Genomic DNA, 72089 nt, shown 5'->3' on the forward strand with positions numbered 1-72089 from the left:
CACTATGAAATAGGTTTGCTAGCAGCTAAAATATTGATGCTGGGAGGGAGTTTTTCAAAATTGCGAACCTTTGTGTCTAGTGCTTTGCTCTAAGCCCCATTATTTCCTCCAGGGAGCTGAATGCAGGTGATTGTTGGCCATGCCTACAGCAGGTCCCCCCCAAAAGCAATTGCAGTTACACCCCAGCTACTCCCCATTATTCCCCAACCACGCCCCCCACCCCCCACCCAGAGTATAATTATGGTTGAGGGGTGGGGTTGCCACTTTTCTGCGCCGGCAACTCTAGGAGGGGCTGTGCTGTATTGTGGTTGGGCCAATGATGGAGGGGGCGAGTCAATGGCATATTGGGGGCAGGCCAATGAGGTCAGGGGCTATGATGAGGGGCGGGACTATGATGGGGCAATCACTGTGTCAATTTCAAGGGAATCCTGTCCGGTTTTCCTAATTAGGAAAGCCAAACTGGCAGATTTGTCCCAGACAGCCCTTCAAAATATCGGCTGTCCAGCTCTAAACCAGACAGGTGGCCTCCCTAGTGATGGGTCAGTTTATAGAAAAACCATATACAGGTAACTGTTGTCCAAAATGCTCAGGACCTGGGGTTTTTTGGATAAGGGATTTTTCCATAATTTGGATCATACAAGGTAGGCCCACCCAGGAGTGACAATGGAAGGCAGGCAGGGATCGAGTCAGGGTCATACGTCTGGGTCACGGGCCCACAGGGTATTTATCCGGTGTTCCACTGGCACAGTCCAACCCTGTCTTTATGCTTAGATCCAGGGCCAGGCCAGCCAGGCTTCATAGGCAACCCCAACGGCTCCCCTCGCTTGTCCGCCTGCGATGAAGGGGAGAGCAACGGAGGGGAGGGAGGGGAAAGCAGCTGAGGGGAGAACGACTGAGGAGAGGAGATGGAGGGGAAAGGAGATGGAGGGGAGAGGAGATGGAGGGGTGGGTGATAGAGGGAAGGATGGGGAGTAAGACTGAGGGTGCGAACATGGACTAGGGGTAGGCAGAAGACAGTTTTAGAGTTATCTGTCCAGCGCCCCCCCCCCATCATTGTGCCCTAGGCAGCTGCCTCTTTTGCCTACCCCTAGTTACGGCCCTACTTAGATCTACTAAAAATTGCTTAACCATGAATTAAACCAGTAGGATAGTTTTGCCTTCAATGAGGAGTCATTATACCTTAATTTAAGGAGAAGGAAAGGCTTTGTGCACTTGGGGGTGCCAAATGTGAGACACCCCCAAGTGTTTGTATTGACTTACCTGAAACCCTGGCCCGATGCTCCTATCAGCAAAAAACTGCACCGGCCCGGGGTTATACCACAGATCGATCGTCTTCCGGCTTCTTCTTTCTTCAAATTTCCCAGGGCAAATGCATGCAGTTTTCTGCTGATAGGAGCACCGGGCCGGGCTTTCAGGTAAGTCAATACAATCACTTGGGGGTGCATAACATTTGGTACCCCCAAGTGGACCAAGCCTTTCCTTCTCCTTTAATATCAACCACATGGTACTGTTTTTTTTCATTCTTATAGAGAAAAAAAGGAAATAACTAACATCTTTTAATTATTTGATTGAAATGGAATCTATGAGAGATGGTCTTCCGGTATCTAGATAAAGGAGTTTTTGGATAACGGATTCTATACGCGAACGCAAAAATCTACATTTGGGCAATCCCATGAATTACTCCTGTCCCAGGTAGATCCGAGTGCTGCTGTTTAATAGTTTTATTTATTGTCTGTTCCTTCTCACCAGGGAGTATTTTGAGGGAATTATCACTATGTTCTTGGCACCTGAACTCATTAAACACTTTCAGCCGTCGCATTACACCCCCACGTTATTAGTTGCTGTACAGGCTGCACAGTTGTTTGTTTCTCTATTGAATCCATTGATGAGATGCTTCTGTGTAGGGCAGATGTTATGTATGTGTCAGTGGTGCTTAGTTGCCCTTTTGTCTGTGTGCGACAGAGAGTAACAACCTGCCTCATTCTGATCGATGACGGACTAACGGAGATATCAGTCCTTCATGTTCAGCCTATTCCAGTCAGCCCCTGTTTAAAGGACCAGCAACACCAAAAAATGAAAGGTTTTAGTACTGTTCCCTTGTACTAGTGATAGTGAATTGTTTGCCCTACTGCACTTTATATAAATTAGCTGCTGTGTTTACAGTGGGGGCAGCCATTGAGTTTGAAAATGGGCTATAGGGTATTTGTTTACATAGCAGATAACAGATCTCCGTAGATAACAATGGTTTCAGTTCTTTCACATACCTGAATTTTTGTAGAACTGTAGCATGAAACCTCTCTCATATTTATCATAGAACAATTGTTTCCAATAATTGGTTTGTTTATAAATGTTTGGAAAATAAATACAAACTCTGTGCTACGGTTGCCATCTTTTTCAGCCTATGACGCAGCTAATGGGGTGGGACTGAGAGGGGGGGATCAGTGTTGGCGCAGGGCAGAGTTATCGTCCAAATGGGGACAGGGTTATGGCCCAAGAGGAGGGGTTGTGACTTAGTGGCCGGCATGAGTGGAACATTTTATCTGGAGGGAAGCTTAAAGAGATAAGGGGCTGAATGGAGGTGGAGAGGGGGCAGGATTGTTAGATCATAGGAATGCAAATAAGTAGTAAAATGCACAATTGACCTTGTTGGTATTTTACCAGCTAGTCTGATGCGATACTGGCCCGGTGGCAACCATACTTGGCACCTCTGTTGCCCCCCCTGCTTGCAGATCATGAGCAGTGTGCTATTACGCAGGGGAACCCTGGAGGTACTCCCACAGCACCCCGTGTTACCTGACGCAGCAAGCTTGTGCAGCTATAAATTGGACACCAAGCAACGAAAATGACAATATTTGAATACAAAAGACTTTAAGTGCAGTTAGGTCATGTTAGCAATGCTAATTTATGCATTAAGCCTGGATTAAAATTGTGTAAAAGATGCACCTTGTAGTCCTTAATGACCCCTTAAACGACTTGTCACTGGGAGTTGAACCAGGATCTCAGAGATACTACATCGGCATAATCTCTAACTTGTTTTTCCCGTCTACGCTAATGAGTTATAGCAAATATTCCGAAAATGTATGACATTATGGCAGTTCCCACATGTGCCAACCCCATAGACTCATCCATGCAGAAAATACTGGGGCGACTGACATCTATGATATTCCATATACCTATCACTTTGGATATGGTGCTTCTTGGTGAGTTTAAGTGGGACATTCACTAAGAATTGTAGTTGAGCTGGCATCTGCTTCGTCGCGCTTCGCCACACTTCACCAGGCGTATTTTCGCCAGCGATCCGCAAATTCACTAAAATCCGAAGTTGCGCTCAGGTAGCGGTAGGGGTAGCGTAAGGTTGCGAAGTTGCGCTAGTGTTAATTCGCCTACTACGCTAGCGATAGTTAATTTGCATACGGCGCCAAATTCAATTTTCAATGGAAGTATATGTAGCAGCACTACACAAGCCTGGGAAACCTTCAAAACATCAAATAAAATTTTTATTTTGCCCTACACATGTGCCCACTGTATAGTTAAGGTGCCATGAGTTAGGAAATGTAGGGGGGAAGGAGGGGAGCCCCAAAAATTTTTTCGATCTTTTTCAGCCTATCACCCATAACAAATTAAAAAACGCCAGCGTTTTTTGGGACTTAGAAAATGTTTTAACTTTTTTTGAAGCAATCCCTATCTACTCTATTGCGCTTCGCCTGGTCTGAGGTGGCGAAGGAAGTCTGGCGTAAAAGGTAGCGTTCAGAATCATTCGCGCGTTAGTGAATTTGCGTAGTTACGTCCGTTGCGCAAATTCGCCAGGCTTAAGGGTGCAAAGTAACACTAACGAATTTACGCCAGCGTTCGTTAGTGAATTGGCGAATTAACGAAAATGTGCTACGCTAGCGAATTAACGCTAGCGTTCGGCGCTTCGTCCTTTCGTGACTTTGCCCCATAGAATGGTGGTCATATTATGTATGGTCCTTTGTATTGTATTCATCTGTTCAGCCCATGGGCTGGTGAATTCACGCTAGCATTCGGCGCCTCGGCGTTTAGTGAATTTGCCCCTAAGGGTTTCCCCTTCTTCTCTTTATTCTCATTGGGTGGCTGAACAACTCAATATAAACAAGCTTAAACCCAACTGACTTTTAGAGGGACTCAACAGGGACTGCGAAACCCCATTGAGGAATTAATGAGTTTAAGTGACTTCATTCCCTACTGCCCATGGATCTGTCACTCTAATTGCCTACTGTAGTACATTCCACCAAATCAGCCCGAGATGATGCTCTTCCAGCCTAAATCTCATCTGCTCTGTAAGTTCTTTGATTCCAGATTTTTTGACTATTTTATTTGGAAGTTAATTGATTTCCCTGTTATTGAAGCGATGCACGGAGGTCTCTCCAATGTTCCTGTTTGAACTCTTTGAAACCATAAATCTCAACAGTCATGGGTAAATGCGTCCTCTGATACATGAAACAACAACGCTTTGTGCTTTTAATTAGGCATAAAGGGTAGATGATAAATGAGTTCAGCTTCATTTCTCAGTTTAATAACCTGCCAAAGGCTGTCATGCGGATTGTGTTAAACCCTCAGCGGGCGCAGCAGGTGATGCAAAGGTAATGAAATTGGATGGATATATGAGATGCTCCTCTCTTTCTACTGACATTTTGTCATCAGTGGTAGAGACTAGTCTCATGCCGTGTCAACGACAATTATTGACAAGCATCCTCACCTGAAAATCTAGAAGGACAACGTCAATTCGGATCAATTTTGCAGCTATACATACATGGGGCAATATGGTCAGTAGGTTGGAATGGGTTCATCTGATTCAGGGGAATAACTGTACACTCTGCAATCTCACCTGATAGCCTCTCTGTATGGGCAAGATGCAACACAAGCAAGAGAAAGGTTCCTAGGGAAGTGCTCAAAAAGTTCTGCAATTGGTTATTTGGTAGCCCCTATGTGGACTGGCAGACGACATGTGGGTCTATTTGGCAGTTCACATGGTTTTTATGCAACCAAGTCAGAAATGCAAAAATAAGCACTTCGAGGTCACTAGAAGAAATATCAAAGGGCTTGGTTGGATATGTTGCTTGTGAGCCACTATTTGGCTTCCAAGGCATTGGAAGGGGGTCAACAAGTACAACACTTCCAAGGATTGGCAGGGGATCAACAAGTATTTTCTATTTCCTTTTTTGGAGCTTGAATCGTCCTCTACAGACCCTGTGTCATCACAATGCCCAGATAAATAGACACAGAACTGATTCATGAACACATAAGCCATGTGATAAAAAGCCATCTGTTCCCATGCAACAAAGAGAGAAAGTTGTATCATTCTTGATTCACTGACCGTAATTTAAAGCACTTGCACCTTAACAGATTCTAACAATGAAAAAACAAATGGCTTTAGGTTTGATTATCTGTCTACCAAAGTGTAATGCTTTTTGCCCATTTTATTGTACCTAGAGTCATAGGGGCAAATTCACTAATTGCCGAAGCGCCTAACGCTAGCGTTGCGCATTTTCGTTACTTCGCAAATTCACTAACGGACGCTGGTGTAACTTCTCTGGTGTAACTTCGCAACCTTACGCCTGACGTATTTGCGCAACGGACGTAACTACGCAAATTCACTAACACGCGCAGTGTACTGAACGCTACCTTTTACGCTAGACTTCCTTCGCCACCTCAGACCAGGCGAAGTGCAATAGAGTAGATAGGGATTGCTTCAAATATAAGTTAAAATTTTTTCTAAGTCCCAAAAAACGCTGGCGTGTTTTCTTTATTATGGGTGATAGGCTGAAAAAGATCAAAATTTTTTTTGGGGCTCCCCTCCTTCCCCCCTACATTTCCTGACTCATGGCACCTTAACTATACAGTGGGCACATGTGTAGGGCAAAATAAACATTTTATTTGATGTTTTGAAGGTTTCCCAGGCTTGTGTAGTGCTGCAACGAATACTTACATTGAAATTTGAATTTGGCGCTGTATGCAAATTAACAATCGCTAGCGTAACTTCGCTATGCTTAGCGAATCAACGCTAGCGCAACTTCGCAACCTTATGCTACCCCTGAGCGCAACTTCGGATTTTAGTGAATTTGCGGAGCGCTGGCGAAAATACACCTGGCGAAGTGCCGTGAAGCGCGGCGAATCACGGCGAAGCGGACACCAGCGCAACTACGATTCTTAGTGAATGTCCCACATAGGGTCTACTCAGGGTGGTTAGCATTATGGTTGTGTAAATGAAATGTCCAGGCAATAAAGATGATTTGAGTAATCAAATTTCTGGTTTAAGAGTAATGTCAGAATCCAATGCAGGAACATGTGCACTAAACGTGTTTTATATTCTGTATAAAGCACTGAGCGTTCTTGGCTGGCAGCAGCTGCACCTACAGATGGCGGCCGAAGGATCTATTTATAACTGGATATAAAGCCTGACACTCGGGGATCTCTTTCGTTTTCTTGATTATGCTATGTACGAACAGGGCTCACTTCTTTTGCCGAAACTCATAAATATGTATATATATGCGCACAGCCTGTTAAAGGAGAACTAAAGGAGAACTAAAGCCTAACTAAAGAAGTAGCAAGAAATGTTGTACATTATATTTTTGGCTTCTGTACCAGCCCAAGGCAACCACAGACCTTTAGCATTAAAGAACGGTGTCTCCAAAGATGCCCCAGTAGCTCCCCATCTTCTTTTCTGCTGATTCACTGCACATGCTCTGTGCTGCTGTCACTTACTGAGCTTAGGGACCCACTCACAAAATACAGTACACATAGAATAGAAATGTCACAATATAAGGCTGATTAGTAATTAATACACATAATTACTACATGGCAGCACAGAAACCAGTGCAATTAGCATCAGAATTTAATAATCAGCAAACCTGTAGCATCAGCTTATATTACAGCCAGGGAAGCTCATTTTCTGCTGGATAATTAGTGACGAGCCCTAAGCTTAGCTTCTCAACAGCCAATCAGAGCCCACTGAGCATGTGAGTGTCACAGACACTTTCCAAGATGGTGACCCCCTGTGACAAGTTTGAAGTCCTGGATCATTGCTGCTATTGACAAGCTCAAACTTTAGCCTCGTGCAATAAGTTCAGTGTATAAAATATGTTATTTTTAGCCATATTCATTTTGTAGGGTTTAGTTCTCCTTCAAAGACAAAGAGAACATATCAACATAGATTATTCATAAATGAATTGAACAAAGGCACCATTTCCAAATGAGAGGATTTGATCATTTATTTTTTATCCTTCTTAAAATAATAATTGAAATCTATTCCAAAACATTTATCCGTATAATGTTTTTTTTGCTTCTGTTTTAAGAAGTGCGACCAACTCAACTAAAATTATTTTCAAAAGAGTATTACAGCAAGCAGACAGCTGTCTTGGCCATACGAGAAGTGAATGGTGTCAGATTCGACCAGCTGAGGGATTGAAGGAAAAAAGCATTTGACATTCGAAAGACCCAAATGGATTAATGCAGAGGCTTTGATAAATAAAACTTTTTAAGAGCATATTCCCTGGGGTGCAAAAAACAGCACAGACATATCTGGGAGCCGTCCCGCTGCCATATCTCTCTGAAACCACGAGGGAGATGTTAGACCTGCCTATCACACTGGAGAAAGTCAAAGCAGTGATCGGTTCTCTCCCCGCAGGCAGGGGCGATCCTGGCCCCTCCAACGCCTGAGGCAGCAGCAGTTTCTGCTGCCCCCTCTCCCCTGGAAATTCGCTCTTAAAGTACCAGGAGCAGCATTTTTGCTGCCCCTGGTACCTAGTGGGGCGCTGCCACCTGAGGCGACAGCCTCAACTTGCCTCATTGGCGAAGCACCCCTGCCCGCAGGCAAGGCACCCGGCCCAGATGGTCTTCCGGGGGAGTTCTATAAGCACCACAAGACATTGATGGCTGAGCCACTCTCAACACTTAATGATATAACCCTGAGGGGTATAGTGCCCGAGTCCATAGACACATTGGCTTCAGTCACGAACCCTTTTTAAAAGTAAGGTGGTGTCTGGTGTTCCTGTAGATCTGTTAATGCGTGTCTTCAAAATGTTTTTTTATAATGGAGACTTGAATAAATGGGGCAGATTAGATTCTTTAGGAAGAGGTTTTCAGACCTCCTGAGTTCGAGCCACCCTTTACAAAGGTTAGAAATGGAAAAAAACATGACCATAACCATCAACTTTATAGTTGTCACCTGGGTCTCCATCAGAAATCACGGGGGCCCCATATGACAACAGATCCCCACCCCAGATCCTGACACTGACACCATTGATGTTCAGTAGAACTTACCTTTAAAGTTTGGCAGGTGGTCTTCTTGCTTCTCCTCTTCTTCAGCTCCATTTTGCAGCTTCAGTTCCCTCCAGTTACATTCAGCGGGTTTGGATCCCTTGCATCTGCTCATTTTGGTTCCTTTTGGCAGCTTCAGTTCCCTTCTATTGCTTTTGGTATCTTCAGCTCCCTTGTAGAGGCTTCGGCTCCTTACAGGTTCCTTTTGGCGGATTCTACTGCTGCTTCATCGATTCAAGGGAGCCCCTTAAAATCTGAAAGCCACTGGGCCCGGGACGACTGTCCCCCCATGCCCCCCTCCGATGGTGGCTGTGGTTGTCACACTAACTGGCCTAAAGGTTGTGTAAAACAGACATGAATATAGAAAACATAATCATCAGTATCAACAGAAGATACATTTTTCAGGATTAGCAGGGTGATCCATCTTGCTCCACATCATGGCCAATGTAAATGCCAATAAATGGACAGGCTATAGATTTCAGGCCAGGCTGCAGGCCAGGCTTTCAACATCTTTGGTCTCACTACGAAACCCTCCCTTACAATATGCAAGAGCGTGGGGAGCTTTCAACCATTCATTGAACTTAAGGGAAGGCTGAGGATTTGCAAATAAACTTACAGAATATTGTTCTGTATGCCTTAACCATGAGTTTGGGTTCAAAGCTTGTTAGCCTGGAGAGAGATCATGCATTGAACCCAAAACCACCATTTTATCCTCATAATTACAAAACATATATTCATTTGTTATTTGTGAATATATAAGGTCATTATTTTACTTTTCTTTCCTCCTAGATTCTATAAAAGTAGTATTGGCTCACTTTGTGGTTTTAGCCTTGCCCAGCTGTCACTATCGAAGCACAACACACCTTGTTATGTCCCACATTCTGTTGTGTTAAACAACCGCAATATGAAGCCAGTGTGGGATTTGGTTAGCTGAAAAGAAGCGTAATGGGACTCTGGGACAATTTTCAACCATTTCAGAGAGATAGCATAAACCTATACTAACATTCTCTATTCTATATGTATGCAGGAAGGTATAGCTTTTTGAAATAATTCACATATTTAAAGTCTACTCTACAGCATATCACATATTGTTTTCATCCACAAACAAAACCTTTTCATTGTTAAGAGTATCCTCTTTATCTATGGCCATTTAATTCCTAGCCATGGTTATTCGATTACAGTATATCCATTTGTGGTTACAGCATGCTTGTTTAGCTTTATTGTTTACTTTAATTTCAATTTTATATTTTCCATTAGTAATTCTAGTTTCTTTTGCTATTCAGTGCCTGGTCTGATCCTTGGGCATAATTTGAGACGATAATTACAATTTCTGTCCTACATAAAAAGCTATCATATATATATATATATATATATATATATATATATATATATATATATATATATATATATATATATATATATATATATAGTGAATAAAGTACCCCCTCTTGTAAAATATAAGGATATTATAAGTTACCGAGGAGTTTCATGAGCATATAAAAACACGAGGCCGAAGGCCGAGTGTTTTTATACAGGTCATGGAACTCCGAGGTAACTTATAATATCCTCATATTTTACAACTGGGGGTACTTTATTAATTATAATACACAAATTTTAGTGAGTCATGTGACAGAAATTACATCACTACTCACCGTTTATAACTGATGACATCACTACTCACCGTTTATAAGGATATAATTTACAAGATATTCATGGCTTTTGTGTATTATATATATATCTAGATATATATATATATATATATATATATATATATATATATATATATATATATATATATATATATATATATATATATATATATGACATACCCCCATATAGAACAAAATGCATCAAGTTTGTCGAGGAGCAGTATTTAATAGCAACCAATAAGATATTGGCTTATAAGCAAGTGGTTGGTTGCTATAGGTTACTGCACCTGGGCAATCTTAGTGCCTTTTATGACATAACCTCATTAATGTTCAAGGTTATGTTCAAGGAAACTCTGTCTTAGAGAAAACAAAAGCATACTGGTAGGCTCCATTACAATGGCAGGTCAAATATATATATATATATATATATATATAAATAAACACACACACACACAATTCCTGTAGAGAATTGATTTGTCAGGCACCTACATCAAGAGGTGCTGTACATTGAGCCATAGTGGCGCCATCTTGCATGTGCCCCTACGTTCTATCCATGAACATCAGCACATGGACAAAACATCTCTACTACCATTTTGTTAATACGCAGGATTTATTTTTTTGAGAAACAGTAAGTATGTCTACATTTAATCTAAAAGACATTAGACTCAATTTTCCACTGGTAAGGCAAAACCACTGCAGAGCTAAGGGGTGCAAAATCAAGCTCCTTGGGGCCCATATACAAAACACTCATGGCTGTGTACAAAAACAGCAGCAACAATGGGTTGTACTAATAAGCAATAAGTGTGGGTGTCTCTTTTTGCACTTTGCACATTGCCTTCCAACCCTCCTTGCTTGTAAATAAGCCCTGCTATTACGAGTTTGGGGGATGCCTAAAATCCATTGTTTTTGAAAGGAAAGGAGGTGGTGGTACAACACTACCCTTCCTTAGGTTCTAAACCCTTGGCCCCATGGGGTGGTATTTGTAAAATAAAATGGACATGTTGATCAATGCATCATTGTGGCACATCAGTTATAGATTGTATGTCATCCATGATCAACAGAAGGTAAAGGCTTAACGGACAATCGCAACAGGCAACAGCTGGAGCGAAGTGGTAAATATGGCCATGAATACAAATATTTGCCTGTTTAATAGGTAAATCTTTGGCTAGTTGGCCACTTATCTATTGTTTTACAAATAGGGTTTTCTGCATGGTCTTATTAATATTGGAACTATTCCAAACAAATATGGTCTTGGGAAGCTGATCATCCCAAACTAATGTTACATCAATGCAGTCACAAAGGCAAGTCTGGCACATGCATAGGTGCCTTTGGGCAAAGTGTCTAAAGGCATCTTGGATTAAAAATCCTGATAGACTTTCCTTAAATTGGGGTTTGTTGCTGAAATCTGCTTTAATGCTTAGTTTTAAAGCTCAATATGTTTTTTGTGATGATTCCTCTGGAATAGTTTTATACATTCCCTAGTGTGCTGATCCATTAACTTATGCTCTGTCACTGCATGAGGATTTTTATATTGATTTCTCTCTACGCACCAGCCAAAACTCGCCTGTGTCATATACATATTCATACAGCAGAGACAATGGCACACACTTATCTGCTCTAGGAATTTCCTTTTCTATTTTTTTACATGTTAATATAAAAGCATGTTTTTATATTGTTGCTGTTTTCTCTTTCTGAACAGTTATAAAGAAAGAGGTTGAACTTACCATCATTGTCTTTGGCTCTTGGATACGGATAGAGATGGAGAAGACTTTATTGATGCATGTAGTGCTTGATTGTGGTTGTGTGAGCTAGAGGAAGATATTCCACATGCACAATTGCAATAGATCAATTTTTTTTTTACATATGGTGGAGGATGCGGGCATAAAAACCTACGGGGTCTCTTAATTGAAGAGCTAAACTTTTCTTATTTTTCTTGTTTAAAATTGGGATTTTAAGGAAAGAAATATGAGAATAAATCACCCCAGGGTTATAAACATTCACTTTTATATATTTGCCGCCACTTGCAGATGATGGAGGCGATGGAAAGGCCTGGTGAAAGCCACCAAAGCCACCTAACACAGATTATCCCCTGTTTCCTCTGAGGACATATGTTATGGGATATCCAGTGGGGAACCTGTTACCTGTTTCTGGTGACTGGTGGAGCCCAAAGCTGCTCAATATAGGTAACCCTAAGCCTTGCTGACTCTCCTAGAGAGAGTTTAGCTACTCCTCACTGGTCCTGACTAAAGGTGGCCATACACGGGCAGATTAAAGCTACTGGTATCGGTTCTTTTGACAGATTCAGCAGTGTGTGGGGGCTTCCAATGAGTCACCCTGGCCAAAAATCTGCCTGATATCGATCGGACAGGTTTGATTTTTCCGCATCGGCTAGTTCCTGTAACCCTTCGGTGCCCATTTCCTTCATATAATACAATCATTGGCCTTAGAGCTGAAGGATCAGAATCACCCGATATCGCCCTGCCTTTGGTGTGCATATTGGGCTAAGATCTGCTTCTTTGGCAAACTCGACAAATGAGTGGATCTTATCGTGTACGGCCACCTATAGGATGGCTCCACAGATGACTACAATTTACTTAGGAGAGTCACTGCCAAAAGCCTCTGGCAAAATGCCTCTAGAGCTTACCCTTTTATATTAGAGCCCGCTGCCATCTAGTTGCAAAACCAGGGTTTGGTATGAGTCATACTGAGACTCTTAGACTAAGGGTCCCCTTTGGGCACAACCTTTGGGCGAATGCAAAGTAAACAGGGATGCATTTACCAGTCCCCTACAGCTACAATTAAGCTAAGCAGATATGTTTATCTATTGACTGCATTCGCCAAAAGGCGGTCTCGTTATCTAAAATTATGTGAGTTCACCACAGACAGGGTGCTGAGTCAGGCGCAGAGAGATAGAAAGAGGGTGAGCAATAGAGAAGAGAGGGAATGAATATTCATTTGATATCTCACCAACGTATGGCATCTGGACAGCTGGTCTCATGAATACTTTAACTACATAATAGAAGTGTACTTTTACAATCCACTCACCATTTACAGTAATCACTCAATACACATACAGGAATCTCTAATCTCTGGGAATGCAAATGATGGCTCTAATATTTGAAAGAATTATGCGTCTGCTTCGTACTTGGTATTCCAGTAAAATAGATCAGATGTTGGCAGCACATCGCCGCTTGCCTCTGCAACTCTGTCAGATCTTAATCTCAAGGCCAAGCAGTTTTCATGTCGGCACACTCCTGGCAATGGTCCAGTGGGAGAAATGAGCGACTTTCGGCTTCTGAGACATTTCACAAGTCAGCCCAGACACATGATGCAAAGCTTTCAGTGAGACATAAAACTCAAATCCACAATAAGGGTCTGGTAATTGATGAGTTCTCTATTACACATAGTCAATCACTTATGACATGGTTGAGTTAACTCTTTTTGCATCTGCTTCGAGACTACTTTTAATATAAATGGAAAATAATAACCTTAATATTTCTTCTAATTCAGTTGCCTTTCTGGTTACACTTTCTTTGTTTTAGCCCCATGTACCCTCCAATTTTCCTTCCAACATCTTCTCCTCTTTCTCCAGCATGACCAACCTTGGGCATTTGACTTTTGCGGCCTTAAAGTGCACTATAAGAAAAGGGGGTGCCAGACCGACTATTATCCTATCATAACACAGAAATAAGTGTATATTTTTTTACCAGCATCCTCTGGGTATGCCCTGAGAGGTAAGAGAATAAAGCCATAAAGGAAGCTCTATGGGTAGGGCCAGGCGAGTTGGATCTCATTTCTCTGCAGGCCAAGTATCTGCTCCACTGCTGCTGCCCTTCTGCCCAACTTGCCTGCACTCAGAAATATTTCCTATGCTTGGGTGCAGGCAGACACAGAAGATATTGATACTGAAATATGAGATTTTGCATTTCGTGCCAAAATCTTCTGCATTTTCCTGCACCTAAATCCGACTCCTCTGGCCCTAGCCTAAGTGCATGGACAGTGAGTCAGCCGCAGCTGCAGTTAGTAAAATGTATAAACTGTATATATACAATGCACCCTTAGATAGGACACATTTCTAATAAAAAAACCTTTGAAATATGCAGTAAGAATATACATGTTTTCTCCGGGCCTACGAATTAGAAATCCTATATATTGATTGACTGCCAAGGGTAACTAAAGCTAAAACTTGGCCAAACTTTGCATCTGTTACAACAATATGTTTTAGGCCCCCATAGTTTCATAAACCCAAGCCTAACCCAGCCCAGAAAATAATCTATATGCCTATACTTAAGATGAAGCGCAGCTGATAACCCTTCTATGGCCTGGCAAACAGATGTTAGATATTAGTTGCTTCTTAAAGGAGAACTAAAGCTTATAAATTTGGTTTAAAATGATCTAGGCCTTCAAAGTTGTCCACAGGAGCTCCCCATCTTGGACCTTGTAAGGCCATCTTCTTTGTGTTAGTGGCACTGCGCATGTTCAGTACATTCTGGGATGCTGTTCAGAAGCAAAGCTTAGAGGTTGTAAAAGGTCAAGTTATGGGGCTGATTATTACATAATGGTGAGCTGATTAACTGGTTTCTTAGCTGCCATGTAATGGAGCCTTATATAATTTATATACTGACCTTTATTTAATATATATACTGTATATTGTGAGTGGGTCCCTAAGTTTAGTAAGTGACAGCAGCACATAGCATGTGCAGTAAATCAGCAGAAGAGAAAGTGAGGAGCTACTGGGGTATATTCAGAGGTGCAGCCAGCTCGCCCTACCTTCCTCTGCGAGCAAGATCAAGTTGCGCATGCGCAGTGACGTCATGCGTGAGTACGTGTACACACAAGTTGAGTGGCAGGTTAGTCTGGTCTAGGGGTAGGCAGAAGAGGTAGCTGCCCAGCGCCCCCCAATTGTTGTGCCCTGGGCCTCTACTGTGTGTAAATTATTACAGTTTTTCTAGTGGAACCACCCGTAGTTGCGTTCCTGGATCCCACTAGGTGGAGGCACAGCTATAATAAGTACCAGGTACCCAGTCTCTCCCAATACCACTGCGGAGTGGCTCAGGTTTGTCCCGTGTCTTCAGGTAAGTGCCACACGTGGAGTGTAACACCGACAGAAGGGTGTCAAAAGGGTTACACTACTAAAGGGTTGCTGGTTGGGAAGTTCAGTAATAAAGTGTTACTATTTCTTTCTTACTCTGTTGCCGCCATCTTGCCTTACTATACCTGCTATTCCTACATCTTCCCTAACTACACCTGCAGCTCGGGACCCATTGTGCTGGGGGACCAGGGCATTCACTTCTACTTTTGGGGGCTTATGTATCAACACTAGGCAGATTTACCAAAGGGCAGTAGCTCATAGCAACCACATACAGTAATGTATTGCTGAACACAGGCAATGCTATATTCATAGGGGGCCGCAAGTCCTGCGTTTTGGAACAAAGACAAACTGTATACAGCATTTCTTCAAAGTGCAGGGCAGGGTGCAAAGTGCATAAACTAGAAATTTGCACCTATTTTTTGCACTTTGTACCCTATCCTAGACTTATTATATGAACCCCTATGAATCCCTGTTCAATATATCTTTAACCATGGATATAGTGTCTTAGCTGTTCCTATATTGGCAATCTAACATTCCGACTGGCGCGCTCCCTGCGAGTGTTCTGACTGACAGCAGATGAAATTCACAAACTTTTGGATTCCAGCTGGAAATCCACTTTTGCTGCAATAGATTTTTTATCTTTGGCTTGATGAGAAGGTTTATGATTTGTCTCAGCCTGGTACTTATTTTCCTCCATTCGGTTCCCATGCGGCAGTTTCAGAGAGCTTGTCAGCTTGTGAGCTTGTGATAATAGAAAGAGATGTGACTCTCAGAATCGCATGATCCGGAATGCAAGCAATTCTGTAGTCTGGGATGAAACTAATAGCCATTTTCTGGAACATATTCCTACACAGAGGCGTCTGATTCACTTTCTGCATGGTCTCCTCGCAGAGTTTACTATCCATAGAATTCTCTTTCTTCCCTAATGTAGACTATCCTTTCCTTCATACTATATGATGTATACAGGCTTAGAGTTATTTATTAGCCTGATAAAGTTTATTTTATCTGAAATAATACAAATGTATAAATCAGGCTCAAAATATATATAATGGCAATAGCACCACAATCTGGAAACCCTCCCATTTAGAGCTTCGGTGCTTTGGCTCATGAATTATACCCCTCTACAAGTTTTTGCTTAGAAGGAGAGGAGCATCACTTTACTTGGGGCATACATACTGTAGCAAAGAGCAAAAAAGTTTTCCCACTGCTCACAAGATACCCTCCAAGCTTCCTATACACTTTTATAGGATTTTTAACAACTTATTTAGCAGCAGAGTTTACTGTTTTATTTCTTTGATAACTATGCCCTAATGAGTAGTGTTACAAGGCTTGACCATGTTGGATGGGGTTTGGAGTCTCACAAGGAAACTTTACACTATATTCTCTATTACACTCTTTTAACATTTTCTCTTCACTGATCTCTTTGGTCACTTTCTCCTCCCTTTTCTTTCTCACCTCTTCCCTCTTTTTCTCCTCCATTCCCTTGTGTCCTACTATTTTTCAACGTTCCCCCAGCAGAAGTGATCTCCACTTGGGTGGACTTGAGGTTGACTATGATTGGTGGACCAGTTTTTCATGGAACCATAATCTTACAATTTAACATTGGTTTCTGTGTAGCTACGTTGAAACATTACAGAGCAGATAAACTGGACCATAAGCAAAAGGTGATAGAATGGTGAAGGTTTCTGCCTACTAAATTTAAACCTAGTTACTCAACGTCACAGTTACCTGAGCTCTGTAGCTTGAATCAATAGCTATATCTTAAAAAAATTATAAAAGAATTAGTAAAGTGCACAAAAAATTCCTCACTGGAGCTCGAGTTGACACCAGTCTGGTTTTCACCCAGTTTTAGGAAGCACTGTCCAGGTTTCCAAATTAGCAAATCCAGGCAGGGCTTGAAGTTAATGACAATCGGCCAATTACCAATCTCAGTGTCATAGCCCAGGCCCCTGATGTCACTGACCCGCTCACAGATCATCACCCGCCACTGATGTCCATACCCTGCCCCCAGCATCAATGACCTGCCCCACCTGGTCTTCAACGAGCCAAAAGTTGGCAACCCTAACTGGAACACAGTCATTTATTAGGGATAGTCCCGAAGGCTCTCTAAGCAGTGTTATAACTTCTATGAGCCACACCCCCAGTGAAAAACTCTTTGGTGCATGCCAATTCTCACTGCTGCATGCCACAGCCCATCCCCCCACTCCCGGGTCCTGCCCCCCACTGCAACATTGGGTTACTGTCTCCATCTTGTTATCATTTGCCCCCATATTTAATAAAAGGCACAGAGTTTTGCCCAGGTGCAGTAACACATAGCAACAATGTTTGGTTTTAAAATGTACCTGCTGATCAGTAGTACTATAGCAAATACTGCACTTAGTCCTACTCACCACTCTTCCTACCCACAGTCTGTGCCATCTACAGCACCCCACTATTTGGGCAGCCCAGGGTGGTCTGCACCAACTACTACATTATCAGACAGCTTTGGCACCACTCCAGTATATTTTGTATGCACTGCTACGACTGTCTCATTGAAGGCCACACAGGTCAGTTTTATTTTTTCTCCAAAGAATCAATATTATTTCGCAAATATTCTGTCACTTTAATGAGACAATATTCCGAGTGAATTGCGAGCCCGGAAACGTATCTGTCCTATTACACATTAATATTCACCTTATTCGTTATGCCTCGCAGACCTCATCAAAGCCTTCCATCCTTGTCAGCAATTTTAATCATGGTGATGAGGTTAGATTAAAACTATTTAAATATGCTAATATTCTGACAGGCAATTGAATGGCCCAGTATAAATGATTCAAAATCAAACATTGCTTTTCTCTCTCTGCACAGCTGAACCTGATTAGCTGCGATGTTTCTGCTTGTCAAGTATATTGAATGTCCACTGGCTTTTATGGCTGTGAAATATTGCCCTTTATTACCGATTTATTTTTTATTCCAGAAAGATCGGAAACGTGTCTTTTTTTTTACTATAAAGTGTGGGCATAATGGCTTATTAGACTTCATACTGGTATTTAATCTTGGCCTGCAAGGAGCAGACCCCTGGAAATAAAATAAATGTACATGCAAAGATTCTGATAGAGACAATAGTCTGCTCAGTTACTCACAAAAGGGCAAAAGTGTTTATAAAAACGATTTACAAAGCTACTGGTGTCTTTGTACTGTGGCACAGTGGCTGGGAAGACTCTAGAGCAGGGATACCCAACCTTTCTTACCCATGAGCCACATTCAAATGTAAAAAAAGAGTCAGGGAGCAACACAAGCTAGAAAAAAGTTCCTGGGGGTCTCAAATATGGACTGTGATTCGCTATTTGGCAGCCTCATCCCGAATGGCAGCCTAGCAAAGGCTCTATTTGGCAGTACAGTGAAAAATATTCACCTGCTTTTAGGCCACGGATAGCAACATCCAAAGGGTCGGTGAGCAACATGTTGCTCACAAGCCACTGGTTGGGGATCCCTGCTCTAGGGGAATGGCATGTCACTCCCACAATTCTCTATGAAACAGCAAATGTAAATGGTAGCAGGGGACGCGTTCACTAAGGCTAGAAAAATCATTACAGGCATTGGGAGTCATCACCTGGAGAAAAAAGAGGGTCTGGGAGTAAGGTCTATGTCAAGGAAATTGGAAGATACCAATAAGAGATTATGATTTAATGGGTTACTCGTTTTTGGGATTACTTTGCCCTATTAGCGGGTGAGACACAATAGGAAAAAGGGTTATTATTTTTAAATAATATATTTACACTTCCAGTGGTCCAGCCTGCTCTTGTATCACAAGTATGAACTGAAAAGTGCCTTTTTTATTTGTGTGTGTTTGTGTGGGGAAAACCTTGCTTTGAATAAAATGCAGGTAAATACCTGCTTAAAGGGATACTGTCATGGGAAAAAATTTTTTTTCCAAAATGAATCAGTTAATAGTGCTGCTCCAGCAGAATTCTGCACTGAAATCCATTTCTCAAAAGAGCAAACAGATTTTTTTATATTCAATTTTGAAATCTGACATGGGGCTAGACATTTTGTCAATTTCACAGCTGCCCCATGTCATGTGACTTGTGCCTGCACTTCAGGAGAGAAATGCTTTCTGGCAGGCTTCTGTTTTTCTTTCTCAATGTAACTGAATGTGTCTCAGTGAGACATGGGTTTCTACTATTGAGTGTTGTTCTTAGATCTACCAGGCAGCTGTTATCTTGTGTTAGGGAGCTGTTATCTGGTTACCTTCCCATTGTTCTTTTGTTTGGCTGCTGGGGGAAAAGGGAGAGGATGATATCACTCCAACTTGCAGTACAGCAGTAAAGAGTGATTGAAGTTTATCAGAGCACAAGTCACATGACCAGGGGCAGCTGGGAAACTGACAAAATGTCTAGCCCCATGTCAGATTTCAAAATTGAATATAAAAAAATCTGTTTGCTCTTTTGAGAAATGGATTTCAGTGCAGAATTCTGCTGGAGCAGCACTATTAACTGATTCATTTTGAAAAAAATTTTTTTTCCTATGACAGTATCCCTTTAAAGTTATCCCGGGTGTTGCGGTCTCTTTGGAAAAGCTATCACTGCTTTTGTCATTTGTGTGAATGATCTCTTTGCAGCCTGCACCCAGCATCATCTTTGCTTTGATAAATTGCATGTAAGGTTCAAAGTGCAGAAGTACCAAGGTGTTACTTCCAGGGTTCCCTTTGTGTGTTGCACCTACACATGCAACTGACTTCAACTGTATAATTTCTGCTTGCGTTCTGGTGCCGTGTGTATTTAAGCTGTCAAGCCTTTATACATTTATAGATGTATAGATTCATGATAGGTGGTGCAGTGCTTGGCGTTGCTGAGGGCTTGGGTTCTATTCCAGCCAGGAACGCTTTCTTTGTTCTCCCCATGTCAATTTGGGTTTTCTTCTGTGCTCCAAGTGATAGGAACCTTAGATTGTAAGTTCCACTGGGGCAGGAACTGATGAGAAAGATGAATAAACTCTGTAAAGTCTTTGTGTCTAAATTTCTAATTACTATAGCTCATGTCTTAAAGAACCCCCTCTCTGCAGTGAGCAATAATCCCCCCCGTTTAGCCGACTCCCACCGCAACATTTGTTGGTGCGACAGAAGATTAAAAACAGCCGACTTGACTTTGAACACAGTCTGTATTTTTACCTTTCCACATCAATATCTGAGTATTATGTCTCTTTTACTTCTCCCCCCTCGGCTGTGATGACGGGGATAATGCATGGAATTCTGTCCTTGAGGAGCCAAAGACATTCTATGAAGCGATCCATCTTCTGTTTTATTATGGTAGTCATTCTTATATTACTGCCAACATCCCAGGAGTGTTTTTCTTTAAGCCTAAGGAAAGACCGTAATGTGAATAAAATTATTAGTTGAAACCACTTGTGAGATTGCAGCCATATATTTCAGGAGGAATTTTTACAAGCTTTGACAATCTTCCATTACTCTTGATATTTTACATATTTTATAACAGACCCATGGAACGCAGTTCACAGCCATTACATCACTTCTTGGTCCCTTGGAGCAGCCAGCCTGGACAGGGAGCCACAATAACTTCAAACTGAAACTGTTTGAAAAGATTTGGACTTTATTTATTATATTTATTCTCTTTATTATATGTTTTGCTATTCATAAGTGTCTGACTCAAGCCCTGCAGGTGCAGAGAAGTATAAAGACACACAAATAGGCATCAGAAGCCAGTTGAATGGCGTGTTTAACTCGACCTGTTGCCGGTTTCTTGTACACATTGGGTTTGGATTTTTATGCCATCGGAACAATTATTCACGGTTTTTATATAGTCATTTATTTATGAAGCCAATTCTGCAAAGTTGTGCCAGATATGTGGGGGATTTTGCATTTACTAGCAATAGGCAAGTGAAGAACAGGCAAGAGATGCACTGAATCCAGGATTTGGTTTAGGACTCTGTTGAATCGAAGCCTTTTTCAGCAGGATTTGTGCAAATCTAAGAGCCTGGTGAAACCGAATCTGAACCCCACAGAATGCAAAACTGTGCTCTATGTGATACACATCCAGTAATGTAACTACAGGGCACAGGTCCCGGTGAAGGCCATGCACCCGGGCCCCTCCGGAAGAAATCTTTGCTGTAGATTTGGTTTTTGTGAACTGCCAGTGGGCAGGGAGTGCGGGCCCTGGTGCGATTGCATCCACCCATCCCCGGTAGTTCATTTGCCATCCATTATAAGGGTTTAGATTCGGTTTGGTAATCGATTGGATCCATTAAGGAGAATTTGCCCAAATCCAGATGAGCAGCATTCAGTGCATCCCTGAAAGAGACACAACTAAACATAGACACTAGTGATGAGTGAATTTGTTCTCCAGGCATGGATTCATGCAACAAAAAAACACCCACTGACTTTAATGCATTTTGAGTGAAATAAAACACATTCACTCATCAGTAATAAACATAACTATCTTTGCCATTTGAGACTGTATCCATGTCATGTCAACTCAACCGTAATTTTTTGGGATTCATTTAATCCCTGTCACCTACAGTAACAAGTCCTTCGCCCCCTACCATTTGCACCCAAAACCCACCACATTAAAATGCATTGAATCATCATCCAAAGTCCTCCGATATCTGTCTAAAGCAGTGGAGCAGGGAGCATGACAAAGTGATGGACCTGGGGTGAAATGGTGGAGGGGAGTGGGACATGTCATGCGTGACCAAAATGCACCTGTGTCCCTTCAGACTGGGGTTGGCCTCTCAGGTCTTCCAGACTACCCCAGGCCTTATAAAGCTGGCCATAAATATGAGGTGAGGTCACCAAACAATCAGATCTCACCCCAATATGCCCACTTTGAGGTGGGTGATATCGGGCTGATCCGATCGTGAGCCCTAGGGCCCAATGATCAGATCACAGTGAGAACAATACAGGTGTACAGATCGAGGACTGCATCAATGAACTGATGTGGTCCTCAATCTTACGGGATTTTTTATACCTGTCCGATCGACATCTAACCAACTTTCAGCCAGATCTCTTTCTGGGAAGCCCATTGGAGAGCCTCATACACTGTCCAATCTGTCGGCAGCTTATATGGGCCTGTGTATGGCAACCTTAAGAAGAACCAGGTTCTTTGCGCAATTCAAAAAAAGACATACCAGGTGCTCATGCCCCTTGAGGAGAAACACTGTACAATTCTTGGGTAAACTGGTTGCCACAAACCGGACATCAGTCAATAGCTGCTGTTCAACATCTTATTAAAAGGTTAAAGGGGACCTGTCACCCCAAGAAATAATTCCAAATCCTTTTCTATCATGTTAGTTGAGCAAAAACTTTACTTACACTATATTTATTATTTAAATTTTGCTTCCTCAGTCTTGGAATTCACAATTACAGCAAGCAGGCAGGAGCCATTTTGTGGACCCTGTTAATAAGGCAAGTTATAGACCACCCCAATATTTTGTGTATGTGCCAGAATGGGGGGCCTAACCCCATGCGCAGAGCCCTACACAATTATAGAGCGTGAGGAGGGCAGTGATATCTAGGAATTGTTGAATAGAAAATGAAAGTAATTGATGGTCCCACCTCTATGCCTCAGGCATAGAGGCAGGGTAGACAATATAATAGTTCATTTTGCTTGACTAATGTGATAAAATAGGATTTTAAATCATTGGGTGACGGGTCCCCTTTAATTCTGACCATTAAACCTCCACATTACCATGGCTTCTGCTGTTGATCCTGCAGTTAATGGGTGTTATCTGGGTTACATCATCATACCCATTATAAACCTTTACATGTACTGATAAATCACAACAAAGAGAACAGGAATAATATCATGCCGGCCTCAAAAAGTTGAAAGCACGGGCTGCAGGCTTCAAGGCAAATGCAATTATTTTACATACTGTACAAAGAAAATGAATGAAATGTCCAAAGAGACAATGGAAGGAACTTTTTTCTGAGCAATATAATGAGCAATCTTTGTCCACACAAGGATAAATGCAAGGTATTTTTCATAATAAAATGAAAATTTAGAGGACATGAAGAACAGACACTCGGAATATACTGGAATGAGCCTGTTGACTACAGACAGTATTGGATATGGAAATGTACTGAGTCTCTCTCCAGTATTACATTGAAAATAAAAGACATTGTCTCTGATTGAATAACAACGTGGTACACAGGTCCCTACAGGAACGGCATAGACGCACTTAGATTGCCCCGAGACATCAGATAATGGAAGTGGCAAGACATAACAAATTGCTTAATGAAATCCCTCCCAATGGGGTTAATGAGAGAGAAGATTCAATGTCAGTGGGGGTTTCCCTTAGGTGTTAATTATGGTGCTGCAATTTCCATCATGAGCACGTTTCCTGAGGGCTATCCGGAAACACGTTATCCAGAAAGCTATGAAATTCGGAAGGACCGTCTCCCATAGACTCTGTTTTTTCCAAATAATTCAAATTTTTAAAAATGATTTCCTTATTGGTAGCAAATAGCTACATGCAGACTTATGTAATAGCTAAATGCAGACTTATGTACCCCTTTAGTGCTGCTTTACCCCAAAACTAGTGATTTTCAGGTAAGGAGAAAAAGCCCCCACCTGAGCCTAACACGCAAAATGTTGCCATTGTAGGACCCTCTCCCAACCCATTCCCAAATCTTCTCATTCTGTAGCTACTTGTATGTGAGCCTCTGGTTCCAAGAAATGGAATCTGCACTTAACCCAAACCTGCAGTGGTCGGCCAAATTTCAACCACCGGGGAAAATCCTGAATCCTTTGGGAAAGTTTTGACTTCCACACCCAAAAGCTATTCTTTTTGTAAATAGTACTCAATTAAATTGCTGTATGCTAAATAGGAAGACTGAATGTTATTGGCAGACCCAAAGGCACGATCATCATGACTAATGCCAGAGCATCATGGTCACGCACTGAGATTGCCCCGAGACAATGGATAATGGAAGTGGCAAGACATAACAAATCGCTTAATGAAATCACTCACAATGGGGTTAATGAAAGAGAAGATTCAATGTCAGTGGGGTTTTTAAGTATTAATTATGGTGCTACCATTTCCATCATGGCCATGTTTCCTGAGGGTTCCAGTCCTATCAGGCAGCAGTGCAAAGTGCTAGTCTATTGATCTGGGACGCTAGAGTGGGAATAGACAGTTATGCACGATAGCTAAATATAACCCACTCCTATCAACCACCAGCTTTATATTATGTACAACTAGGGGCTGATTCACTAACTTCGAGTGAAGGATTCGAAGTATAAAAACTTCGAATTTTTGTGCTCCTCGACTATCGAATTGGCGTAAATTCGCCTGAGTAGAATGATTCGAATAGATCGAGCGCAAAAACGCTGCGACTATTCGCCATTCGATAGTCGAAGTACTGTCTATTTTAAAAATACTTCGACTGCCTTCTTCGCCACCTAAAACCTACCGAATTGCTTTAAAAGCCTATGGGAAAGTCCCATAGGCTTGTTTTCCAAGTTTTTGATCGAATAAAAAGGCATTCGATCTAATGAAAATCCTTCGAGCGAATATTCGATCGAGCGCCTATTCGCCTGGCGAATATTCGCCAGCGCGTAAATTCGCCCGAATTGCCTATTCGATTCTATTCGATTCTATTCGATTCTATTCCCCAGTCGAATTTCGAGGGATTTAACCCCTCGAAATTCGACCCTTGATGAAATTGCCCCCTAATGTTCAGTGATACCATTCAGCAGGTTTCCAAGTTTGCTTAATTGTGGTCGTTTGTAATGGCAATTTATTTTATCAACCCATAAAATTTATGTAACATTTAGAAAATGTTAGCGCCTATATTTTGCACTTTACACATTTTTTTTTCAAACTTTTCTTAATAAAAATCTATCTACATACGTGTGTTTGAACCAGTGTAGGCTGACATGATATCTTAAACAGGAGACAGCGGGTTCACCTTTAAGTTAAGTTCTAAGCAACTTTTCAGTTGGCCTTCATTTTTTATTTTTCATAGATTTTGAATTACAGCTATGGGATCCAATAGCCAGAAACCCTTAATACAGAAAGCTCCAAATCACAGAATGACCGTCTCCCATAGGGGTATATTTATCAAAGAGTGAAGTTAATAGTGAAGTTCCGCCACTAGAGTGAAATTCCGCCACTCTCCATTCATTCCTATGGGATTTTTATAGGCGTATTTATCAAAGGGTGAACTTTCACTTTCACCCATTGATAAATACTCCTTTCAAAATCCCATAGAAATGAACTGAGAGCTGCGGAATTTCACTCTAGTGGCGGAACTTCACTCTTTGCTAAATTTACCCCAGAGAGTCCATTTTATCCAAATAATCGATGTTTTTAAAGTGTTTTCCTTTTTCTCTGTAATAATAAAACAGTAGCTTGTACTTGATCCCAACTAAGATATAATTAATCCTTATTGGAAGCAAAACCAGCCTATTGAGATTATTTAATGTTTATATGATTTTCTAGTAGACTTAAGGTATGAAGATCCAAATTACAGAAAGCTCTGTTATCCGGTACACCCAAGCATTCTGAATAACAGGTCCCGTTCCTGTACTAGCTAAATGCAGACTTATGTACCCCCTTAGGGTTACTTTACCTCAAAACTAGTGATGTGCAGGTGAGGAAAAAATCAACCCCCCGCCCCTAACATGCAAAATGCTGCCATTGTAGGACCCACTCCCAACCCATACCAGAGTCTTCTCACTCTCTAGCTTCTTTGGGAGCAATGGAGGAGTCACCTCCCCAGTCTGACCTGCACTTAACCCAAACCTGCAGTGGTTGGCCAAATTTCAACCTGAACCTGCCCAACAGGTGGTCAACCAGCACATCACCTGCTAATACCTTAATTGTAGATTCTTTTTGGAAAATCCTAAATCCTTTGGGAAAGTTTTGACCCTCCCCAAAATATTTTAAACTATTCTTTTTGTAAATAGCAATCAATTAAATAGCTGTATGCTAAATTGTGTTGCTATATACATTGGAATAGTATTGGCAAAGCCATGGCGCCCCAAAGGCACAATCATTACGATTGTGGAGATTTAACCTCCAAGTCAGAAAGGGTCACTTGAAACATGAATTTTGAATGTTTTTTTACCCTTAATGCACAATGTATCCCCATAATTCCAGTAGAATTGCGCAATTGCACCCAACGTTTTGAAGCAAATGCAACTGGATGCTGTACACATCATCAGAATTGCCATTGGGTCCTTGCTATAAAAATTATATTACCATGTGATTATTTTGGTGCACTTGTGTTACGCCAGAAGGGGTTGGTGGTAATTCCAGGGTTCCCCAGCATCAATAGACTCAACTGCCTACAAGTGAAAGGGACACAAGGCATATACATGTATATTTTAATGCAATGCAGGTATGGGACCTGTTATCCAGAATGTTCGGAACCTGGGGGTTTCAAGATAAGGGATCTTTCTGTAATTTGGATCCCCATGCCCCAAGTCTACAAAAAAATAATTAAACAGTACAAGGTACTGTTTTACTATTACAAGGAAAAAGGACAGTTTTGAAAATTTTAATTATTCGATTAAAGTGGAGTCCTTGAGAAATGGCCTTTCGTAATTCTGAACTTTTGGAACGGGTTTCTGGATAACAGATCCTATACCTGTCCAGGCGTTTATCTTATCAAAAAATAACATTCTAAAATGTCATAGAGGACACTCACTGAGAAGAAGGCCCTGTTTCTCCCGTGGATGGTTATTACAATAAAAGCTCCATACAAATATAAATACAGATGATGTGCCAGGATTACATTTCATAACTTGGTTCATCATGGTCCTTCAGTTACCTTCCACAAATTTATTCTTGTTTTATTCTACATTATCATTTAGTGAGCCGGAATATTTGATGCCGGGCAAGATTAAACGATTAATGTTACAAATGATAAACTTTGCTGAGTTGAACATTCACGCTGCAATGAACTGACATTGATCATCTCCACCTGCGCCTGGGGATTCTAACATTTATATCTCATCAGAAATTTGGTAAAATAATATCGGCTCAACTCTACGAGGTGTAGTTACCGACCTAGACAGAAGATATATCTCCTCTCGCTCTGAACCCATTACATGTCCCAAGACTGTTCAGTAATGGATGGACATTAATCTCTGCTGTCACAAGGTGTTGTGCCATAAAACTCATAAAATATTTCTCTTCCTCCTTCATATTCATCCCATATTCAGAGAGGGCTAAAGTAAGCAGAGGAAGATTTATTTCCTCCATAAATCAAATTTGACTATTCTGAAGAAGAAAGTCAAAATTCATTAAGACCTTTTGGATCCAGCATATCTAGTTGTTTGGATTTAATTAACTTCTTTCTTTCTCACTTTTATAGGCGAGTTTTTTTGTTGACTTTGAAGTAATTATAAACAGCAGTGAGACTTTGATACTAAACTAAAAGTTTTTGAAGTACAAGAAGTTGGAAAAATTGTAGATGTCTTCCGGTTATGGCACTTTAAAACTAGTGATCTGTAGGGCTGGCCATCATGGTGGAGCAGTTGCAAAGGGAACTCAGTCTGAAGGCTAGTTAGGGGGAGAATTGAGAAGAATGGTCATTTGTTCTTCTAGATACACCGGAAAGCCCAACTTTAAGGTTAGTTAGTGTGAAATTTGTAGTTAAAGGGATACTGTCCTGGGAAAAAACATTTTTTTCAAAATGAATCAGTTAATAGTGCTGATCCAACAGAATTCTGCACTGAAATCCATTTCTCAAAAGAGCAAACAGATTTTTTTATATTCAATTTTGAAATCTGACATGGGGCTAGACATATTGTCAATTTCCCAGCTGCCCCAAGTCATGTGACTTGTGCTCTGATAAACGTCAATCACTCTTTACTGCTGTACTGCAAGTTGGAGTGATATCACCCCCTCCCTTCCTCCCCCAGCAGCCAAACAAAAGAACAATGGGAAGGTAACCAGATAGCAGCTCCCTAACACAAGATAACAGCTGCCTGGTAGATCTAAGAACAACACTCAATAGTAAAAACCCATGTCCCACTGAGACACATTCATTAAGAAGGAAAAACAGCAGCCTGCCAGAAAGCATTTCTCTCCTGGGGCCCACGATCGGATCAGCCTGAAATTGCCCAACTCAATGTAGGCATATCGGGGAGAAATCGCCAAAAGAGCGGATCTCCATTCTCCCTGTGTATGGCCACCTTAAAATGGACCACACAGAATTCAACTGACTATTCTCTGCTCAATAATTTAATTTTCTGAGCAGAACAACATCACAAGATTTTCCTGTTCTCGCTAACTTAATTTTCTGCTGACTGTGGTCATTACCTGGGTTTTTGTGATGAGACTGTCTGTGTGAGGTTTGGGGAGGGGCCTTGCACTTTGCCAGTCATGAAATGCAGGGGGACCAGAACGTACCATGGCCAGCAGAACAAGGGAGAGGTGATCAAGCAGAGTTAAAGTAGCAGCCAGCAGGAAAGAGGCAGATACTATTTGCCCTGGAACCTACCAACCAGTACCATCCAATCTTAAAGGGCCCTCCAATATTGTCCAAATTTGGCCTGCAGTTGAAAACACCAGCCTTGATCTTCAGACCTCTCAATCAAATAGTTGCCGCTAAATTTTTCAGGAGTCAGTACCAGCAGTGCAGATAAAATATACAGCCAGACAATTACAACTTTTAATAGCAATTACATTTACAGATATTTTTAAACTACTGAAACTTGTTTATTAATATTTCAGAGTTTATTAGACAAATGTTAAGCAACCCAGGATTAATACTCTAACCATCTGTATATCTGCTACTGTTATTCTGCTGCTATTGCCTAGCCGAATCATTCTCCAGTAGGAGAAGATAGAGGACATAAGTAATATCATTTCCTATAACATTAATGAGATCTAAAACACATTTGCATTTGGGATACGAGTAAATAAGGGCAGAAGCTGCACAGAATACATTTTTATTTATTTATAATATATGGTGCTTTCCCCAATAAACACATTGATTTATCATTGCCTTTTCAAGCTGAGCGCTGGTTGCAAAATAAAAAGAAAACCCGACAATTTAATATATTGGGCAATAAATGCTTTTTAATGCTTGAAACTGCAAATGTCTTAAAAATTTAAATGGAGGCAACAAGGTCAGTGCCAGTGCCAAGCAGTCCCTTAATTGAAACCTAAGTCATGGAGGTGACAGCCACATAGCTGGCATTCATTTTCTCCCCGGAAATGAGATTGCTGTGGTTACAAGTGTAAGTGGTTTAACGTCATCTCAATAAAGTGGCTTTCTGCATACATTCTGTCTTCTAAAGAATGTCCCCCGCAACCCTAAATCATGCCCTGGGCCAATAAAGCTAGTGGACAAGAAACATGATCATAAAATATAAATCCCATAGCAACTTAGAATTAAATAATATAAATTTATGTTAAAGTGGACCTGTCACCCAGACACAAAAATCTGTATAATAAAAGCCCTTTTCAAATTAAAACATGAAATCCAATTTCTATGTTTTATTAAAGCATTCATAGCTGTTGTAAGCTCATTTAAACATCTCAGCTGTCAATCAAATATTGTCTCCCCCTCCTCTATGCCCTGCCATTCAGCACTTCCTAGAAATCGCTTCTCTCCCCAGATTCCCCTCTTCTCTTCACTGTTTAATTGTGTAGCCAGGACATGGGGATGGACATCAGGTCCCCCATTCTGGTGCACAAACAAGATTCTGAGATTATACAAGACTTGTCTTAATAAGAGTGTCCACAAAAAGACTGATGGAAACAAGATCCCAAATAATTTATATAGTGTAATTAAAGTTCATTTTGCTTGACTGATGTGATAAAATAGGATTATGAAGAATTGTTTTGGGTGACGGGTCCCCTTTAAAGAGGAACTGGTCGATGTAGCCTTAAAGGGCATGTAAAGTCTAAAATAGAATAAGGCTAGAAATGCTGTATTTTGTATACTAAATATAAACATGAACTTACTGCACCACAAGCCTAATCAAACAAATGATTTATGCTTTCAAAGTTGCCCACAGGGGGGGTCACCATCTTGTAACTTTGTTATACATCTTTGCAAGACTAAGACTGTGCACATGCTCAGTGTGGTCTGGGCTGCTTAGGGATTGTCATAAAAAAAGCTGCTTGAGTTCTGCATGGCTGGGAAGTAAGGTGGGGGCTCCCCCCTGCTGTTCATAAGTATGATTGTTTCCCTGCAGAGCAGTTAGGGACCGTCTGACAATTCCTATCCACAGCAGTAAATGAAGGGAGAATTTCACTGTATACAGTCAGGTTTCTTATAAACAATACACATTTTTTAATTAAAGTATATTGGAGATAGGTTTCTTTTTCATTAAAGAAAGTAAAAATGGGATTTTTTTTTGCCTTTACATGCCCTTCAATTGAACCCCCCTCGCAGACAAATGGGGAACTAATTAAAATTCTTAATGGAAAATATGCTCCATGTGAATCATGTTTGCAAAATGGAAATGGAAGCAAAATCGAGAATTTTAGAGTTTGCACCAATGCGCATTGTAATGTAATTAGGAATGCACTGAATCCAGGATTCAGCCTTTTTCAGCAGGATCCGGTTGAATCCTACTGCCCGGCCTAACTGAATCCAAATCCTAATTTGCATATGCAAATTAGGGAAAGGGAGGGAAATCGTGTGACTTTTTGGCACAAAACAAAAAAATAAAAAAAAATTCCCTTTCCCAGGATTCGGATTCACTCTGTATTTGACCGAAATCCAAAATAGTCGATTCGGTGCATCCCTAAATGTAATAAAATCACTCACTGAGAAATTCATTATATTTAACATGGATCCAGTGTGATGGCAACTGGTGCCCTTAATTCTTTATATGCTGATGGTGTTAAAGAGCATCAACACCACCCCTTCCTCCAATTTTCAACCAGCTAAGTAAAGGGTGTCACTAATGCAATGGCTTTCTGCCAGGGAGTTGCCCAAAATGTGGTTTGGGCCAAGAAACTGTTACAATTGCTTGAACTGCGGACAGTGCTTCATTATTCCGCAGTTCAGTACATAATATCCCAGGCTTGGAGAACTATGTGCTAAGAGATACAAGAGGACCTTACCCTACACAGGTTACATTCTACCTTCACCTTTTATCCTGTCGGGGTATCACTTAAAATTCAAACCAGTAGATGATGAATTTTCCATGGAACACAATAATATTTGAAAAATTTGATTTGATTTGATCAAAGTATAACTTTTTTATATCTTATAAACCAACCAAATGCACTGGAATCATGAAATAACAAATACGTCCCTGAGCTTCAAAGGTCTGTGCAACTTATATCATTTTTGAGCAATAAATCTTGAGGCTGAACTCTAGCAATCTTTCTCGCTAAATTAGTCCTATGGCCTTGGGACCTGGTTATACAACTTACCCACCATTTGGGAATTGGTAATATTGAGAGCTCTGCCTAAACCATTTTGTATACACTGGATGCTTCCATTATTTAGTGACTTTTCATTATATCACTCGCTGGCACCTATAAATTATCCCAGCAAACAGAAAAAGTGTCTCATTGTGCACAATAAGCTATTGAGCCTTTGTTTTATTAAAAAAAAAATCCAATTTAGTCTACATTTGGGTCTTAACAGGCTCACTTGCTGTCACACTGGCATTTTCAGTGCCCATAAATACCTCCTTATTCAAAATCAGACAATCACACCTCTAGATTGTGATTCCCTAGAAGGGGGACAGAAAAAGATAATATACAATATATACATACAGTGTCCTTGACTTGTGTAACTTTGGTAACACTTGTGTACCCTTGTGGCTACTCAGTGGTAGAACAAGAGTGGCATTAGAACCTCTACCTGCAGTGGGGACCCTTGCAATAATGGCAGAGAGAGTGAATGAACACAACATCATACTACACAATATAACCAGCATGCAATAAATATGTTACAAAAAAAATCAATGGAGAACAATTTATGGTAACCTCATGGCCAAATGTATGGGAACACTTGCCTGTCCAACATTTCATTTTAAAACCAAGGGTATTAATACAAAGTTGGTCCTCTCATTGCTGCTATAACAGCCCATACTCTGGGGCTTTCTATAGTTTGGACATTGTTGGTGTTATTTGCTTCTATTCAGCCACGAGAGCATTAGTATGGTTGGACACTGATGTTGAGGATCGGGCATGGCTCACAGTTGAGGTTACAGTTAATTCCACGGGTGTTCAGTTGGGTTGAGGCCAGGCTTCTGTGCTGGCCAGTAAATTTCTGTCTAGATCTTACTTTGTGTGTGGGGATAGGGAAGGGGCTTCCCCAAACTGTTGATTCAATATAGGACGCATAATATCAACAAATGTCTTTGTACATAGACTTGGTTAGGGTCCCTAGCCCAAACCAAGTGGAACAACCCCAGACCATCATTCCTCCTCTTCAAAACTACAAAAAACATTACAAAACTACAAAAAAACCTACAAAAAACATTATGCATTCAGGCAGGTTGTGTTCTCCTGGCATCTACCAAACCTAAATGTTTCAGTGACGCTGACATTTGATGAAATGCCATTGATCACTTCAGAGGATGCTGCGCCTGAGTCCATAAGCGGTGACCTTTACACAACTCAGGCTGATGCTTGGCATTGTAAATTGTGATGTTTTCTTTTCTCTGATTACAAGGTAAAGACAAGGTAGAGACACATACGCAATATGTTGGCGCTATATAAATACATGTTAATAATAATTTGTTGCTTGATGTGACCACATCTGAGGTAACTTGCTCCAGTGAAGAGCCAACAAGCTAATGGCTTGAGAAATAATTCTTCAGCTTCAAGCTATAAGAAATAGTGTAATAGTGTATGGAAAGCTATCAATGCATTGGGGACATTAATGTGCTTTGCACTTATGCTTGCTCTCCTAGAGATACCTGAAAGCTCACCTTGAAGGCCAAATGGGTTGAGATATGGGTTGAAACATATTTACTGTCCTAGACAGAGAGTGGCTACAGGTTGAAGAGCAAGAAAGCAAAGGCCCATAGTTAATTAAATATAATCAGAATTTGTCCAGTGTTTGAGACCCGTCTAGCATGTAGGAACCCATATATATCAGAAGACAGCCAATAACTCGGGGAAAAGCTGTATTTAGCATATTTCTGCCCCTAGAAGTAATTTCAAGTGAAATTAACTTTTACAGCACAATTCAAATAAATTTGCAGTGCAAACTCCCAGAGGTAATGGAAACAAAAGCTAAGCACTGTTCTTTCCTCCGCCGCTTCTCTGCTCAGTAATTATCATATCTAAAGTTTCTGTGCCATCAGATCCTGTAATATCAATCCCTTCTATCATCTGATATTTGTCTGACAGGCGTAATTCATCACAAAGCAAAAACCGACAAATCAGAACCCGTCTCAAAATAGGAAAAAGCAAATAAAACCGCTGAGATTTATGGTACTCAGCGGAAATGTTTCATACCAACTGACACATGATACAACTTGTCAGTGAGAGCTGATTCATGAATTAAGAATAGAATGATAGGTCGTTAGTACTGCCATAAAAATATAATGCTTAATTGTGATTTGATGTGTCAGTGTTAATTTAGTTGGAGCCATGGAATTCATTCTACCCAATATCATGTCACTCTTGTAGACAAATCTTGGAAGACCCGACACCATAAAATGTCAGGGATCTCCATTTGCAGCTTCTGGTCAAATGTAACCATAACACTATCAGTAACTAACCTATATTTTCCCCATTTGGGGGGACAACTACATTCCTGGGAAACAGGACTTTTTTTTTTTAAATGCATCAGTTACTAGCGCTCCTCCAGCAGAACCCTACATTGAAATACAAGAGCAACCTTGACACGGGACCAGATATGTCCTTAGTTTCCCAGGTACCCTTAGACATGACACTTGTGCTCTAATAAGCTTCATTCACTCTTTACTGTTGCACTGAAAGTTGTGAGTAATGCCACCCTCCCCTGCAGCAGCCTATAAACAGAATAATGGAAAGGTAACCAGTTCACAGCTCCCTGACATCTGCCTTGCTAAAGATGCCCTCCACCTAGTGGTAGATATGAGAACAGCACTCAATAGTAATACACCCAAGTCTCCTCCAGTTTCATTAATTAGAAGAATCAATTGCTTATCTGAAAGCAGTTCCATTATGAAGTGCTGGCTCTTTCTGAAAGCACAGGATCAGGTACAATGACACGAGATAGCTTCCTACACACCAATACATCAATATTACAACCAAGAAACCCCACATTTATGGGTTCAAGCATAACATTTTATTAACATTTTATTATAGTAGAATTAATTGTATGCAATGTACAGTGTAATTTAGTAAATTACACTATAAAATCAGGACAGAATTCCTTTATGATGTTGCAGTTGCGATTTAATTAGTAATTGAGTTCTATTTTCTAATCTATACAATGTATATATTATTATATTAGACAAGAATAATGTAGAAAAAGTGTAGAAAAAGCTAAAAGAATTTTTAAAATGCTATGGTGGCGATAAGGACAGTGCTGGTCTATGCCCCCCAAAGCATTGTACCATAGTTTTATCCAACTTGAGGTGCAGAGTGGAGCCATACTCCAGACAGTGGAAACTAAGTAGTAGGTTACACATGTGCCTCTTATCCTTGAACTTCTGTTAGGGGTATTTTGAAAAGACCCCTTATAACTTGTCATACAGAGAAACAGAAACTTTATGGGAAGGTTCACTTCTTCTTTAGGTTAGTGATGGTGACACTTTATCTGCATGTTATGGAAGATACTTACAAACACTTGGCATAGGCAAGGGAAAGTCTAATTCATTGGTTACTGAATTCACAAGACTCAGCTTTTGGTTGTACAAAATGAAAACACTATTTTGGCTTCACTTTTCCCTTGGTGATCACTACTACCCAGAGGTCAGTTATGAGTGTAAAAAATGGAAGGAAAACCTTCCACCAAGTCCCCCAAGAACACTATAGCAATGGTGGTGTATCTTGATAAGTTGACACAAGATTTAAGACATCTTCAAAAAGAAAACTTTGGGAATATGTAAAACTACAGGGAAAACACTAATATTAAAGTCTGGATGCTTACAGGACTAGAAGAATTCTATAAGATGGCTGTGGATGTTGGACCACCAACATAGCTTGAAATGAGTAACATAATCTCACAGCAGTGAGGAGAAAAACTAATGTTGGCTGAGGCTGGCAGAATCTACCCCTATGGCTTTGTAGAATGGGAAACACATTTTAAAGTGGCATGGGCAGTAGGAAAAGGCTTTTGATGCCCTCAGTACTAAAACACAAAGAGGGTTATTTGCTAAACTCCAAATGCAAAAATCAAAAAAAATTGGTGATTTTTTTTTTTAGAAAATCAGACTTTTAAAAAAATCATGAATTTTTCAGAATTTATTAAACCCTGAGGATGGGAAAAGTCAGAATCTGAAAATCCAACATCTCAGACCTGTCGAGGTTGCATATAAGTCAATGGGAGAGGTCCCAATGATTTTTTGAAGTTCGCTGGCTTTTTGCAATACCCAGAAATTTTCTAAGTTTTCGGGCAAAATTCAGAATTTTCAGGTGAAAAATCCCCAAAAAAATCTTGAAAATCGGATGAAAGATGCGGAAATTTTTTTGGGACAATGTATTAATAAATAAGACCAAAAAACCTGTGCGGATTTGGTCGTTTTTTCAGGAATTATTGAGATAAATTCGGACTTTAATAAATAACCCCCTTGAAGATTAGATAAAATGACCACCCATGGTTTGTTCATATATAGAAGGAGGATTATAACCATTGTAAGTTCCTGTGAAACTTCATTTTTCTGATCCTCAAAAGTCAAAGTATCTGTTCGATGGCACCCATGAATTTCATTTAGTGTACAACTCATGATTTATTCAGAAGAAGATTTTTTTTTTTTTACAGTTGACTCTAAGAAAGTGGTCATCTCTTTCATCGAAGTGGATACCGGCTTTAATAGCAAACATAAATAAAAAAAAATATTATCCACTGCAGCATCGTGCTGCACAAATTTATCTGAAACATGAAAAGAAAAGCTGATTTCAAGCCTGTATGCAATGAATATTTTAAGAGCGTTGGCAAAATGGAATTCATTCAAAGAACTGTTCAGAAAGTCCCCCGTGTGCCTTAGGAATGCCTTGCACAGCTCTGCAGATTTCAGATCTAATTCTATGGTCTATCTCCACATTCTAATACAGTGTTGATTGGGTTTGCTCCAGATATACAAAGAACTAATTGTGGGTTGTATTAAAAAGCTATTCCTTCTTGGTTTTCCTTTTAGTTAAGATGTTTTCTGAAATTCTGTAGGGCTCATTTACAAATGCCAAAAACCCAGATGCTTCAGCAAAATTGTGCACCTTAGGGCAGGGGCCCTCAACCCTTTTACCCATGAGCCACATTCAAATTTGAAAAGAATTGGGGAGCAACGAAAGCATGAAAACCATTCCTGGAGGTGCCAAATAAGAGCTGAGATTGGCTATTTGGTAGCCCCTATATGGACTGGCAGCCTACAGAAGGCTCTGTTTGGCAGTACACCTGTTTTTTTTTTACCAAAAATAAGCTTTGAGGCCACTGGGAGCATGTACAAGGAGTTGGTGAGCAACATGTTGCTCATGAGCCACTGGTTGGGGATCACTGCCTTAGGGCCATGCATGCACCCGTACTGGACTTCTTTGGAGTGTTCTTGGGTGCTCCTTATGTTGCACATCTGAATAACATATATGCTATATGGTGTTTCAAGAGATTATCACTTGCTGCCCAACTAAGGCCCCTTCTCACTACAGCATTGTTGAACTTAACCATTCAGGGAGCACAAAGAGTTGCCCTTCAGGGTGCAACCTGCAGGGTAATATACACTATGCAAATCACTTGAAACCATTTTTGGCACATTGTCATCAAAACCATTTTTCCAAATCTTTTTGATAATATACATGTAACGAAACACATTTAGAGGCACATTTATCAAAAATTGCTGAAAAAAAGTTACTTATTTTGCTATTGCCTCTTCTCAGACAGTTTTTTCAGACAACTTTGGTCTTATTTATTTAAAGTCCCTAATGAGTTAATCACAACCATCTTAAGTTATTGTGGCTGAAACAGCCAAGAGTCAGTTTTCCCCAAGCAAGTTGATAATCTGATATTGCCACAAAATTGTGAAATAAAATAAAAAATAGTTGGTGACGTGCTTGAATGCGTAGATGCCCTTCTCATTGAGTTCAGCCCTTGGTTATGCGCCGGCGTGATGACGTCATTGCTCAACGGTGCAAAATTTAAACTATTTAAAGGGGCCTTGTAGTTTTTCTCATGGCCCATTGTTAGGTTCTATTTGTAAAGTTCCTAGGTGCCTGATTCTATTTTACTGGTTTGATCCTTGCCTGCCTTTTTGACTGATCCTCTCCAATCCTGACCTTTGCCTGCCTGAATTTTCCGACCTCTCCAATCCTGATCCTGCCTGCCTGTGACTACTCTGACCTCTCCATTCCGACCTTTGCCTGTCCACTGACTATTCTACCTTCTCCTATCCTGTTTTCGGCCTGTCGGATGATTCTTGGCTTATGCTGGCCCGGCCTGCCTGTTCCTGGTGGTTTTCTTCCTTCCAGTATCCTGGTGAAATGATCATGCCCCTTTGCTTGTCCAGAACCATTAGCTTTGCTTCTCTCTTAAAGGAAAACTATACCCCCCAAACAATGTAGGTCTCTATTAAAAGATACTGAGTAAAACAGCTCATGTGTAAAACCCTGCTTCATGTAAATGAACCATTATCATAATAATATACTTTTCTAGTAGTATGTGCCATTGGGTAATCATAAATAGAAAATTGCCATTTTAAAAAACAAGGGCCGCCCCCTGAGATCGTAAGATTCACTGTGCACACATACAAACCACATGTAAGGTCACATGAGCCAATTAACAGACAGAGTTCTGCCTTTTGCTTCCTCACTTCTTCCTGTTACAGTTAGTGTTGTAGTATTTCTGGTCAGGTGATCTCTGAGGCAGCAAAGATAGAGTCACGAAATGGTGGTTCAAGGCAAGAGATGTAAAAGGGCAATATTTATGTAAATATATATTCCAGTTTGGTAAGATTCTTTAATATGTCATTCAATTTGATATAAACTATCTGTTGCTTAATTATTCATTTTGGGGGTATAGTTTTCCTTTAAATAAGACCTGGCGGCATCCGATTAGCCGAGGGCTCCTCCCGAGATGAAAGGCGGCGGTTATAGGCAGAAGTGAGAGCCTAGACCAGGGAGCTTAGCTTGGGTTCTGGATATAGGGTGCTGAACGTGACAATTGAGCAACTACAACAATGCAAAAGCCTGACTTTTCTGTCGCTTCAAACAGTTGAATTGTATGTTAACATTCAGCAGACGAACGATGTCAGGCAATTTACAACTATAAAACCATAACTACATGCAGGATTTATAGAAAAGACAAACAATAGAATAGAACACTGATGTGTGAGCAGCAGCAGCATTGATGTAGATGAATGACCTTCTCTAATGGGGTGATGTTTTTAGCAACAGAACAATAGAATTTCCAAAATAATCAGTATTATTTCCTTTTTAATTCTGGAATTAATTTGGGTTCAATCATGCAACAATAATTACACTGATTATAGTTTATTATATCTATTATTTGAATTTGATAAAAAATTCTATCAGATACACAAAAGTCGTACTTGAAACATATCTAAATGTGAGTCTTCTGCTTCACATTGTGTAATTGGTGCGCCTCAACTCTCCCAATGCAATTAACTTGGTCTTTGTAATGTGATCTAACGTTTCTTTCTTACCATGCTGTCCCCAATTATACTATCTTTGGTTTCAAGAGGATGGTCTGTGTAGTATAAAGTAAAGGTCAGGCTACATCACGTGATACAAAATGTCATCTCATGGTTTAATTCTATTATACGTCGTTGTCAGCTCCTGAAGTTTTGGGAGTAAAGTTTTCTTTGTGCGTGTGGTAATGTTTCATTTCATGCTGCAAATTGTTCCTGATGAGTCTCTCTTGTATCCATTATAATTTTATATTATGTTTTAGGGAAAGCTGCCAGTTTTATTGTGTTTCATAGTTCATTCAAATTGCCCCACAGAGTCCGTGCTGGCTCATGATGTTCTCCACCCTCCCCATAAAAAGGTCAATGTTTTCTTTTTCGTTTTCATTATCTTGTTTATGTGAAATGGTTCTTACAGTTAAGGAGCAGAATGGACAACACATTCTATCACCGCTGAATAAATACTATGCACTCTGCTGAAAATCTTCCACTTTCGGCACCTTTAACAGCTGTTTTTTTGGTAAACAATATGCTGGTTCTTCAGGTATTGTACCTACCCCATCATATTTGTCACACAGTTTAGGGCCTAATGGTGCTGCATTTCACAAATGTCATGAAAATAACAAACAATATATGAATATTTGTTATCTTCTATGGAGCTGGACCAATCATTAACTTAAGAAAATCCCCAGTAGATTTTAAAACTTCCTCTAGATAAATATTATATAGTTAATCAATAGATAAAGCTCCTAGGTTTTCAAGAGTAGTAAAGACCGTGGTCAATTTTTTCAATGCCACTATTGGGTATTTTTGTGCCTCACCAAGGAAGCATAGTACAGACTTGGATGAGGACAGAAGTAAGAAAGAGGAGGCTTATGCTGAGTTAATTACATAGTCAGTTAGGTTGAAAAAAGACACACGTCCCTCAAGTTCAATCTTTCAACTATTTTAACCTCCCTAACTGCCAGTTGATCCAGAGGAAGACAAAAAACCCATCTGAAGCCTCTCCAATTTGCCTCAGAGGGGGAAAAAAATTCCTTTCTGACTCCAAAATGGCAACGGGACCAGTCCCTGGATCAACTTGTACTATGAGCTATCTCCCATATCCCTGTATTCCCTCACTTGCTAAACACCATCCAACCCCTTCTTATACCTATCTAATGTATCAGCCTGTACCACTGATTCAGGGAGACAATTCCACATCTTCACAGCTCTCACTGTAACAAACCCCTTCCCAATATTTAGCTGGAACCTCTTTTCTTCTAATGGAATGGGTGACCTTGTGTCAGCTGGAAAGACCTACTGGTAAATAAAGCATTAGAGAGATTATTATATGATCCTCTTATATATTTATACATAGTTATCATATTACCCCTTACGCGTGCAGTTTACTCTGCAAATAATTCACTCTACAATATAACATTTCATTCCTAATCCAAGTGTATTTTTTATTTATAATATTGGTGTGTAGGTGCAGCTCAAGTCATTTTGCCTGGTCATGTGCTTTCAGAAAGAGCCAGCACTTTAGGATGGAACTGCTTTCTGGCAGGCTGTTGTTTCTCCTACTCAATGTAACTGAATGTGTCTCAGTGGGACCTGGATTATTACTATTGAGTGCTGTTCTTATATCTTCCAGGCAGCTGTTATCTTGTGTTAGGGAGCTGCTATCTGGTTACCTTCCCATTGTTCTGTTGTAAGGAGGCTGCTGGGGGGGAAAGGGAGGGGGTGATATCACTCCAACTTGCAGTACAGTAGTAAAGAGTGACTAAAGTCTAGCAGAACACAAGTCACACGACTGGTGGCAGCTGGGAAACTGACAATATGTCTAGCCCCATGTAAGATTTCAAAATTAAATATAAAAAGGATTGTTTGCTCTTTTGAGAAATGGATTTCAGTGCAGAATTCTGCTGGAGCAGCACTATTAACTGATGCATTTTGAAAAAAAACATGTTTTCCCATGACAGTCTCCCTTAAAGGAGAATTCAACCTGTAAGTAAAAAAACCCTACCCCACGTAGACCACCCTATCTCCCCCCCCAGCCTAGCTGCCCCCCCCCGGGAAATGCCCCTAACTTTTTACTTACCCCTTGGTGCAAATTCAGGGATCGCATTTCACTGCAGCCATTTTCTGGGTCTTCGTGTCCTCTTTTCCTCCCATTCCTGCGCCGCAAACCGGTAACATGCCGCATGCGCCACTTTGCCGGTCTCAGCCCCAGATTACCGAAGACTGGGGTAAGTAAAAAGTTAGAGGCATTTCCCGGAAGGGGGGGGGGAAGGCAGCTAGGCTGGGGGGGAGGAGGGAGGGGGGTCTACGTAGGCTGGGGGGGTAGGGTTTTTTAGTTACGGGTTGAATTCTCCTTTAAGGCCTATGTATACAAAGCATATTTATCTATATACAGTAATAGTATTTTTTGCCATTTTAGGGTTAGGGCAACATTGTCCTTCTGTGCAAATCTTTTATAATAAAGATTCTGTGATGAACTGTGGAAATGAGAAGTCTCTTTCAACCCGTTGATAATTTATGAAGTTTCTGGTATTTGCTTCTATATGTTCAGTAAGGCTTTTTTTTTTTTCAATTATACGATGAGTTTTAAGCAGGTCCCGTGTATATTTTCCTGCAGGATGCTTTTCATATGAAGCCTCTGAAAACATATTCATGTGCAGCCCAAGTTATTGTGATATTAAACTGATTTACTTCTGAGCAGGAAAGTTTAGTTTACCATAAATGTTCCGTTAGACGCCATATTGATTTACGCGTAATCCCGGCAAATGATTTTGTGGCTGCTTTAATTGCACTGTGCTCTTTGCTTGTTTGTGGTTCTCTTTATGATGCCATTATGTTATGCAAGTAAATGGTTTTATTGAGAGAGATCTGAAAAAACTCTTATCGGATATAAATATTTTTTTCTGTCTCTTTCTATCATATCTCTGTCTGTATCTGAATTTCTGGTTTTCTCTTCTGCATGTACAGTAAAAGGAGCCAGAATCATTTCACAGGAGGAAATAAAAATAAATAAATACAGGAATGGGACCTGTTATCTGGGAGGCACATTTACTAAGGGTCGAATATCGAGGGTTAATTAACCCTCGATATTCGACCATCGAAGTAAAATCCTTCGACTTCGAATATCGAAGTCGAAGGATTTACCGCAAATACTTAGAATCGAACGATCAAATGGAAATTCATTAGATTGAACGATTAAATCATTCGAATCTAACGATTCGAAGGATTTTCATCCATCGATCGAATGATTTTCCTTCGATCAGAAATTGCTTAGAAAGATTATGGGGAAGGTCCCCATACTCTAACATTGGTGCTCGGTAGGTTTTAAGTGGCGAAGTAGGTAGTCGAAGTTTTTTTTAAAGAGACAGTACTTCGACTATCGAATGGTCGAATAGTCAAATGATTTTTAGTTCGAATCATTCGATTCTAAGTCAAAGTCGTAGTCGAAGGTCGAAGTAGCCTATTCGATGGTCGAAGTACCCAAAAAAGAACTTGGAAAACTATAAAAAGCCAGCGTCAAAACCACCCGAAAACCTCTGAAACCACAAATCAAAGAAAGATCTTCCAGTTTGTAAAAGGGACACCCGCTATTGACTTCTACATGATTTCCACAGATTTTAGCTGGAGTATTTTTAAATTTGGAATTTCCGATGTTTGTCACATGATAAATTCTGGAAAAGTTGTGCTTTTTTTTTCCTCCCTACGACTTTGCGTCAAAAAGCCTGACCTGAAAAAAATTAGCAGTTTAGTAAACCGGCCCCATAGTTTTGATTAATCTTCTAAATGTTTGAAAGTGAAAACAGAGATGTGATTGGCTGCTTCACTTGTCAGTCCAATAATTCACAGGTGATAGCTATGGTAGTACAAAGCAGTACATTTCCTCATTGTTCCCTCTGCTTTACTGTATTCGACTAAATCAAACGGCCGTGCAAAGCTTACAGCAAATCTGGTTATGGATCACCCTCTTGGGTCTCAGAGATATTAAATCAAAGAGGAACATATTGAACAGAAATTTTGAAAGATAGATGCTCACGTTTCTAATGAGAACTAGAGTAATTTATGGCTAATCTGTATTTCAATATTACAGAACATTTGCACTCGGAACTGCTCTGCCTGAGGTTATCAGTACAATGTCAAAGGAAACAAATTTCCCACCAATGGAAATAGCTTTGTTTCTGAATTACAGGAAGGCCATCTCCCTTAGACTCTATTTTTTCAAAATAATCCAAATTTATAAAAAAATATTTCCTTTTTCTCTATAATAATAAAACAGTAGCTTGTACTTGATCCCAACTTAGATATAATTAATTCTTATTGGAAGGAAAACCAGCCTATTGGCTTTATTCAATGTTTACATGATTTTCTAGTAGACATAGGGGCACATTTACAAAGCTCGAGTGAAGTATTCGAATTAAAAAAACTTTGAATTTCGGAGTGTTTTTTGGGCTACTTCGACCATCGAATGGGCTACTTCGACCTTCGACTACTACTTCGACTTCGAATCGAACGTTTCGAACTAAAAATCGTTCGACTATTCGACCATTCGATAGTCGAAGTACTGTCTCTTTAAGAAAAACTTCGACCCCCTACTTCGGCAGCTAAAAGCTACCGAAGTCAATGTTAGCCTATGGGGAAGGTCCCCATAGGCTTGCCTGTGATTTTTTGATCGAAGGATATTCCTTCGATCGTTGTATTAAAATCCTTCGAATCGTTCGATTCGAAGGATTTAATCGTTCGATCGCAGGATTTGCGCTAAATCGTTCGACTTCGATATTCGAAGTCAAACGATTTTAGTTCCTAGTCGAATATCGAGGGTTAATTAACCCTCGATATTCGACCCTTAGTAAATCTGCCCCTTAAAGTTTGGAGATCCAAATTACAGAAGGATCAATTATCCAGAAAACCCCATGTCCTGAGCATTCTGGATAACGGGTCCCATACCTGACTCAAAGCTGTCAAGGTCGTGTAGAAGTCAATGAAAGTTTCTTTTCTTGCACAGATCAGCTTTTCATTTGTATTAGACAAATCACAGATCATTGTCATACACATTTTTAGTTTATTCATGAAAATTTTGAGAGAATATTTAATAACTTCATGTCATTCTTAGTTTTAGACAAATAGAGTTTAATCTGGGTTTTAGAAACCTTAAAACTCTAAAACTCTAAAACCACTTCAACCTTTAATATAGGACTTTTCTGTTAATATGCAAAGATCTCATTGGTTATTTTGGGGACCTATATATGAAGCCTCCAATGTTTCTGGTCAAACTTTTAAGGGGAATAAATATGAATTTATAGAGGAACAAAAACTTGAATTTTTTTTACTATGCTCCAAAGTTGCTAAAAATCTGAATCAGAAAATACTCCAGCTAAACCTGTCGAAATCACGTAGAAGTCAATAGCAGATGGTTTTCATTCAATATTCCAAATTGTTTGAGTTTTTCTGGCGACAACTCAAAAAAGTCGACTTTTCTGAACATTAGTTATAAAAAGTTGCATGATTCGAATTGACACATGATTTTGTCATACCCTTTGTTTTTGAGAAAAATTATAGGTAAATTAAGGGGATTCGGGGTTGGGAGTTTGCTCTGATAAAAAGTCGAGTTTAATGGGCTTATTTATCAAAAACCAGATAATGGGGCTCATTTATCAACACTGGGCAAATTTGCCCATGGGCAGTTACCTATAGCAACCAATCAGTGATTAGCTTTTTATAGCCAGCTGCAAGTAGAACAATGAATGCAGCAATCTGATTGGTTGCCATGGGTTACTGCCCATGGGCAAATTTGCCCAGTGTTGATAAATGACCCCCTGTGAGTTTTTTTCTTCCTTGAATTTAAAATTTAAAATAACTCAAATGTTTGCTCATTGATGAAAAAAATCTTTTAAGAGTTTACAGGCTTAAAAGACTCAAATTTGTGAGTTTACAAACTTCAAAACTCGAAAATTTTGAATTAAAAAATTGGCTTGAATTTTGCATGTGACAACTCCCATTGACTTCTGCATGAGCTCGCCATCTTTTAGATGCAGATTTTTTTTACAATCGAGTTTTTGAGTTTTTATTTACTTAATAAATAATAGACATAAGAGTTTTTGAAAATATAATTTAAATTTGTTTTTGTGCAACATGTTGCTCACCAACCCCTTGGATGTTGCTCCCAGTGGCCTCAAAGCAGGTGCTTATTTTTGAATTTTTGGAGGCAAGTTTTGGTTGAATAAAAACCAGGTGTACTGCCAAACAGAGTCTCCTATAGGCTGCCACATAGGGGCTACCAAATAGCCAATCACAGGCCTTATTTGGCACCCCAGGAACATTCATGCTTTTGTTGCTCCCCAACTCTTTTTACATTTGAATGTGCCTAACGGGTAAAAAAAGTTGGGGACCCATGCACTAGTGGGTGGGACTGGGCAATTAATTCTGTGTACCATAAACTCATTTTTCATAACTTATAATGACCTATAACTAAATGCAATTGTATGCAAACACTACTATTGAATAGTTAGGGGCAGATTTATCAAGGGTTGAAGTGAAAATTCGAAATTCGAATTAAAAAATTTGAATTTTCAAGTTTATTTTAGTGTAATTCAACTAGGGAATAGTTAAAATTCTATTCAAGTTTTGTAAAAAAAAAAATAGAATTTTGAAATTTTCATGTACTGGCCCTTTAAGAAATAAAATGAGACTATTCTCCTCTTTAAACCTGCCAAATTGCTGTTTTAGACTATGGGGGACGTCCTGGAATCAATTTGGAGTTGTTTGGTGGCATCCTGAAAATATATTTTTTTCTGAGAAAAAACTCGAATCGAATTAGATTCTAATTCGATTTGAATTAGGTTTGTGTTTGCGGGTCGAAATAAAAAATTTTGATTAAAATAAAAAATTTCAATTGGTCGAAAATCGAGTATATGGGAGTTTATGGGAGTTAGGGATGCACCAAATCCACTATTTTAGATTCAGCCGAACCCCCGAATCCTTCACGAACGATTTGGCCAAATACCTAACCGAATCCGAATCCTAATTCACATATGCAAATTAGGGATGGAAAGGGCAAAACATTTTTTATTTCCTTGTTTTGTGACAAAAAGTCACGCAATTTCCCTCCCAGTCCCTAATTTGCATATGCAAATTAGGATTCGTATTCGGTTCAGCCGGGCAGAAGTGCTACGCAATATGTTGGCGCAATATAAATACATGTTAATAACGTTAATAATATTCGGGCGAATCCGAATCCTGCTGAAAAAGGCGGAATCCTGGACGAATTCCTAACTGAATCCTGGACTCGGTGCATCCCTAGTTTTTATAAACTCCCATAAACTCTAAATTCGACCCTTGATAAACCAGCCCCTTAAAGAGATACTGTCATTGGAAAACATGTTTTTTTCAAAACACATCAGTTAATAGTGCTGCTCCAGCAGAATTCTGCACTGAAATCCATTTCTCAAAAGAGCAAACAGATTTTTTTATATTTAATTTTGAAATCTGACATGGGGCTAGACATATTGTCAATTTCCCAGCTGCCCCTGGTCATGTGACTTGTGCCTGCACTTTAGGAGAGAAATGCTTTCTGACAGGCTGCTGTTTTTCCTTCTCAATGTAACTGAATGTGTCTCAGTGGGACATGGGTTTTTACTATTGAGTGTTGTTCTTAGATCTACCAGGCAGCTGTTATCTTGTGTTAGGGAGCTGCTATCTGGTTACCTTCCCATTATTCTTTTGTTTGGCTGCTGGGGGGGAAAAGGGAGGGGGGTGATATCACTCCAACTTGCAGTACAGCAGTAAGGAGTGATTGAAGTTTATCAGAGCACAAGTCACATGACTTGGGGCAGCTGGGAAATTGACAAAATGTCTAGCCCCATGTCAGATTTCAAAACTGAATATAAAAAAAATCTGTTTGCTCTTTTGAGAAATGGATTTCAGTGCAGAATTCTGCTGGAGCAGCACTATTAACTGATTCATTTTGAAAAATTTTTTTTTTCCCATGACAGTATCCCTTTAAGGTTGTATAAAATATTAAATACAATAAAAAAAACTCTCCGTCTATTGAATATAATACTGTACATCTCAAAGCCTTACAAAGCTTGTTTTGCAACTTGAGACAGAAAGGTGTAATTAGAAGCATTTGCACGTTCCCTGGGTACAGTAAATCCCTGTCATTTGTTCCAAATGATCTGCAACACGCAGTCCCTATTGTGCTTATTATGGTTACGTTTAATGCCACATGTCTTCTTTTCTCTACCGTTTATGAAATAAACATTTCCTTAAATAATACAAACAATCGTAAATAAGTGAAAGAGAAAATGAATAATGAGGCTTAAATGAATCTCAGTGCAGAGAAATGACTCTGACGCTTGGCAGAAAAATTTATACAGATGCTTTATGGCTCGTTCCCTGAAGGAGACAGAGCAGTTAGACGGCCGAGGAATCCTCCATATACTCATAGCACAGCATCCAGCTTAGCACTTGACAAGGCCATACAGTAAGATTTATGGGTCTCTTTTCACTTGCAAGACACTGATAATTAGGCAGATATTTTGATATAAATGAAATGCACGCAGCATTATTTGCCAGTTATCTGTATTCCACATCCTCTAAACTGTTACAGGTATGGGATCCGTTCTCCAGAAATTTCCGAATTACAAGAGGGTCATCTCCCACAGATTCCATTTTATCCAAATGATTCTAATTTTTAAACACAATCTCCTTTTTCTCTTTGTAATAATAAAACAATAGCTTGTACTTGATCCCAACTAAGATATAATTATTCCTTATTGGAAGCAAAACCAGCCTTTTGAGATTATTTAATGTTTTTTTTAGTAGACTTAAAGGAAAACTATACCCCCCAAACAATGTAGGTTTCCATAAAAAGACAATGCATAAAGCCGCTCATGTGTAAAACCCGCTTCGCCTAAACAACTATTTGCATAATAATATACTTTTCTAGTAGTATGTGCCATTGGGTAATCCTAAATAGAAAATTGCCATTTTAAAAAAATAAGGGCCGCCCCCTGGGACAATTCTGGGAGTTCTGTTTTTGCTTCCACACCTCTTCCTGTTACAGTTAGAGCTGCAGTATTTCTGGTGAGGTGATCTCTGAGGCAGCACACAGAGCATCACGGAATGGCTCAAGGCAAGAGATGTAAAAGGGCAATATTTACTTAAATAAATATACTAGTTTTATAAGATTCTTATGCCGCTTAATATGATATAAACTATTTGTTGCTTAAGTATTCATTTTTGGGGTATAGTTTTCCTTTAAGGCGTGGAAAAAAACATTATCCAGAGAACCCCAGGTCCCAAGCATACTGGATAACAGGTCCAATTCCTGCAGGGTTGGACTGGGCTGGCAGAGTACCAGGAAAAAACCTAGTGGGCCCCGCTCCCTACCTAGTGGGCTCTGTCCCGGCCTCCATCCATGGCCCCGGTGTCAGGAATAGGAAGTAATGGGTAAGCAGGGGGGCCAGAGGGGGGTTGTGGCTGGGATGTGGGGGCCAAAGGGGGTACTGGCTTGGGGGGGCAAAGAGTGCTTGGGGGCCTGGGGGTGGTGTGGGGGCCCGAAAGGAAGCAGGCCCAATGGGCCCTGGGCCTCCCAGTCCGACACAGCATACCTGTACTAAGAGAAGACATTAAGGTTGTACAATGTTTAGCATCAGGGTTGGTCAGGATTGCCAGGTTACCTAGGATCTCATGGTGGGTCCAAGCCATCGTGGGACCTTCTAGGTTCTTTATTATAACGACCAAAGGCTTATACTAAAGTGTTTCCATCACTCCCAGTTTTAGGGGAAGAGGCCTTGTTTCAGGGCCTTGGTCCAAGGGTAAAAGTTTATTTGTACAGATTCCCCACCTGCAGCTATTGACAGGGCTGGGCCAAGCCAACCAGGCACCCTAGGCAACTCAGCTGGCCATAAGCATGCCAGGTGGTGGTGGGCATTGAAAGTAATGTTTCTATTTTTGCAGATAATACTAAATTGTGCAGAACTATAGGTTCCATGCAGGATGCTGCCAATTTGCAGAGTGATTTGTCTAAGTTGGGAAACTGGGCAGCAAACTGGAAAATGAGGTTCAATGTTGATAAATGCAGGTTATGCACTTTGGCAAAAATAATATAAATGCAAGTTATACACTAAATGGCAGTGTGTTGGAAGTTTCCTTAAATGAGAAGGATCTTGGGGTCTTTGTAGATAACACGTTGTCTAATTCTGGGCAGTGTCATTCTGTGGCTACTAAAGCAAATAAAGTTCTGTCTTGAAATGCGCCTGTCTGGAGTCTGCAGTTTATAAATGAGCTGGAGAGAGTGCAGAGACTAAGTGCAACTAAACTGGTTAGAGGGAGGGAAGAGTTAAATTATGAGGGGAGACTGTCAAGGTTGGGGTTGTTTTCTCTGGAAAAAAGGCGCTTGCGAGGGGACATGATTAGACTTTACAAGTACATTAGAGGACATTATAGACAAATAGCAGGGGACCTTTTTACCCATAAAGTGGATCACGTACCAGAGGCCTCCCCTTTAGACTAGAAGAAAAGAACTTTCATTTGAAGCAACGTAGGGGGTTCTTCACAGTCAGGACAGTGAGGTTGTGGAATGCACTGCCGGGTGATGTTGTGATGCTGATTCAGTTAATGACTATAAGAGGGACTTGGATGATTTCTTGGACAGACATAATATCAAAGGCTATTCTGATACTAAGCTCTATAGTTAGTATAGGTATGGGTATATAGAATTTATGTGACAGTAGGGAGGGGTGTGTGTATGGGGCTGGGTTTTCATTTGAAGGGGTTGAACTTGATGGACTTTGTATTTTTTCAACCCTATGTAACTATTTGTAAATGCACAAAGCATATTGTATTTGTACCTCAAGTTCCTCAAAAGTGCATTAATGGGGTTGTCACAAGGACATTCTTTTACATGATGAAAGGAAGGTGTTATCATAAATTGATAAAGAGGCCTGTCTTCCTTTAAGGGGATTCTGTCATGATTTTTATGGTTGAATTTTTATTTCTAAATTACACTGTTTACACTGCAAATAATTCACTGTACTATTTTCATTTTTAATATTGAACCAACAAATGTAATATTGGTGTGGAGGCAGCCAACTCGGTTCATTGTGCCTGATTGGGAGCTTTGAGAAGGAGCCAGCACTTTAAGATGCAACTGTTTTGAGACAACTATTGTTTCTCCCCTTCCCATTGCATTTACCACCAGCTACTGTAGGTCATGCTCCCCACCTAGTGGTAGACACTAGAATAGCACCCAAGCATGAAAAAACTGGGTGGGGTTAGGGAGCACATTTAGCAATGCAAATACATCCCTCAGCAGAGGTGTCAGGTAGTGGCTATCTGGTTAGCTGCTCCTTGTTTTGTTGAGAGGCTGCTGATGTGCTGCTGAGGAGGGAAGTGAGGGGGTGATATCACTCCAGCATGCAATGTAGCACTAAAGAGTGACTGAAGTTTATCAGAGCACAAGTCACATGACTGGGGGCACCTGGGAAACTGACAATATATCTAGCCCCATGCCAAATTTCAAAATTAAATATAAAAAAAATTAGATTGCTCTTTTACAAAACAGATTTCAGTAGAGACTTCTGCTGGGGCAGCACTATTAACTGATGAAAAAAAACATGTTTTTCATTCTTCCTGCCTGTGGTCTGTTGAAGAAACTTCCAGTCAGGAGGGTCATCATAAACTGGGATTGTGGTTCATCGGTGAATGTCCCAGAGAGGTGGAAGGGGTCTGTTGGATAGGAAGATGGGCAAAAGACCTCACAACTGACTCCATATTTAGCATTTTCAATATGTAGCACTTTTGATTTTCTAGGCATACTACATTTTTCTCCAGAGGACCATTCAATCTTAGTTTGGATGTGTCTATTGGGAATATAGTTCAGAATACATAGACTGAGCATAGGGCTTTTATCTTCTAATATAAATGTTCTCACAATTCTATGGTTCAGCCTCTTTCTGTGCATCGCTCTCCGACAACCGATATAACGATAATTATTATAATAAGGCAATAGAACTATTGGACCATTGCAGATAAGCATGCTTGGTTGGTGTTTTTATAGAGGCAGCAGTATGAAATACAAAAAGAGACTGGGGATAATAAAAATAATAATAATAATGGAGTTTAAGAATATTATTTGGGGATTTAAAGTCACCGTCCTATTGGACATGGACATGTGGCGTAATGAGGTCCGGTTGATCATAAGTAGAAGCCTTGGGCTGGATGCAACTAATTAAAGTCTATTTTTTTCAGGCAGTATGAATTAAATCTCTTGGTTATTATTTCGGATAGGTTTGTGTTGTGATAAAATCTTTGTTATTACGCCTTAAACTGCTTAAGTCCAATTTGTGTGTATAATTGCCTAGAAGCTCCATGATTAATTCCTGACCATTTCCCTGCCCGCAGAAAGTTCTTTTAGTCACTTGTGGCTGTTGATTGCGTAGCTTATTCCAATATATGAAGGACAGGGTAAAGTACAGAAAAGATGGCATAGTGAATGGCATGGCGAATTTATTCGGCAGGCGCAAACTTGCGGCGAATTTCTGCGTCTCGTCGCTGGTGAATAATTTCCTGAATTTGCCGGCATCAGAATTGTTACCGGTGTCTATTTTGATGCTCGCAATTTGACGCTGGCGTCAAAATTCGTGTTTTGTGGATTTCGGGAGAAATTTTTTGTGAAATGGGACATATTCACCCATCACTAGTGTGCAGTAGAGAGCAGGGAGTTAGTACTCCCTGCGACCCCATGGGTTTGTGGTGTGCAGGGGTGAGGTTGGGAGCTCAGGCATGGATGTTATTGGCTGCTGGGCCGTTACAGCACTGCCAGAAGGATTCTTATAGGTGGTTCAGTGGCGGCGTGGCAATTGAGGGGTTAAATTTTCCCCAGCAGCGTGGGCTTACCCTCTTGCCTCATTGGTTGTTGAGGCTCACATGGAGAAAATGTAAGTGAAAATGGTAATGAGTTCATTTCTGTCCTGGTCATGGCAGATCTTGTGTTAAAACATATGGTAAGGCAGCCTGCTGAGTATAATTGGGAGAATTTAAGTTTTCAGGCACCAATGCATTTATGGGAAGCTATGTAAAATAGTTCAAATAAACAAGCTGTGGCCTTGACGACCTCACTTATGGTCTAATTGTCTTTATTTCTTAGTTGGATTTAAATTGGTCCTTGTAAACTACCAGCCCCATGTATTTTGCATTTTGTACCCTGCCCTGCACAAGGTATATGGTTCCCTCTGACTTGTAATGTGATTTTTCTGACCAATTGTGATAGGAATAACAAGGATTTAAACCCATTCTGCTTCCCTTACTGCACTCCTCCTTATCTGTAAGCCTAAGACTCAGTATTTATTAAGGTGAAAATTGCTTTGCAACGGCTCAAATGTTTTTGAGCTCTTAGAATCCTTTTGAATTTATTTTGGGACTAAAGAATGTTTTTACGTATTCGCGGAATTGAGTTTGAGCTGGAAAACTTGGTTCTGTGTTTTCAAAATAATGTATGGGCTTAACAAATTTATTTTGGGCTACCAAATCACCTATGAACCAATTGTTAAAAAGATACCTGAGTGTTGCATATGATTAAAACCAGTTCTTTGCCATTTCTGCTCTTACAAAGGCATCAACTTGTTTAGCGGACACTTCCGATGGAGCTCCAGTCCCCGCTGGATAATAATAATTACAGGTAGAATCTTCTGTATTAATTTATTCTATTGTTTTATATTATTTTTCAGTAACTTTTGTTGGCAGCGATTTTTGGAATCATCTCCTATAAACTGTTTGTAGCCTCTTTTAATCAAATGCACCCCATGATCCAGTTCATCTACTTAAAAGAGACCAGTTGTGGATATATTGGTAACCCCAGACCCCAAACTGTTCAGGGGACTTCACTTCATTAATCAAATTACTAGTTATGGGCGAATTTGCGCCGTTTCGCTTCGCCGAAAAATTTGCGAAATTCGCGAAACGGCGAAAAATTCGCGAAACGGCGCCGGCGTCTCGTTTTTGACGCCGGCGCCCGTTTTTTTCGACGCCGGCGCCCGTTTTTGATGCCGGCGTCCGTTTTTTCGGAAAAATTTTTTGACGCCGGCGAATTTTTTCCGCGAATTTTCGCGGGCGTTTCGCGAATTTATTCGCTGGCGGTGAATCGCGCAAATTCGCCGCGAATTCGCGCCTGGCGAATAAATTCGCCCATCACTACAAATTACTATTGGTTTTGAAAGATTTTCCCCTACTTATGTTATTATTTATCTCGCTGTGTGTTGGATTGATCCTTTGTTTATAACAGCGGCAACCTGCGCCGAAATATCTTTTTAATTTTAGAGCAAAATCCATATGCACCCTGTAGCCATAAAATACAGGCTGTAATTAGCTGTGACTCATTTGTCATAAATAATTCACTTTGTGTTAATTAAGGAAACACGTTTTGGCATATTTTTTTCCCCTTAAGAATGTTTATTTTGGGTGAAAATTCATTTACGATTGTAGCATTTGTCTGAGGAAGAAGTCTTGAAATTCCACAGCAAATGAAAATAGTTTTTTGTGGACCATTGGAATATATTGCAATCTGTATAATGTATAATGGATCCAATAATTGTATGTTGCTTGTCAAAAACTCCACTAGTATCCAAAGAGTGAATCAGAAGCATAGTTGGGCTGACAGTGATCAGAAACCAGATAATCAGATAGAAGTAGCAATTATAGCTTCCCCGGGATCTTACTAAGCAAGGGCAGGTATTGGGCATTGATCCAGGGTCTTTGTCTGTGAATTTGGTGCGGAGCCTTAACCATTGGGCCAGGTGAGCAGCCTGCAAGGTTGCTCACTGTATATTACCTTTGCAGCCCTAGCCCAGCAGCAGCCTGATTGGTTTGCAGTCAGCCAATCAAAGCTGACTCTGCCCTATTTATGACCAGCCCTCAAAACACTCCTGGTCTGAGTATTGGTTCCCAAACTAGCAGTGTTGCATTGTCTCTAGCTAAGGGTTCCAGCTCTAGCCTCCTTTCCTCGCCTTGTCTTGTCCTGCATTACCTTGAACCTTTCCTCCTTGCTTTACCTTGTTCTGTTCCTGCCTTTTCCCTCCCGGTTCTGCTCCAGTCCTACCTTTAACCTTGCCTTAACCTATTTCTGCCCCTTGACCTGACCTTGCCTTGCCTGTTCCTGCTTCCTGTTCTGACTTTTACCCTGTCTATATCTTTCCTCGTCTCGCACTGCATCTTGCTCTGCCTTGTCCTCCCTCTCCGGATATCCTGCCCCCTCTCCGGCTATTCCATCCTCTCCTGCTATCTGCTCTAGTCTCCTTCTGCTCCAGTCTCCTTCTACACTCTATCCCCAGTCTGATGCGATATATGCTCACAACGTCCGGTACTATCCTTTCACTCTGTTCCCGATCTATGCTCGCACCTTCCTGTTCCATCCTTTCAGTCTGCTAAAACTGCCTGATCTCACATTAGACTTACCGTAGGCACATGCCCTACAGATACCACTCTAGCCTATCATCATCCTACCTATAACAGCTACTCCGTGAGGCCCTTGAAAGCCCAACTTTTATGAATCCCAAGGTCTACCCACGGCATGTAAAGAAGGATGAAGCAATTTGGCAGAAAAGGCTGAATGATATGAAGACCAGTAATTGTATATATTAAAATCACGGAAAGCTGATGAAACTGGACCACACTTGTAGAATACAGTATATATACATAATATCCAATAATAGTTTATTTCGCCAATTCTCCATCTGTTTACTCCTCATGCAGTATTCACTGTGTCTAAATTACCTTTTCTCGCACAACACGTAGGAGAAGAATCAATATCCGGGATTGGAGGGGGCTCAGTACAGAGAGTGAAACAAAGAATGCACTCATTTTAGGCACAATATGACTGTGTTTCCTAAAGCATTTCATATTCATGTAAATTACCTCCTGCTTGAGTTGTAAAAAGGATTTGGGGTTTCTAATCTTTTTTTTTTTTTTTTTATGGCTTTTTCAGTTAACAAGAAGAATTCTATTTTTAAACCAACCAACTCAGGAATATACATTAAATTCTGTTGTAACAATAATGCCAGTATTTTTCAGGTACTATTCTACTTGAAATATACTATATACTATACTATAATATACTGTATATAGTATAGTATATCTTTCCTGGAAGGATGGGAAATGGATTAAACCCCCCCTTCAAGTCCTCCCTATGTTTACAGTCAAATTTGGGGGAAGATGATGGCCCATAAACATTAATGGAGAGGGTTGGATAGGGCCTACAAAAATGGAAAAGGATGATGGAAAATTATGGAGGGTTCAGGGTAGATTGATTGGTAAAATTAAATTAGCATAGGGGATGGATATAGGGATGAACAGATATATATGTGTCATGTTAGGAGTACAGAGAGACCACCGGGATATTCTCCAGTGTTATTGCTACTATATATAGTATATATATATGTATAGTATATGTTGGGCTCGGGCAATTTGTCTTTATCTAGAGACCCCAATTAATGTCCATGTCCAGCTTTTATCTTTCTGTATTCTTTGCCATTCAATTACAGTAACGCTTACTTATCTACAGACATAGGAAAAAGAGATGAGCGGGGAATGATGGGTACTGCAGTTCAAGAAAATAAAATTAAATCTAAATGAGGGAAAATGCTGAATGATTTAGGAGGACATATCTAGAAGAAATATCCATCAAGTTTGGGACCTAGAGCACTACACTAGGTTTGCATCATGATGTCCCCTGCATATTCCCCACCTCTTACTTATCTTTCCTTGCAATTCACTGCAGAACTTTTGGATGCAGGAAGGATGGAAAATGAATTAAACCAACACCTAGTCCTCCCTACGTTTGCAGTCAAATTTAGGGGAAGATGAGGGAGCATAAGCATTAATGGAGAGGATTGGATGGGGCCTACAAAAATGAAAAGGGATGATGAAAGATCATGGAGGATTCCTTGTAGATTGGGTGGGAAGATGAATGGAGGATAGGGGGTATAGAGTGCCATGTTGGGAGTACAAAGGGACCACCGGGATATTTTCCAGTGTTATTGCTACCATCTTTAACTCCTATGAACATGCCAACTAAAGCTGCAATTAATCTACCGACATTTGCTGCTATCATAGTCCATCCACACTATATGTTGGGCTCAGGCAAGTTATCCATATCTAGAGGCCCCAATTAATGTCCAGCTTGTATCTTTCTGTATTCTTTACCATTCAATTACAGTAATACTTACTTAGCTACAGATATAGGAACAAGAGTTGAGCAAAGGTACTGCAGTTCAAGAAAATAAAAGGAAATCTGAATGAGGGAAAAAGCTGAATGATTTTGGAGGGCATATCTAGAATTATACATCAAGTTTGGGATCTAGAGCACTGCTGGTCTCTTGTTAAGGTGTGTTTTGAGATCCCTCACTCCATAACGGCTTGTATAGTACTCAACTGCAACAGATCATTATTATTTTTTTGAATAAACCTTTATTTATGAAGCATAAGCATATTGCTTGTGATTACAGAGTGCATTGATTCACCCATATCAGTCTGTGTTCAAGTGGAGCTTATGGTATAATTCCAAGGCATATACACATTCAGGTCAGATTTTGTGGAAGTATGTAAACTACCAATACATTATCTTGGGAGAAACCTAGTGCTTCCTAAGCAAACCCAGAAAATCAGGGGCTCAAAACCAAACTAGACTCCAATGGTGCATAAGCTGGAACTGAACCTGGGACCTCTGAGAAGCCCACTATTGCCACCACTGCACATGAACAGCAGTGTGTTTGATAAGGAGAACAATATATCAGCTGCCAACTTTATTAATAAACACAAGCATCCATATTTGTAGGTCTCTCGGTGAAGACAAAGCTGCGCTCATATATCCCACTTAACATTTATTAAAAAAGCCATATAGCAGCTCCCAAATTTATAATGAAACATAAGTAGTTCAATAAATAAGCCTCCTGGTGAAGATGAAGTTCTGCTCATACATTCCACCAAACATTTATTGGAAAATCAAATCAAAGTAATTACTGCTAAAGAACAGCGTATAGCTAGCTCTGTGGCTTGAGTTTTCAAGAGTTTTAGGGCTCATTTACAAACACAACTGCAACTGAGGTTGCACACATAAATAGACACAATCGTGGTCAGTATCAATGACATTTATTAAAGATTCTTGTGTCTAAAGATTTTTGCTCTTCACAATGATTGCACCTTGATTCACTGTATCTTGCTGTGATCTGGCACAAGTGCATCTATTGACGATTGGGAGCCCAGCCTGAAGCTTGGGTTGTTTTTAAGGGCTTATCTAATAGGCAAAATGCCCAGTTTTTAATGCTCATTGTCACGGCTGGCACCCAATACCAAAACAAGTGCCAAGTACCCTGGTCTCGGCTCAGCTTCACCAGTAGTGTGACCACCGTTGGGCTTCGGGAGGATCCCTCAGCTTACTTGGGTGCCACCTGGACTTAACGAGGGGTGCAAGGCGAGATGTTCTGGCTAGCAAAGGGGCACGGCTGTTAGCAGAGTCTTTTTGGGTCAAGGTCACGGTACAAAGGATTAGGCAGAATCGTAGTCAGGCAGGCTGGGTCGAGGCAGGCAGATAGCAAGGATCGTCAAACAGGCAAAGGGTCAAAACCGGGTGATCAAACAAGGGGTTATACAGAAGCGTTGTCGAAAGTGATGGGCGAATTCGCTGCAAATTTGCGCGATTCTCCGCCAGCGAATAAATTCGTGAAACGCCCGCGAAAATTTGCGGCAAAATTTCACCAAAAACGGGCGCCGGCGCCAAAAACGAGACGCCGGCGCGATTTCGCTAATTTTTCGCCGTTTCGCGAATTTCGTGCGCAAATTCGCCCATCACTAGTTGTCGAAAGCAGGCAAAGGTCAGGATCCAGAAGTAAGAATAGTCAAAATAGCCAGGCAGGGGTCAAAACAGGTTTAGAATATAACAGATTAGCACAAGGCTCAGGAGCACCAGGAAATTCAATCCTATCACGGGCAATGACAAACAGTGGGCATGCCCCTTTAATACTTTTAAATTTGGGCCATTGCGCGCTGACGTCAATACGCCAGTGCGCATGCGCCTTTAAATCCTGAAGTGCGCATGCGCGCGCGCACTAAGAAAGAGCCGGCGCAAGAAGAGGAGCAGCGCGGCCGGCGTCCCCACCGAGGGGGCGGCAGGCGTCCCTGCCGTCCCCCCACTAGACCACCAGGGTGAGACTTCGTTACACTCATTGAGACATAGTGAAACACATCTGGAATTTCATCTTCCACACTGCATTTGGGTTTGCTAAGTTTTCTACTCAATTCAATTTTGAGTAATTTACTAATGCACACGCATGTGCAGGTGTTCTGAAATGGATGTAATAGAGAGCAGATACTGTCCGTATATTTAACATGGTTGCCAAAGTGTCCATCCTTCCTGTTGCAATGAATAGTGTGAAATTGTACCTATCAATGCTGGGGAACCCTGAAGCTGCCCCAACTTTAGACATCTAGAGGCTCTAGGTTCCCAAAGTGAGTTGCATCAATAGGAGCACAAGAGCAACTCATGCTCCAGAACTAGGGCAACCCCCAAGACTCCCAACCACTGCTCCAGGATCCAGAAGAACTTGGGCAGAAGGGCATTTAAATTTAGGATTAGGAAATATGCCTTTTTTTTCTGCTTGATACCTCTGAAATCTCAGCTAGATTTGGAGGATGCTCCCCATTTATAGATGTAACCTTGTTATGAACTAAAGTGGGCCATGAACACAGATCATTCCTCCAAGGGGGGCTTGAACTAAAAACATCAGACTACTACTGATATAATAGGCGCAAGTACCAATGCAGGAGGCTGATAGAAGGAATAAATCACTATCGCAGGCAGAGAGGAAAGTTTATGGTTTATATAGTAGTCCCTGCAGTGGGCAGTTTCCTGCATTCCACTAAATAAGCTGTACAATTTCATCAGAATATTATAAATGTAAAAACTGTTATAGTTCCTTTATTTCAGCCAGCAGATAGGGACAAAGAGTGAAATACATGTTACTAATTATCTGCCTGACTGAGTATAGCTGCCTTGGCATTTCCAGACAATTATTGTAATCCATTTATTGCCCATATGACAGTGGGGACAATATCTAAATAACATGCTGTTCCAGCCAAGGCATCATGGGAAAGGGAGGTAGAATGAGACTGGGTGTTGAGTTTCCCATTGCACCTTGGCCAGGGTATCTACCCCTACCAACCTTTATTCTTCAAAGTTAAATTGACCTATAATAAAAGGGCTTTGTGTCTTTTTTTAAATTAATGATAGAGAACTTCAAAGTCTTCAGCCGAACCAAATCCAAGCCTTTAAAGATTTTCTAGATCTCTAGTTTAAATATAATAAACTTTGACTTTGCATTGGCAAGCAAATGTGTGTTTGCTTCTGAAGCACGTCTATGGGGACTTCTAGTTGAAGTTGAAGTTTATATAGTACATAATTATTATTTCTATTTCTAGTTTACATAGCACCACTCTATGTAGTGTGTTACAGAAATTATACATCACTCACATAAGCCTCTGCCCCAGTGGAGCTTGCAATCTAAGGTCCCTATCACGTTCACACACACAGTAGGGTCAGTTTTATTAGGAACCAATGAACCTGCCTGTATGTGTTTGGAGTGTGAAAGGGAACAGGAAAAGCCCAGGGAGAACATACAAGGGATCATGCACATTTAAAAATGCATCTGAAAGCGCTAAAATACTTGCATGCAAACGTGCAGCACTTCTGTATCTGAGGGCCAAGAGCCATTGCTTACACCCCACCTTTTCTGATGAACTGGGTGGAAGTGCACCTATTAACACAAGGGTTCCTACAGATGGCTGCATCAATAAGCTTGCACCCAAAGAATATCACATAAATGTATTTTTGACTCACTCTGAAACAATGTGCCCATTGACTCAGGGAGCTAAGGGAACCCTGCAGCTAGTGCCTGGTCTGGAGGTAGTAAGACTGAGTAGTAAGACCATGTTGCACTTCCCTTTAAAAAGGAGACATGCGCATTGGTGTTTGTGAAGCCTTTGAGAAAGTCACAAGACGAAACGCGTCAGGCTGTGACATCACTCGTGTGCGCCTAAGGACTACACGTTGCGACAGGACGCTGGCGAAAACAAGAACAGACATCAGCATTGTGAAAAGTCCAGACTATGGCACTACTGGGACTCTGTTTTATACGCTTATACATATTGGAAATGTGAGTGCAATTTTTTATATATAATTTGTTATTAAAGAGGATTTTACACTATTCTAAGCGCATTCCTATAGAGCCATTGGAGCATTGGAGAGGAAAGAGCAGACTGTCTGTGAAAGCCAACACGGTATTTAAAGGTCTATAGAAACACTATGGGGCCGATTCACTAACTTCGAGTGAAGGATTCGAAGTAAAAAAACTTCGAATTTCGAAGTGTTTTTTGGGCTACTTCGACCATCGAAAGGGCTACTACGACCTTCTACTACGACTACAACTTCGAATCAAAGGAATCGAACTAAAAATCGTTCGACTATTCGATAGTCGAAGTACTGTCTCTTTAAGAAAAAACTTTGACCCCCTAGTTCGCCATCTAAAAGCTACCGAAGTCAATGTTAGCCTATGGGGAATGGTAGTTTTTTTGATCGAAGGATATTCCTTCGATCGTTGGATTTAAATCCTTCCAATCGTTCGATTCGAAGGATTGAATCGTTCGATCCGAAGGATTGAATCGTTCGATCCGAAGGATTGAATCGTTCGATTCGAAGGATTGAATCGTTCGATCGAAGGAATAATCCTTCGATCGTTCGATCGCACTATTTGCGCTAAAATCCTTCGACTTCGATATTCGAAGTCGAAGGATTTTAATTCCCAGTCGAATATCGAGGGTTAATTAACCCTCGATATTCGACCCTTTGTGAATCGGCCCCTAGAAAATCCTAAAACACCGCTTTGGATTCTATTTACACTGTTTGGAAAAAAGGTGATGGTAACAACCGTACAGGTGAAGGAGAAGGAGCACTCCCCCCATTGTGTGTGTGACATAGTTAAAGGGGAAGGAAACCTAGTCGGCGCAAACCCCCCACCCCCCCTCCCGTTTGTTGCCCACCCTCCCTCCTCCCCCCTGGCCTACCCGTCCCGCTGGGCAAATGCCCCTAACTTGTTACTTACCCTTCTGCGCAGGTCCAGTCCAGGGAGTTCACAGGCGACATCTTCTTCCACGCGATCTTCTTCCTGCTGTGAACGGCGTTTTGGCGCATGCGCAGTAGGATAATTTCACCGGTACGGATCTACTGCGCATGCGCCAAAAGTCACGCGCATGGGCAGAATATCGTACCGGCGAAATGATCCTACTGCGCATGCGCCAAAACGCCGTTCACAGCAGGAAGAAGATCGCGTGGAAGAAGATGTGGTCTGTGAACTCCCTGGACTGGACCTGCGCAGAAGGGTAAGTAACAAGTTAGGGGCATTTGCCCAGCGGGACAGGTAGGCCAGGGGGGAGGAGGGAGGGGGGGAAACAAACGGGAGGAGAGGTGGGGGGTTTGCGCCGACTAGGTTTCCTTCCCCTTTAAAAACTAAAAATACTGCACTATATTAGTCGATCTGTCCTTTTTTTCTACCCTCAAGCTGTTTTTGAGCGCTGGTCCATTTATATTTACATTGTCTGATTGTTACATCCGAAGGAGAACGGATATTGGGCACCGGCAGAAGAAGTGGACCACAGGACCGTAGATCATGTTTCATTTTTTGCCTCATTAAAGCCCTCAGCAAACAGAAAGAAATTGCCAATTCTTGGTTGGACTGAACAAAGGTGCTTCTAACAGCTGGTCAGTGCCCGGTACTACAAAGCAAGGAAGCAGTACTTTGTGCCATCATGATGAGCTCCATAAAATACACACTCTTAGGGGCAAATTCACTAAGCGCCGAAGCGCCGAACGCTAGCGTTAATTCGCTAGCGTTTGGCATTTTCGTTACTGCGCAAATTCACTAACGAACGCTGGCGTAGTTTCACTAGTGTTACTTCGCACCCTTACGCCTGGCGAATTTTCGCTAGCGATGTAACTACGCAAATTCACTAACTTGCGCAGTGTACTGAACGCTACCTTTTACGCTAGACTTCCTTCGCCATCTCAGACCTGGCGAAGCGCAATAGAGTAGATAGGGATTGTTTCAAAAAAAGTCAAAAAAAAACGCTGGCGTGTTTTCTACATTATGGGTGATAGGCTGAAAAAGATCGAAATTATATTTTGGGGCTCTCCTCCTTCCCCCCTACATTTCCTGACTCATGGCAACTTACCTAGACAGTGGGCACATGTGTAGGGCAAAATAAATTTTTTATTTGCTGATTTGAAGGTTTTCTAGGCATTTGTAGTGCTGATACGTATTCCTCCATTGAAATTTGAATTTGGCGCCGTATGCAGATTAGCCTTCGCTAGAGTAACGTCACTTTACATAGTGCATCAACGCTAGCGCAACTTCGCAAACTTACGCTACCCCTGAGCGCAACTTCGGATTTTAGTGAATTTGCGGAGCGCTGGCGAAACTACGCCTGGCGAAGTGTGGCGAATCGCGACGAAGTTGCGCCTGGCGAAACTACGATTGTTAGTGAATTTGCCCCTAAGACTCTTAGCACTTTAGACAGGGGTCAGATTCCATTCATGGATCCCTCTGGTTTATGGCATGCAGAACATATACACAGTTAAATATAACAGCCATGCCGCTGAGTAATATCCCAGCCCTGTTATCTATCACACACGACTCCGGTTAAACGCTTGGCCAGAAAGTTCGTCGATTTGTGTATTCACATCTTCAGCAACTTTAAATTTGTATATTCATATCTTCAATAGCCCAGAAAAAATGAAAAGGAAGGTGAAATGGATTAATATATCACACTCGGCAATACCAATGCAATGTACTGTAGAAATGCCTTCCAACCTACTAAATTTAAATGATGCTCTTAGATATTCCATTAGATTCGGAGCCATTCAACTAGATTCTGCTGAAGGAACTAAACATTACTCACTGCTCGTTCCATCGCGGGAGAAATCCCAGCGCCCAGTGTTATGCTCAATAAAAAGTCAATTTTTCCACATACACACACACACAAAAAAAGCCAATCAATTGGATTGCTGCTCTTTTCTCTTATTGATTTGTATTCTCCGGCTGCTTAAGTTTTTCCTTTCGTGATTGCGACACGTTTTCCTAGACTGGATTTATTCCCCGTTTTCATTTTCATATTTTCAATTTTAGAGATAACCAAATATGGCAACATTTGAATTCATTGGACAATATTATCAGCGATAGGCAGAGAAAAGGCAACTTAGTACCGTATAGATCTGTATTGCAGGGAAGGAACAAGACTGTAGGGAATCACAGGAGAAAATGATCAAGTTCTGGACTTGTTCTCATTGATTTCTATCAAACATAATGTAACATATGAGTCTGATATTTTCTGCATCTGCAAGTGTTTGAATGGCAATTAACATAGTAACATAGTAAGTTAGGTTGAAAAAAGACACACGTCCATCAAGTTCAACCTTTCGACTATTGCCTAACTGCTAGGATATTACAAATATTTGCAAAGGGCAGCGCCCATAGGTTTTATTCATTCAGCCGGTGTAGCAAACATTCAAAGGCAATCCATTCCTATCTGCTTTTTAAAACCCATGCTGCCCAACTCTCTAGCTTCCTAGTTCTTCAGTTGATCTCTATGGAGGAACCAGGTACTAGGTTGGAGGTAGCCTGTTGAACTGCAGCAGAGTCAACATAATGTTTGACTGCAGAAAAGACCAAAACTTCCTTCAGCTCCTATAATAAAACTACTTCTGTGAGTGGCTATTTGCAGCCCATCGGGATTAATTAAATGTATAAACTACCCATAGTTTTCTTATTTTCAACGCCCCACTCATGCTGAAACATTGTGACAGATAATATTAAATAGAATGTATGTACTAGGGATGCACCGAATCCAGGATTTGGTTCAGGATTCTGCCTTTTTTTGAACTTGGCCAAATCCTTGTGTCTGGCTGAACCAAATCCTAATTTGCATCAGTAAATTAGGGGCAGGAAGGGAAATCACTTGACTTCGTCAAAAAAAGGAAGTAAAAAAAAAAGTCCACTTTTTCCTTTCCTGCTCCTAATTTGCATATGCAAATCACAAAGGATTCGAGGATTCAACCCAACCGAATCCAAGATAGTGGATTCGGTACATCCTTAGTATGAACTGTACTAGCTCCTTGAGAACGAAGCACTGTACAGCAGAACAATAAATAAGTAGAAAAATCGGGTCAATACTATAATAAATACAAAATACAATACAAATAAACACAAAGTACAGTTACAATAAATAGTAAGAGCTTAGTGTCAAGGAGACACGATGATGGAGGTCCCTGCCCAATAGAACAATCTAAATAGTTAAAGATAGTTAAAAAATTAGATCCAGCCTTCACAGAAATAAGCTGCATACCCGTAGGTAGAGGAGCCTTGATGGGACCAGGAACAGGAGACCAATTATCACAAAGAGAGTACAGGTAGGTCAAGGGGGATAGGAAACTGTAGGTCATCCTCTTCCAGTCCCTAAAGGAATTTATGGGAGTAGTAAGAGTACTGTCCCAGCTGAAGTGTAGAGACCATCTTTAGTCCCTGGTATAAAAAGCATCAGTCAAGTGGGTTTTTGGACTTCTCTGTGGATCTGGATCCTAAGTGATATGGGTTTCAGTTGCCTGCTCTATGTGCCCATCATCTTGGCTGTGGTGGATGAGGGTGAGGGTGAAGGCTAGGGTCTGAGGTTAGTCAGACTGGACCAGTGAAGCATCCCCAACTTAGGTCTGTACCTTAAGCTGACTTCAAAATAATTCTGAGAAGAAAGGAAAGAGCAGAACTAGTTGCTAAAGGTTTATACTGATACTATATACAAGTTCCAGTACGTGCATATGCTTATTTACGAGACTGTGAATAGGTACACTTCTACATTTCTCATAATCTGAGAGATACCACAAGCTATTACAAGGTATTCCACTGTACTGGGCGGAATTCTGTTGGAAATATTAAATGGCACTTTACAACCACAAAATGTTCTACTAGATTCACTGTTGTTGCACGAATGATTCCATCAAGCTCCCCTTTGGAGGTCTAACCTTTGGATCCTCTTTAACTCATAACAGTTACAAATATAGGACTTTGTTGTGTCAATCATTCAGTCAGAGTCTTACATTTTCACTATCCCATTATGATCTTCAAGCTGGCCTTTCAGGTGTATCTAGGAAAACAATTATGCGTTGTCTCCAAAATTTTCTAACTGGCCTTCAGACCACCAACCCCACCACAGCTCCAAGCCCCCCAGGGACAGTTTGGGAGTCACTGTCTAAAAGGATAACTATTTAAAAAACCCACAAACTGGGAGATCAGTGAACTTTGTTTCACCCAGTATCTCTTACATTTCACCATTAAGAGTCAACTGACAAAAATCAACAGGACTGAATATTTTGTTAAACCAGTGTAATTGAACGGAGGCATTATGACTACAAACACTGCAGTAAAGTCAGGTCTCCTGGACAAATTTTATTTGTCAGCCACCAATACTGGGAATTGTAGTTCTAACTTCTATAGTGCTCTTAATTTGCCATTGTAGTCGTGGTGGCACCCTACTGGAGTGGACTGTGATTTTAAAGGGATGCTGTCATGGGAAAAAACTTTTTTCCAAAATGAATCAGTTAATAGTGCTGTTCCAGCAGAATTCTGCACTGAAATCCATTTCTCAAAAGAGCCCCCCCCAGCAGCCAAACAAAAGAACAACGGGAAGGTAACCAGATAACAGCTCCCTAACACAAGAGAACAGCTGCCTGGTAGATCTAAGAACAGCACTCAATAGTAAAAACCCATGTCCCACCTAGACACATTCAGTTACATTGAGAAGGAAAAACAGCAGCCTGCCAGAAAGCATTTCCCTCCTAAAGTGCAGGCACAAGTCACATGACCAGGGGCAGCTTGGAAATTGCCAAAATGTCTAGCCCCATGTCAGATTTCAAAATTGAATATAAAAAAATCTGTTTGCTCTTTTGAGAAACGGATTTCAGTGCAGAATTCTGCTGGAGCAGCACTATTAACTGATTTATTTTGAAAAAATGTTTTTTCCCCATGACAGTATCCCTTTAAAGAGCTGGAATACAGTGGGGGATGAAGCTCTATTTGTCTTTTCTTCCCTTTAAGAACAAGCAAGACTTCTAGCAGCAGAACATAAAGTTTCAGTATTACTATAGATTATATTGTGAGCACAGAAGGGAGAAAACAAAGAAGATGCATTGTTTTATTGGATTGTTGATAGGGCAGAAAGGGAGATATGTTATGTTTTTGAGAATCAAATAAAAATAGCTTTTTCACGCTCCTTCTGCAGCCCTACAACTAATCATATCTTTATGCTGCCATTTCAATCCACCGGCTCAACAATAATCTCAGATGTGAGGCAGAGGAACAGAATGAACACGAGCGCGGCAGGAGAAGGAGCACTGGAGCTTAACCAAGTTTCGTGGCCTGTCGGAAAGTCATTATGTTCTGCAAAAGAAACATTTGGCTTTTTTTGGCTGTAGAAACTTGTACAGGGAATGTTCTTTGAAGTGTGGCCCATATTTTCTCAATGCTCTGCTAGTCTGATTGACATGAGCTTATTATAGTCCACAACCCTACATCTCTGTAGCTCAATAAACACCCAACATATTGTGTATGTATGTATAAGAGAATAATCTGTTTAATTTGTGGCTGTAAACCAACTCTCTTTCTGCCATGTATGACAGCAAAGGGGACGTTTTTTGCTTCAAATGATGGATGGATACTTGGATAAATATTTTTAGATGTCTTGATTATCTCCCTAAATGTATCACTGGGAAAAACAAATAGTCATAATATGAAGTCTATGATTAGGGAACAGGCTGCATGGTGCCATGAGGGCAAATATGGTGTCTCACAATGCAGAGATCCTACAGTATGTTCAATTCCCTCATGGACATTGCACCTTGTCCTGCACTATAAAAAAATTGCTGCAGGTCTTTGAGCTCCAAAATGGACTTGTGTCCCCCTCCCCTGTGAATTCAGAGCTGTATTCATAACGAAGGCGGTGGGACAGTGCTACCAGACACAAACGCTTTCTGAAGCATTATGCCCGAGATAAGTATAAAAAGTGATGCTCATAACTAGTGATGGGCGAAAATATTTGGCTGGCACGAATTCGCCAAAACATTTTGTCCAAAAAGTCGATCACGTCAAAATGAACACACATCAACACTATTCAGATGCCCATTGACTTTAATGCTGGCGTCAAAATTAACTTTTTGGACAATTTTCGACTTTCACAAATTTTTCGCCGGGGAGAAATTCACCCATCACTACTCATAACAAGTTATAATGGTCCCCTCCAGATATTTTCCCAGCCCATAACTCCCTTTCTAGATCCAACTTGAACTTTTGTTCCTGACAATGTAATAATGGGTTTCAAAATATTAAAAATGAAATTAATTTAAATGGAAATTATTTTTCACAGTACAATTTAAGCAAATCTAGTTCTTATGAATTAATTAGTACAATGAAAAGTGGTTGTCTCAATCACTAATTCCAGCATTATTAATATAATCCCACTATTAAGAAAAACTTCATTAGCTGGTTCCTCAGTTGTGTAGACAGACACAAAATAACAGTTCAGAATCTCTGCTTTTTCCCTGTTCTCATCAACCAACTGACCCCCCTCTGATATTATGGGTCCAATACTTTTCTGCTTTACTTCAAAGTTAGGTTTACATTTTATGCTGAGTCCTTGAATGGTGCATCTTGGAGTTGTTGAAACGTTTAGAAAAGCAGTAATAAGGCCAAAGGTAAGCAAAATTATTTAGCATTAGAACACAATTAGTATCGGTACAGTTCTTTATGCTCCTTTGTTCTTGTAAAGCTGTCAGACTTGACCAAATATTGAAATCAATGAACATGCTGAAGAAAGTCAATATCTCTTTTACTGATGTGATTTACTGATGCCGTATTTGTTTTATTGATTTAAATGATGAGGCCCAAAGCTAACTAAATCTGCACTGCCTGGTACTCACAATCTAATAGGATTTTATTCAGTGTCATGTGGAACTGGGTAAAGGTCAAAAAATGAAAAACCATTTAGTTTTTATGAATGAATTCCATTAACAGAAGAAAGAGGAGAAATGTTCCTTGTGGGACCTTTTCTGCTCATTTGTATTTCCCATTGGTGGAACCCCTCTAACAACTAACAAATATTGTTAGTAATATATTATAACCTTTGCCCATTTAACTTCCTCCAAGGCCCTACTTATGGGGTGTCCTGGTCACATGTCTTCTGTGCCCCAACCTAAAAACAGCTCTAGATACAGCAGTAATTAGTGAAATGCTTCCTGATTTTCAAGGAGACAATCGATATTGTCATATCTCTCTACATTTGTGGTGAGACAGTTCGGTCATAAGTAAGGGCAGCTCTTGGCCCCACTTATAGGGTGGCATGGACCCAAAATAAAGCCTTGCCTAGAGTCACAGGACTTCGCACTCCAAAATAGATTTCAGTAGTGCCTGTGCTGGCAACCCTGTATTCATCATTGGTCAATGGGGGAGGGGTGCCATGTTGTGCATCATGCCTTGCACCTGCCAGCGCTGTGCTATGAACCTCTTGCAAGATTTTTAATATGGGCTTCCCCAAGATGCTAGCACTTATATTCGTTATACATAAATGAGGCCCTATGCCTCCTTGCAAAAAATCTCTATTTTTAGTAGGGATGCATCGAATCCAGGATTCTGTTCGGATTCAGCCAGGATTCGAATCCTTCTGTACGGCCGAACTGAATCCAAATTCTAATTTGCATATGCAAATTAGGGGGCGGAGAGGGAAATTGCATGACTTTTTGTCACAAAACAAGGAAGTAAAAAAACGTTTTCCCCTTCCTATCCGGATTCGGTTCGGTATTCGGCCAAATCCTTCATGAAGGATTCTTGGGTTCGGCCGAATCCAAAATAGTGGATTCGGTGCATCCCTAATTTTTAGTAAACTTTCTATTTTCTATTTGCTACCCTTGCTCCTATACGTCTGTTTATTCCTGTAATCTTTTTTTACATTAAAGTTTTCAGACATAGAAACAGAAAGATTTGGATCCCTTCAGGGCAGACTTTTATCTGAGAAGATTACAGGGGGGGGGGGGATGCCAGAAGAAAGTACAGAGAGATGCGACTACCGTGAAGCTGGGCATCCAACGTCCTGATATGATCCTCCGCTCATTTCCCTCGCCGGCCCCTGATGTTAAACATAATCTGAGTTAGGCTAATGCTTCCAAATCACCATACACAGCTCAGTAAATGCCAGGGTTAAAGCGGATGTAATTTCGGAGAGAAAGAGTCTGCCATTTGCCATCTCCTGTTGCGCAGTAGCAGAAAAATGCTGTAATAATGCCCAGCAGTCTGCAGTGAGCAGATACGATACAGCCCCCCGCAACTTCACCCTGAAAGTGAAAATAAGATGAATGTTGTAGACTTTCTACTGTACAGCAGTCACGTTTCTACGGAACACAGAATCAAGATAGGGAACAAGCATATGAAAGTCCCACTACCGCTTGTATCCCCTTGTACATTGCTGACATCTATACCTAGTGACAATCGCAGTGATTGGAAAGGAAAGCAGTGTCAGCTCTGATTAAAGGGAAAATACACCTGGTGTAATATTTCGATTCCATGTGGGTTTATAGTAACTTGTAACATAGTAAAATGGTGAGTTAGCTTGAAAAAAGTCATGCATTCATCAAGTTCAACCATTTAAGTCTATATATAACCTGCCTAACTGCCAGTTGATCCAGAGGAAGGCAAAAAATCCCACTTGAAGCCTCTCCAATTTGCCTCAGAGGGGAAAAATTTCTTCCTGACTCCAAGATGAAATCAGACCAGTCCCTGGAACAACTTGTACTATGAGCTATCTCCCTTAACCCTGTATTCCCTCACTTGCTAAACACCATCCAACCCCTTCTTGTATTATTACTTTCCATAGACAATGGTATGCAGGTGACCATTAATGGACAAGGAAAGGGTGGTGCCCTAAGACCTTGTTCCCTGAGCCAGTGCTCCTCACCTAAAAATAGCCAAGGATATACTCCTTATAGTGATCCCTAACAGCAGAAGGGGCCATTGGGAAGCAGCTGAAGATATCAATGAGGTTGCTTTAGGAGTATACCATGTGTGGGTGAACATCAGCCCAGTAGACAGGGTGAGCGGTTAAAATCACTAGGGGGTGTCTGGCACATAGGCACCTCAACTGATGTTCACTTTCATTGCCCTATACAATACTTTCTAAAATGTTATATTGCATGTGATTTCAATTATTGAACTATTTGCTCAGCAGGACACTAGTTTGACATGTAAGGAAAGTCAAAAAGCTAACAGCAGGTCTAGTAACTCGTAGCAACCAGGCAAGTAGCATTTACTGGTCAGCTGCATGACCAAAATGTATGATTGGCTGCTATGGATTACATACCTGGTGCTAGGAATGTTACATTAATTACAATAACCCCATAACTGTAATGCACCAGCCTGGGGCATCTACCATGGGAGTCGACTTATACCCGATTCCCAATAAATTCCAGGTAAATGCAGCACTATTGCTATTCTGGCCCTGTATATGACTGCCGAAACAGATGTATGGAACAAATGGAAATTTAAAATACTCTATAATGACACAACACTTTTTTGTCTTACACTTTAGAAGAAACTTGGAGTTAAACGTATTTATATTCAAAGAGAAACTTAGCAAATATTTTCAATAGTAATTACAGCGTTGGGCAATATATACTTCCATGCCATAAAACATAGATTTAATTGTTACCCTGGTGCCTTTTCCCCCCATAAGCATGTGCATTGTGTGCTTAAACGGCCATTAAAGCCTCATTAAAATGTTCCTTTTTTATTTGCCTAATGGAGATTTTAAGCCTTAAACTGTCATTCGCAAAGAATAATAGAGAGAACGAAAATGTGGAATCTGTGTTGGCTGGCACTTTGGGGAAGTTTTCTTTTGCAGTACAATTAAGAGCCCATGCACAATGTAAGGGCCATGCAGAATGGGGTTTGATGAGATGGAAGTGGATCTTACTGGCCTGCACAGTCAGGCCTGATCCCCAACATCAATGCCCAACCTGCCCAACTGTGGCTGAATGGAAGCAAATTCCACCACCAATGTTCCAATATTTAGTGAGAACTTTCCAAGAAATGTAGAGGGTAAAGGCTGTTTAGCAGCAAAGACCAACTTCATATTAATGCTATTGGCTTTGAAAGGAGATGTTGGACAGGCAGGAGTCCTCAAACTTTTACTGAGATGGGAGTGGAAGAACCTGACTCGCTGAACATGACCTCAGCGCAAATGAACATCTGTGGGATGTATTGGAACCCTGACTATAAACAAGGGCTGATCCTAATCCCACCCTTACTAATAATCTTGTGGCTGAATAGAAGCAGAACCCCTAAAAAAATGTTGACTATTTTGCAGCCAAAACCAATTTCATATTAATGCCCTTGGTTTTGAAATGTTGGACAGGTAGTTGCCCACATACTTTTGGCCATATAGTATGTTTTTGGATTGATTTTTTTTCCCTTTATGGCACAGCTCAGTTATAGCCTTGCCAAAGTTGCCATTGCCAATCCAACTGGCTGGCCACAACCACCCTCAGAAGTCAAATGGGGTACAGCCTAGCAGATCAGGGGCGTGAACTGATGCTAGTGAGGGTTCAGCCAACGATAATGGAATATAAATGGTACTACAAGGGTTTTATCATAACCTGTATGAAAATATAACATAAAACAATGGCAGCATAGGTATTCTCCCATACTAAGCACAATTCAGTATGAATAGTCCCCTACATTTGGTCATATGCTGTGTACAGAGATACACCACAGAGCAATAGTAGCATAAATATGATTATCAAGGGTATGATGGCTCTTTAAAAGTTATACCTTAGTTTCATGTAAACATTTCAGAAATACACAACTTCTAGAGTGTCATTAAGATTCACTTACTTTGGACCATCACATGAATAGCAAATTGATGCATAATATGTTTCTCTGCCAGAATGACAATCGATAATAACTTTCAAGTCACGACTAGAATTGATTTGATGAAAACATGCTTTAATGAAATACCAGAAGTATTTCAGAAACGACACCGTTTATTCTGTCATGTTCCTCCAGTCATTTTTCATTCAGCGCCTCGCTAACAAAGCTCATTTCTTCAACAAAAAAATAGAAGAAAAAAAAAAAAAAGATTAAAAGGTGCTTTTTATGGAGCAGAGAAGATACATTTGTCTTGCTGAATTGACTGGGAGAGAACATGGAACTTGTATCAATCCATCACAACAAT

This window comes from Xenopus laevis, chromosome 6S, assembly GCF_017654675.1.
Source record: "Xenopus laevis strain J_2021 chromosome 6S, Xenopus_laevis_v10.1, whole genome shotgun sequence".
Taxonomy (NCBI): Eukaryota; Metazoa; Chordata; class Amphibia; order Anura; family Pipidae; genus Xenopus; species Xenopus laevis.